A 72,089-nucleotide genomic window follows, 5' to 3' on the forward strand; every position below is an offset into this window, starting at 1 on the left:
GCACCTTAAGTGCACTTGAAGGGTATTTAAGTTTGAACGGGTGTAGTTTCACTTGGCTGATCACAATTGCCTAGAAAACGCCGAAACTTCAAAGAGTCGAAGTGTGGTTTCAAGTGAGGCTCAAACCTTCAGTTAGCGGAGCACTTATCGATTCAGAACATGGTATGCCAATTACTTGACTGTCAATCGTTCCTCACCCAAAATATCCTGATGGCGGGATTTGGCGGCAAGCGCTTTTGGGTTGGGAGATTTTATTTCACAATACGTAGCCTGAACATACTAGCGTTGTTTAGGACTGTAATTTCCCAGTAGGATGAGGACGACTCTGTCGTCTATAATTTGAAATAAGTATTTCTTAAATTTTCATAACTTGAAAACGTTGCGTGCGCTCCGCTATGAAGACACCAATAACAAGATTTTCCTTTCGTTGAATAGATTAACATCAATGCAAGATTGTGAACAAATCCACTGACAGTTGAGAGTGCAACGCCATCTTTTCGTTTTGACGGTACTGCGGATACGTTGAGGATTCCTGAAAGAAATGCTCCATCGACAGCATGCTAACCTTTTTACTTGCGGCAAATGCAGTTTATTCCTTTTAAACTCTTCGCTCTGATGCTGTCGATTAGTCGCAGGTGCACTTGAAGTGCCAAGTGTGAACCCCTTGTTTTTTTGCAAACGCCTAAGTGCACTTTAAGTGCACCTTACTTACAAGTGCACTTGAGTCTTTAGTGTAACCTCACCTATTGACAGACTCTCCGGGTGATAAGGTCTCAAATGAGCCGGTGATTTCACTGAACCAGTCTTTGCGTCACAGTTGAAAACAAATTTCCTCAGGAGATTTAGCATCCAAGTTGGACTATTTGGGACAGGGTTCGTGCTAAAAAAGATTGAATCAAACGAGCGAGAACGGCCAAGCCGAAAGCAAACTCACCCAAGCAAATCAAGGATAAAGCGTATCAGCCAATCAGATCGCGCGCTTTACTGACGCTATGTTATGATGCCTTTTTCTCCAAGACGGCTAATACTCCACTTTTGCTTACATTGCTAGAGGAAGCCAAGCCTTGGCGCCTTCTAATTTAGCATCATTCTATGCAATTTTTTTTTGAAAACTATTATAGTTCTTATTGTAATTGATTTTGTTTTGTCCATTGCCTCTTGTAGTTGGTCATGAAGTAGGCCATTTTGAAACTGAAAATGAAAGATTTTTAAAAAGTCGTTACAATATAGTTAAGCCGTCATATATCTGAGACTTTTCGTTGGCAAAGGTACCTTGATAATCAATTTCCCGATCATTATTTAACTTATTAATTTATGTTTTTTTCCTAAGACTCTAGTGAAAACCATCAGAGAGTTGCACAATAGTCATCACCTGCTTGACATCTTAACAGAAGTCAACAAACGCGTTGTGGAAAGTGGCATAAATGGAGGAGCAGCAATTCAGGTTCCTGCCCCAACTCATACACTGCGAGGCAAAGTGTATCTGAAATAAGAAGTTAAAAAAGAAAAGAAGCCATCTATCAGTCAATTCAGTTCACCAACGCCATCCATATTCTGCGAAAGCCGACTGTTGTTTTGGCATGGACTGATAGATAGCATATCTGTAACTGTGGAAAAACTGTCAGAGATGTATCCTTCGCGTAGCTAGTGATCGCTTTTATAAAGAACGGGTTTTGAAAAAGCAGGATAGTTATTGTGTTAAGAATTCACGTCTGGTAGTAAGGTGATGGAACAAAACATGGATTGATTGAACTTGTTATCTACTTCACTCGAAAGCCGTTTACAGAAGGGTCCTCCTATCAAGTTACAAATCAATAATAGTAATACATTAGATATACCAGAAAAACACTAAAAACAAAAAGCATGTTAAATATGTTACAAATCTACAACAATCCTAATTAGCAGTCCTAATTAGCAGTAACTTGCCCTCTAAATGCTGAATTAAGCAAACTAGTATAATAAAAAGAATAAGTCAGATTCTTAGTTTGCAGATGGCCTTTGTAAATTTGTCATGTGACTTAAGCTTCCTCAATGACTTATCTAAACTGTATTCCACTCGTAACTGTTTTTTAACGCTCATTGCTGTGATCACGATCACTGTAAATTCATGAAACTTTTCGATTTAAAACAATGAAAAGCTTTTGGTAGGAAGTTCACAAAGTCTTCACGTCACAAAATGTCTTCTGTAAAGCCTATCTCTGTGTTTTATAGATAATAAAAAACATAGACCTAGATTTGGAAGGTCTGTAAATCTAGAAGGATAAACGCCACTGTTGTGGCTTTGTTTGTCTGCCAATTTAGCATGGCATCTCACGAAGATTGTATTTACATGAAGTGTATACAATAAAATAAAATGTGACGTTTCCCTTCTCTTTAGATGGTTTATTGGAGTATTAACCGCGAGGGGTATTCCAATATGACTTGCGTAGGCACTTTTGTTAGGAATAAAAGGCCAGTAAATCAAATCACCATTGTTATATATACTCAAGATAACAAATAAAAATATTGATCATCAGTTAGCCAGCTCGCAGTACCTTAACTCTCTAGAATTAGTCGAGCGAACTAGCTGTCACGCAGATGAGGGAGAGATCCAAATTAGAGCGAATTATTGCAGTTTCTTCTGGTTTTTTGCCCTTGTTGTTTCAACCAAAATCCTCTTCTTTCGCGGTCTCGTCTTCTTTTTTGCTCACTTTATTCACGTCCCTCTTTCAGCTTAACCGCTCGACTCTATTGACTACCAGGAGTATAATCATCAGTTGTTGGCATGTGTATGCTTAAACCATTATCGTGTTTAAATAAAGGGTTTTATGTATATATTTGTCGTCTCTGTTTTCTGGCCACCTTAACCGAGACGATTAAATGCGGGGAAACTTGTTAAATCAGAGCACAATTGAAAAGTAATCAAAATAAGATTTTAAATAAGAATAAGGAAACTTTGCAAAAGGGTATTTTGTGGAAGTCCGCCCGATTCTCAGCGAGCAGTCCAATCCCACTTATATTTGATTACCTTTGATGAAAAATTTAATTTTGGTAGCCAAATGTGGCAGTCCGATCGAAGCCTTCATACGTAAAGCCGCCGTTACACGTTGAAACTGTTAGCTATAAAACTTGTGGGCAACGGCGAACGAGACCAGTTTCACGAAGTGGTGTTACACGCCAAGATCCTTTTTTTTTTTTTTTTTTTTTTTTTTTTCACCACTGCGACCGTTGTGAGCCTTTGCAAAAGTAGAAAGCGGTTCTACTTTTCGTGAAACTTCAGTGTCTCGCAACGGAAGTTCGAAAAAGCTTCACGGAACCGACCATGTTACACGGTGCAACGCCTGCTGAAACTTGTTTCGCAGCGCCGTTGCACACAAGTTTCAGCTAAAAGTTTCAACGTGTAACGGCGGCTTAAACAGTAGACTTAGTCCTTTGTAGTTTCGGAGGTCGGTGCAGATATATTTGACGCTAGATTATTCTGAGAATGTGCCACGCGCTTTGTCAATTTAACTTTTAACAGGTCGCCATGATCAGATAAGGGAATCGACATTTCCTCTATATTGTTTAAACGGGAGCTACAATGTACGGTTTCATTTTGTTGTTTCACCAAGCTTCACGAAAATAGAATAAGTTTGCCTACACAGCCATATTAAAGAGTGATAATAGTATGGATGTAAAGTTATTATTTTCCTCGATTCAACATCGTAAGAACACTAATTGCGTACTATAAAAATCCTTAAAATATTTTAAGCTTGACTAAAAACTAGACAATAGCAGGAGAAGAATACATCAGAATTGTTTATTCACTATGAGGTAGTAGTATCACATGCTTTCTTGTCCACCCAAGACTTACAATCTCTTATCGCGATCCTGGGGGATCTTCTCATTGCGCTGAGACGACGTTATTTTGCGATATTGTCGTCTTAACCCTTCGCATACTAACAACGCATATATGCGTCGAAAATACCGTTCTGGCTTCTATGAATTGCTTCTTGTTTAACTTAAGCTACAACGTCATGATAATGTGTGAATGACACCAGCTGATGTATATTTCCATCATCAAACCCAGCAAATCGACTACGCCTCCCGATTTTCGCTGCATATCACCGTTCGTTTGGCAACAAAGTCCTAAATGCCAATTGTTCGGCCAAATAATAACATCAAAAATTACACTTATTTATCGTCAATTTTTAATCCAAATAATTTGTTCAAAATTGAAAAGTCTATATTTACAGCAAACCTCAAGGTCAGACCTTGGTATCTGACTGGAAGTTTTCCTCTCAACGCTTTCCGAGGGCTATACTTCAGCCATTTTATCAGACCCAGTCTTGCGTATCTCACGTTGCCTCGTTTACGCCCGAAGAGAATTCTGGGTAATTCAGCCATAGCGCGAGCGTAGAACTCCTGCTCTTTCCATTTCATAGTTTTTTTATAAGTGTCGAGCCACCCAGTACCACCAGCAAAATTTCGAATCCATTGAATATTTTACTACTCCAAACTCGCCCAAATAGCCTTGGCAGGTCCTGGAATCCATCCACAAAACGGCCAGAGAGGCAACTTCACTCGTGGGCCTCCATGTCTGCTACACAGCATGTTTGGCGACTCAGTCAGCATGAAATCACCTCTCACCTCTGTTTTCTTTCAGAGGATTGCCTCTACCCACATTCCAGCTTAATGATGCCAGAATGGGGGTTTCTGCAGAGGAAAATGGCTCGAAAAACACTTATAAAGCGATGATTTTACCAGATTCGTGCTCGTGCACTCGCTCGAAACAAACAACAACCGTCACTTGCATCACGTGACAATTTAGCCTGAGCCCACAGTTTCTTAAGACCGCAGATATTTTTATTTCATCTCCATTTATGGAGAAATTAAGTGGCTCAGACTATTTATTGTCAAAAAGTCATTGAAAAAAATACCACACACCTGGTATTTAAAGGGTTAAAATGACGGTTTCTGATTGGCTCAAAAGCTGTCATGTAACATGACTGCACGGCACTTAAATGGGTTCGGCGCGCATAGATCAAAATGTTACTTCTGTGAATGAACATGCGACGTTGAATGGTGTTGTTTATTTCTTTTCATTTGAGTTTACAAAGTTTCTGACACTGTTTAAGAACCACTTATATATATATATATATTTTTTGAACATGTACCATGATACAGCGGATACAATTTTCTCATGAAGGTAAGCGAAAGTTCGCCGAAGAGAAATTTACTTAAAAAAAAACTTTCTTGAGTGTGAAAGCGGCCACGGTAAATAACAATAAGCTTAAATTCCAATAAATCATGGCATTTTCAAAGCAACAGGATCTGTTTCTTTTCTGATGTCTCTCATCTCTAGAAAAAAATGCTTCAAGAGCTCTGCTGCGTTCTCTTTCATGGCTCAGGTCTGTCAATTTGATCTTCTCGTCGTAGCGCCGAACGACAGCCTAGGAAATTTTTACAGTATTCTTCACCGCTTGGTCTCTTTCAAATTTCTAAATCTCCACGGCATCTAAGCTAGGATAACAATGCTCTGTTTTCGACTAATATGGTTAATTTTTTATTCTTGCTTCTGGTTATGAGGTTTATTCATCACTGTTTTCATGTTGTTTATATCTCGGCGTTAACAAATTTTCAATAAAATTTGCTGGTAAAATGTTCAAACCTACTAGCTCGTCTATTTCATCAATGGTAGGTGCTTTATAGACTGTAAATGTTTTGCATTTTCTTCGTTTTGACGTAAAAATTAAAGCCAAAAATTTAAATAACCCGCCCCGAGGAAAAATTTCGCGCACGGATATTCCCATGGCTACAGTTTTAACTGAATTAAGGATTTCTCTTTCAATCAGTATCACAATAAAAAACTAAATTCGATTTTGAGACGGGAATACGACTTTATATTGACGGCGTTGGGCGAAATTTTTTCCGTATTGGGCGGAGTCGGGAATACGGAATATATTTTCTCCCAACTACCCGTCAATATAAAGTCGTATTGCCGTCTCAAAATCGAATTTAGTTTATATTTCTGCAAAAGTTAACCAAAAAAATAAAAATAAAAAAATAAATAAATAAATAAAATAATAATATTAATTGGTAAACATTCTTGAAGTAAGTCGGCCAGGAGTAATGTAGCATGGGTCAGAATATGAAAGTAACGATGTTACTCTTGCATCATGCTGCCATTAAAATGGCGGAAAGGCCAGTTGTAAAATTATATAGCTTTAATATCGAAAAGGGATATAACATAATCATTTAGTATATAACACACAAATGAATAGTACTTCTTGCGCGCGCTGATTGGCTAGCTCGAAGGTGATTAGCCAAGTACTATTCACCTCCGAGCAGCCAAATAGAAACAAGATCGCTTCCCGTTTCCCTACGGTTACTCAGTTAAATTTCGATAAACGAGGTGGCTGCTAAAAGAAAAATACGTAAATGGCAACAAAGTTTGCTTTAACGGCAATAAATGGTTATTTAAGTAAAAGTAAAGTTATTTAATATTTTCAACCTCACATTCGAAAAAGGCGGAAAATGAAAATACAATCCCTTGTTTACGAAAACTGCTGAGCACTAAAATTACAATGAAAACTTTGAAACATCTAATATTTTTCAGCATTGCTTCAACAACAAGACGAATTTCGTAGAAAAATTGACAAAATTGAAAAATTGAAAAATGACACTATAGGAACTAAACAGGAGTCTCCAAAAGTTTTTTTTTGTCTGCAAGAAAGCGAGACCGAACTTTCTACAACAAAAAGTCGCTTACCGCGTGGCGCCCGAGATTTTAAAATTTCATACCATTTGTCGGTATATTGTCAGAAATAAAAATACTTTTTGGTCCACTAGTTATTCAGCTTGTGTGGTATATACTAAAATAATTATTCACCTCAGTGTCGGTGAAAGTGATGGATTCCACTTCGGTGAATAATTGTTAAATAACCGTATACTGTTTTTGAACGATATTTGCGCGAGTCCTCTTCTTAAGCAAAGTGAAACCCCTTGATTGGAAAGCTAATGGGCAAGATATTGTAAAATTTCCCAGCTCACCCCAAATATAAACCTGTATAGCTATCAACTTAACGGTCCTTTTGAACGAAACCTAGATTCAGAGCTTTTGTGGTTTAGGAACTGTGCCAAATCACCTTTTGTCCGAAATCTTCTGTAGTAATTCGCACTTACTTGCTTAAATAAAACATAAAAAAGAAAAGAGAGTGGTCTAAATAAATTTTCAGCAGTTATTTAGAGCTAAAACGAGAACTGCATTGGTTCCTTTCAGTTTTAAAAACATGGCATTAAGGGTTCTTACTGACACTGTTGCTCTAGCTTATAGTGTACGCTACCAAAACATTGTTGATCGAATTGAAAAAAGCATGTTGATCAAAGAAATCAAATGAAGCGATAGAAAAGGTGACCAAGTAATCGAAATCCCAACTTGTCTAACCGACTCAAACCAAACCTGTTGAGCAGTACTTTCCTGTGGTACCGTTTATTATACTTGGCAAGGCGGTTTTAACTTTCGACCCTTTGGATGAAATCCTAAAGTGTGACCATTCAAATGAAAGCTGCTGAGCATAATTTTCGTGCGGTGCTGTTTATTATGCTTAGCATGGTGGTTCTATCTTTTGCGTCTGAGGATAAAATCCTAATTTAAATGTCACCATTTAAACGAAAGCTTCTCGTTAGCGGTACTTTCTTGTGGTACTGTTTACTGTGTTTTGCAAGGTTGTTCTAACTTTTCAGTCTGTGGATGGAATCCTGAAGTGTGACCAGTCAAATAAAGCTACTGCGCAGTACTTTCCTGTGGTGCTGTTGTTTTATAATATTGCGTTGTACGGATTGGTTCTAACTTTAGATCCGTTGGACTGAATCCATGAGTATTATCTTTTTCGCACCGCAAACCGCACTTTTTAAAATTATTCTACGTCTGGTTTGGTCAGTACTATTTACTGTACTCTGTCATTAAAATCAATAAATAAATAAATAAATAAATAAATAAATAAATAAATAAATAAATAAACAAACAAACGAACGAACGAACGAACGAATGAATGAGTGAATGAATGGATGGATGGATGGATGAATGAATAAAAAAAACATAGAAAACAACAACAGCAGCACAGGCCTGTCGCATCCTATTTCTTGAGATCTGTTTGGTCCATTTGCGTTTTATCTCGTATTACATATATTTGCAACGTTATTATTGGACTCGTATCACACTCCGTCCGATCTCTACATTTCAATTTTCCTATATAATTTTCATTTCAAATCAGGATTTGGTAGAAGTAATTAAAGAACATCATTGTCGTCATCATTTGCTTGTCATTTTGACAGAAGTCACTAAACGGGTGGTTGATCATCAGAACAGGTACCGTGTGCAAGTGCCAGCTCCTGTGCACACACTGACCAAGCATCTGTACTTGAAAGAGAATTGAGTAACAGTATTCTACATCTATTGAATATAGTTTGTAACTCAGAAAGAGACTTTTACCATAACGAATTGAACTTGCAAAATTAACGGGTGTAAACCGAGTGGCTCGTTGAGTGTTTACTGATCGTCAAGGAGAGCGTACCGTTGCTTCTTTTCTTTTCTTTCTTCCTTTTTTTTTTTTTTTTTTTTTTTTTTTTTTTTTTTTTTGAAGCGTTTTGCATATTTCCAGAAAGTTGTAAATAATGGTGCTGGCTTCTCTCGAACAGGCTTTAAATTTTTGGCCCGCTTAAGACCAGACCACGCGCTCTCTATATGGGGGATTTAGTCATATTGTTCATGTCATAGCTGGGTATGCTGGGCGTACGTGATTTTCTGAGCCATTGCATGCAAGTCAATAAACTTTTCGCGCATTCATAGTCAACCAGCGAAGGGACACACCAGGTGATTTTATATGCCAAAAATTACCTACCGTATGTACTCGGTACTGCGATGGCGTTCGCGCGATCGGCGTACAAATTTGCTAGTATGTGGCATGCGCATATCTATCAGATATCGACGATTAAGTTTGCCATCAGTCGCTTAGTGTGCCCGCTCCCGCGATTTCAAACGCTTTTCGCTGCGAATCTGTCATGACTTATCATTAATTCAATCAAGCAGATTGTGCGATTGTATGGTGACTTTCCAAAGTGGCAAACCGTAACAAAGAAAAATCTACACGATCGGAGATAATAGTAATACAAAATATAAATAATAATAATAATAATAATAATAATAATAATAATAATAATGATAATGATAATGATAATGATAATGATGAGGATGAGGATGAGAATGAGGATGAGGATGAGGATAATGATAATGATAATAATAATGATAATGATAATAATAACAATAATAATAATAATGATAATGATAATGATAATGATAATGATAATGATAATGATAATGATAATGATAATGATAATGATAATAATAATAATAATAATAATAATAATAATAATAATAATAATGATAATGATAATGATAATGATAATGATGAGGATGAGGATGAGGATGAGGATGAGGATGAGGATGAGGATAATGATAATAATAATGATAATGATAATGATAATAATAATAATGATAATGATAATGATGATGTTCCTCCGTCATTTCCTTACTGTCATTTCCTTACTTTTTGTCATTTCCTTACAAAAAAAGTGTCATTTCCTTACAGTAAGGAAATGACAATGTCATTTCCTTACAAAAAAATTGTCATTTCCTTACAGTAAGGAGATGACAATGTCATTTCCTTACAAAAAAGTGTCATTTCCTTACCTCAATTTTGTCATTTCCTTACAACTAAGGAAATGACAATGTAATATTCTTACCACAAATTGCATTTTCCTTACATTGTCATTTCCTTACAGGAACATTTTCTCTTCTTGATGGGGAATCATTAACAAAGACACTACTTGTGACGACTTACCTGTTTTCAGTAATTTCTGACTAAGATTATCTTCATTCAGTGCTTTTTGTTAAAATTATGGCCCGTTTTAAATCAACGATTGGTCAGCCTTCATCCAGTTAGATACTTTTATTTACAATAGGTTTTCTCGTTCAGTTTTTGGCAAAAGTAAGAGCTGATATCATTATAGGCCCTGGCAATAAATATAGACTGATAGTAAAATACATTGGATGTGATTATATTTTACACAATACAACTAAATAATAATTGCAAAGCTGTACTTAAAAGAAATCAATAAATTAAAGTTAAAACTACTCCGGTATACGAACATGATAGTTAAATGGCTTTTTCTGCGCATTTAATTAATTGTTATAAAAGGGAATCTGAGGTGGATACTTTTCCTTGTCCTCCAAAAGAATGAAATAATTTAGTAAAGCCAAGATACCCCAATGAAACGTAATACAAGCACGCTACTGGTAGCATTGCATATTGGCACTGTCGCAGTTGGAACCAAACACTCGGGCAGTTGAAAACCTTGCAAGATTGGATACGTAAGTTTCTATACCCCAATTCTCAGTGTAGGGTTTTGTTTTACTGAAACTGATAATAATAAATTTGATCAAAGGAGAAAGGCAGAGAGGTTGCAACTGATGTCACTGCGCTCACCAAGAAAAGAAAGAAAAATAGCGACAAAGACAGCAATGTTGGTACGGAAACAGAATCTACCGACTGTTCTGAGATTTAGGAATCTGAGTCAAAGAGTTCCGAAGACGACCCTGAATACGACCCTGCTCAGGAAAAGTTTTTCGAAAAGGATCAAATAGACGTAGACGACATGTCAACATTCGGCTCAGATGCTGAGGGCGTTGAAGAAGAAGCAGCAAGCCGAAAAAGCGATGCTAAATGGAAGGACTAGCTATTACCAACAAGCCGAAATGCACCACAGTCTTCGAGAGAAATCCCTTGGCCAATTCTATAGGTTCCAGCGTCATATTGCGGGTGGGGACACACCTGTCACACAAGCACTTAACAACACGTGGCACGTCCATATCATACTCCAAGAGTTGGACTCACATGGAACAGGTTTCGATTGTCTAGCGCGGGACAAGTCCTTTAACATTTGGGACAAGTGGGCCAGTCCAAGACTAAGAAAAAAAAACCTCAAAGGAACCACCATCAGGCTATACTTCTGTTCCTTGGAGAGCTTTCCCAAGTGGGTCAAGGAATATAAGAATCCAATCGAAGACGAAGACGAGCAAGAAGATAGCAAACTGACGGAGAATGGGCTACTTTTTTGTCGCTGGTCCCTTGGGAGGCCTAAAACATTCTCAGGGGACGTTTTCGGACACACTGATTCCATTGGAAGCTTTTAAAAGAATATTTTTCTTGCGTCCAAAAATCGACATTTTTTCAAAGGGTAGGTCCAGGGTTTTTGCTCAAAAATAACCAAATTTTAAGTCAGTATTTTTCACTTGTTTATGTTCCTAGGGATCTCGGTATATCATAAAACTCCCTTGGGAATCATTTTTAAGTGTAAATAACGCCCTGAAAAATACTTTTCTGTTTAACTCTCATCCTGACTTTATCGATTGAGTGCTATTTCTTTTTCCCTGGTCCCTTGGGAAGCCTAAAAAGTGTCTCAGGGGACGTTTTCGGGCACACTGATTCGATTGGAAGCCTTTAAAAGAATATTTGTATTGAGTCGAAAAATCGACTTTTTTCTAAGGGGTAAGTTCAGGGTTTTTGGTCAAAAATGAGCCAGTTTTGAAGTTTGAACTTTGTTAAAATAAAGAAGCATTTTTTTGCAAAGGTATTCTTACCCGTTGAATAGATGTCAGTTTCATTTAGATTTCATGTCTCCATCTTTAGGTCTAAGGGATTTTTTTTATGTTTGCACCTTTAAGTGTACACCATTGTTCTCGTTAAATGTCATTTTTGTTAAAACACATAGGGGAGAGCCCCAGTACTCAAACCTGGCATCCTACTGTGGTTTCTATTCTATGCACCTGTCAACCCTTTCTAGGCTGGGAGGTGGGATTCTGCCCGCTTTGACTTTGAACCTTTAAAACCATTTTAACTTTTTTAATATGCCAGCAAACACCACCAAACTTAGGAACTATTATGAAAACTTGCCTGGGAACAAATTAGTATGGTCGGTAAATGATCTTGACATTTGACGTTGCCATGGTAACCGAAATTTCACAATTTTTACAAAATTCTAGCTCCGCAATTGCTTGGAAGGATTATTTTTCAGAGAAGCATAGTAATTACGTTTACATCATTCCAGTAAATATCAAAAAACAGGACTTTTCAAAAAAAGTAAAATCTTCCTGACCATGATATTCTGAAAACTGTCATTTCCTTACCTAAATTGAGACCAATTTCTTTTGTAAAAAGATCAGGAATGAAAAAGAAGCCACGACATTGAGGCAAAGTTTGCGTCTCCTTCCGTGAATACTTATTATGGATGTCAACTCAAAGTTCTCTTTCACAGGGCAAAGATATCAACCAACACAGGAATTGTCATTTCCTTACAATTTTTACAGAAAACACAGTTACCTTTCCTTCGCCGTGAAGCCATTCCTTTGCGACAAATGCTAGATTTCTTTGCATGGCCTTTAGTTGTGTATGTCTGGCTTTCAGCACCTACTATGGTGAATTTATATGATTCAAATCCAGCACGGGGGAGGGATTTGTACTTGTGAGTTATTTTTGGTTGAAAATTGAACACCTGGAGTGCCTTGCAATGCGAGAGGATTGCACTAATGACAATTAAGTCTTATGTGTCAACGAATGTAGTATTAATAGGCAAGAACAAGTCTTACATTGATAGGTAGGTCCGAGTAGTTGAGTGCTCAATACAAAAAAGATACACGAATGTAAAGTTCCTTGAATTTAGAATAAAATTGTCATTTCCTTACCTTTAAAAACAAGAAAAAAATTGTCAAAAATTTGTTAAACGTCCAAAAGTGCTTATTTCTTGGCTGGCACTTTCATTTGTCCTAACCTTTCTTGAAAACAAACCGGACTTGTTTATCATCCAATCTGCGGTTCATTCTGAAGAAGGAAATGATATTCTAGAAACTGTCATTTCCTTACCTATTGATCATTTGGTCTTAAACCTTTCATTACTTCTATAACACTTGTGCCATTTACATGTTAACTTCACGAAATGTAGTATACATTGATAGCTATTATGTCACAAAAGACCAGGCATTATCATCTATTTTTAGCCCTTCTAGAGACATTTAACTTAAAAATGGCAATTCCGTCTCGAGGTTGACTTCGAAACCTGTACTAGACATTATACTTGCACTAGATTTTTTTTTCGTCAAATGGTCGCTTTTCTGAAACATGGATGATAACGTGGGGAATACAAATGAAGCTGTGGGGAATGACTTTATCATCTGTTAAGCAAATTTGCGAAGTTCTAGCAATTTTTCTTCCTAGATTCCCCAATTTTCGTCATTTCCTTACCTTTTGGAAACTTCAATGCCCCATTTCTCGGTGGCAGTTAAGGCAACATTGCTGTTCTTTTAGCACAGATAACAGTGGCACCAGACGTTTGCTTTGTCAAAAAATTAGGGGTTTCCCATGTAAAATGCACATTTTACAAGCGATTTTTTGATTATCATGAGAAAGGTAAGGACATGACTTTTCAGGAACATTATAATGATAATGATAATGATAATGATAATGATGAGGATGAGGATGAGGATGAGGATGAGGATGAGAAAGAGGATGAGGATGAGGATGAGGATGAGGATGATGATAATGATAATGATAATAATAATGATAATGATAATGATAATGATAATGATAATGATAATGATAATGATAATGATAATGATAATGATAATGATAATGATAATGATAATAATAATAATAATAATAATAATAATAATAATAATAATAATAATAATAATAATAATAATAATAATTTAAGGGTGCGTTTCTTTTGGAAAATCCAAGTCCGGATTTTTCATCCATGATCACAAGGAACCGAAGAATCTTCTCTAGGTAAGGATTCGCGGGTCCTTTGATTCACCGTGACCCGAGTGATCTTGGATCGAAAAACACGGATTTTTTTCCCAAAGAAACGCGCCCTAAGAATAATACGAGGTCTCGCATTTCGCTTTCTCGGGATTCAGTTGATCAGTTAGTTGAACTTATCACTACCGTCACCCTAGACTTTTTTATTTTATTAATTTGTTTTATTTGCAAACATTACTAAGTACTCTTACCTTACATTGCCTACTTGCTAACACTTCTAAACTTACAAAATATTTTTGCATCCCATAGATTGCTTACAATACAACACGTGCTGATAATACATCGCCCTAGACTTCCCTCAAGCCGTCTTTTTATAAGCCTGACTGGACTCACTTGAGAAAGTCCATTAGGTTTTCACGTGATTTCGTTAGACGCCATGTCGCATTTCACCGCAAATGATTCTTAAAACGTGACCGTAGGTTTGATGGTCATTACACGCACGAGATAATAATGCTTTCGCGGATACGGCCAGTGTTATCAGCTTGTTTACAAAGAGGTGCTATGCTGTGAATTATGTAATATGATTCTATTAATTAGGAAGTTGGTGGTGTTCACATGCTAAGCAATTCACTTCCATCATCATGTAAGAGCCACCCGTAACCAAAACGAGAAAGACTTTCAGTGCACTTATCGAGACTTTACCGTTTCTCCGAAATCTCAGTTTCCCAAGTCCTTCCATTGTCCATTGTTTCAATATGCCATAATGACTGATTTTGCGGTATGTGACGTTAAAAAGTGTTGCTAAGAATAGCTGTCAAAGACCAAAATGACCGCTAACAGTGAGGCTTGTGACACTGCTGGCGCACTCAGAACAAACCTGTTGAAGAACGAAGGCTTCATCTCAGATGAACAACACAAAAGCTGTCAATCGGTAGCACGTAAGTAGAAAACTGAGTTCCGTATCCAGATTACAAATTATCAGGTAAACCACTTTTCAGTGTAACATTGTCCCAAGCGCTCCTATTGCTTTTTTCGGTTTGATCCAGTACCACAGAATCTAAAGTAACCTTGTTGATTACAAGTTTGGGCCTTCCGCATTAAAGTCGATGGAAGGCGCAAAATTGCAAACAACAAGTACGTACGCACAGCTTTACTCTCCGATCTGTAACTACAAGAATTCAGTCATTCGTACTCTTTGACCGTGATGGCATGGCGTAGCGTAGAAGTGTAAAGAGCTTATTATGAAAACTTTGGGTCTTGTGTATATTGTGTTGTTATGAGTTTATAATAACAGCGGAGGTTATTCGAGGTAATAAATTGGGAAACAAATTCAAAAGTGTTGCTAGGCGTGCGCCAGCAAGTGTGGTAAATTAAGGCACATCAGAAGGAATGAAACAAAATGAAAACATTTTCCAAGCCTAATTAGTTTATAGTGCTATTAGGATTATTATTAGCTGCACGCCCGTATGAAAGTACTAAGACTTTTTTTTTTTTTTTTTTTTCTTTTTCGCATAGTAACAAGGTAGCAAGGCTAATAGGACGTGAATGTACAATCCATCGAAGGACAGGTTAACGGTAAGGATGTCATGTACTTAGAGGACATAGAGGAGTCAAGTAATCGTAACCGAAAAGTTATTTCAGTTAATTTGTTACTTCAGGACTGATTTGGCTTGAACCTGAAAACCATCGCTACTTGTGGAAAGAGGGAAACATAGAAACCCTTTTCACATGAAAGGGTTTTTAGCAAAAATGGAGTCGAACTGATATTGCTAATTCCGGACGAATGTCAGTTACAGATTTAGGCCTATTCGTCACAAGATCTGATCTTTGGTTATCATAACTAAAGAGTGATTTAAAAATCAGTCAAATTAGATCGTACGCACGCTGACTCGACAAGGTGTAAACACGTGTGTTTATCTTACTTCAATCAAAGCCATCTAAACTTACTTATTGAAGAAAAGGATATAATATCCAGCGACTTTAACTAAATTAGTTTTTGCTTATGCAAATTTAATGCCGCAAGTAAGTAGGGTTTTTTCCCTTGCATGACCTTTGCGTTCAGTCATGCGTCAGTTTGTCAGATACATTTTTAAATACAACAGCAGAAAGTCACGGACAGTTGGATTAAGGATCTGTACGCCCTTAAAATAAAGAAACTACTGCAAAGCAGATTCTCATTAGGAAAAAAAACATCCGCATTGGATTCGAAAATGCCCTTCTCACAGAGAAGATGGAGGCTAATTTTCGGGAGAGGGGGTGTATTCGAAATGTTGTCTTTCTGCTCCTTTTCCTCAAGGCACACATGTAAGCAAAGAAAATGTTTTCTTTGTGCCTCGAAGAGTGCAGGTAGGGAGCCATAATTGCTGTGTGACGTAATGACTCTTGCACCTCTTCTCAAGTTGGTCGCTTCCCTTTGAGAAGGTGATGCTGTCACTTCCTGCAGCCTTACGTGTAGATGTTTTTTCTGATTACGCGACTGCTGTGCATTTACGCGACCTCGATCTGTCACTCTTCCTTTATTAGCGCCATTGTATTGCCATTAATCTATGAATAAAGTCGAACCTCCCTTTGCGACCACCTCTCGTAAGCGACCACCTCTCATTAGCGACCACGTTTCCAAAATACCAATAGTTTTCAAGTCAAATCACTATAGATGGAACCTCTCGTAGGCGACCACCTCTCGTAAGCGACCACCTCCCGTAAGCGACCACTTTTAGAGATGATTGTTTAAAATTTTCAATTGTTTTTAACCTCCCGTAGGCGACCACTTGACACACAATCTGCTGTATCTCTTACGGGGGAAAATTTTTAAAATGTGTCGGTGTAACATATTGGCTCAAATCATTACAGCGGACGCCGTATTAAAATCTCACAGCCGAAGCTACGTCAACTGAATTATGTAACGAACCAACAAACAAACGCTAAAGTTGTAGATGTTTTACGCTTGAAATGTAACATTGCAAAAATGCCGTTTACTGTTTGCCCCTTAATCAGGCAGTCTAAAGAAAACTTATTTCTTTGGGTTTCGATAAGCACTGGCAAAAGGGTTTGGTCTCTGCAATTACCATATGTAAATTACCCGAAATTTAGACCTCCTGTGGTCTGACCTCTGGTAAGCGACCACCTCCCGTAAGCGACCACATATCCTTGACATTATGGGTGGTCGATTACGGGAGGTTCGACTGTATTAAAAACTCGGTTTCACAGCTAAATGTGTTGATTAAACAACATTAATCCATCGTCGATTCTCCGCTTTTGTCCACTGTTAAATCCATGAATTAGGGCATACTGTATAAGTATTATTAGTGTTACTGTTATATTATCATTACTTTACTATTAGAATCATTCAATAATCGTTTAAAAAACCCATCTGCCAACCTCGTTCCCAGGGTCTCTCCTCTTCCCGCTCCTTGGGACGGGAAGAGGAGAGACCCTGGGAACGAGCTTACCCAGCGGCATGCACAATTTTACAGACACATCTTTTTAAAATTTAATAAACAAGAAATCCTCATCGGATTTTTAAAGCTTTCGTCGTAACCCAACTCCCACAAAATGGTAAAGGGTAGGGGGGTTAATATTTGGAGAGGCTCATATATGAAATTTTGATTATCCCCCCTCACCCCTCCTCACACACATACACTCAGCAAAACAAAATGTTTTCTTGTGTGACAAAGTGTGCGGGTAGGGGAATGGAAAACAATAATCAAATCAAGCTTTATTTGCGCTCAATGCGCTAAGGGTAATTTCAGCCCCAAACTCACGTCACAAGAGCGAAAGGTAGTATGGATAGCTAAAAGTACTTGACGGTAACATAGGATGGGAGAAAGTACCATACACATTTAATCTTGTAATTCATTTCCTTTAGTGGCGGGTCATAGCTGCGTTTGGTAAAGTAATTCAATTCAGAATAAACTGGCTATGTCGCCTCGGCTTTCGCAATGGCTTTATAGACCTAAGTCAACTTAGCCCTTGATCAAATGGGGGCAAAAATGAAAACTCCAAATAATCCCTAGGGCTTCCAACAAAACCCCAAAACATTCTAAAAACATTAGAAATTGAAAAACAAGTGTGTTCGCAGAATGTTACCCGTAGAGCTACGCGGTTGGGATACGCGGGCACTACCACGAATTTTCAGATTGGTTTGAAAATCCACCCCCCCCCCCCCCCTTCTCCCGAAAAATATATCCCTTCTTTATTCTTTATAAATCAAGACACATTAAAAAAAAAATTACCTAATTTTCTTACCCAAAAATATTCCGGAATCGAAAATTTCAAGCCCTAAAAATCCTTCAATCATCCCGTCACTTGAAATCCGGAGCCGGTCAGAATAAACTCATATTTTAGAAAAGCAAACATCGACGGCCTATTTGAGAACGTAAGCAGCATCGGGTTTCTAAGTATAGCAGTATTGCCACAGACTCCATTTTGTCACATTTTGTGATGTATGAAGACAGTTTGACAAAGCATAAAGAAAATGTTTTGTCCTTGGTACCGGTTTCCATCACTTTGCAGCAGTTACACTTGGACAGATTAATAGAACAATTCTATATCACTTTTTATTATATGGCTGGCTCTGCGAGCGGGCAAGATGACTCAAATCCTGCGCTGTGATTGGTTACCCGAGCGGGCAAGATGGAGCTATCTTGCCCGCTCGGGATTACCCGTTGCCCGTTCGCTTGGCATGGAAAGTTTAATCCCAACAACAATGCAGTCTTTCCTTCGATTTTCTCGTTGTTTTGGGGGAAAACGCCCACTAAAAAGTTCGGTAAACTCTCAACATTTACCTAAAGGAAAGGAAAGAGAATGGAATCGTCCTGATGTAGTGAAAATTTTGTTTCAGCTACAATCTGAATGTGAGTTGAACCGGTGAGTTGCTCTGCGTGTAGTATTTTAGATAGAGTTGATTTTGTAAAACTTGTTGTCTCAAGCCGAGTGCCAAATTGATAAATTCTCTAGGTTTGCAATGACTATATTTAAATCATAGCGTAGCGGAAGTTGCGTTAAGGTTACTTCCATGTTTCGCGAGTGCCTTCAGGAAAATCTAGCGTACGCGCGCTGCTTTCGATAAAACCACGGAAAACTATATATCACTGTAAAGCTGATAAATTGAAGATTGCGAAAATATCAATGTTTTTTTATTTTGTTGGATACATAAGCGCTCAGAGGCCTGCAAACTCAATACTAGCGACGTGTACTTAACTGAATTACCCACTCTCACGTAAAGGCGCACAACCAAACAGACTGCACAATATCAATCAGGAGATAATAGGCTAACAAAGTGTGTCAGGCTTTTTCTTTATTCCTATTGGTTTGTGAGAAAACCCGTCCTAAAGATGGACAATGGAAAATTTTTGTAGTCGCGTCAGATGTTAACACGTCACGGGAAAAATATTTTGAATTTCGTAAAAGCCTGACACACTTTGATACATTAATATCTGATGACCATTTTGGCCAAATTTCGTTGAAATCTGGCAAATCTACATACCCTATTAATTCATTTGAAGACGGGGAATTTGCGTAAAAACAAAAGCCGTGTTTTCGGCCGTGAAACATTTTCAGAGTTTTCGCACTTCATTAAAATACTTGTCAACGCGCTGATGCCGCCGGCCAATCAAACACAAAGAGGCATTCCCTGGGGAGTTCTGTAGATGAAAAGAAACAATCGAAATTCCCCGCGGAAGCATTTAGTGTTACTGTAATATTGTAAAGAGATTTCTTTATGGGAAAAGTTAAGTCTGGCGCGAGAAAGCCACCGGCAAAACCAAAACAAAGAAGAAAACGGCAGATAGACGCAGAACATGAAACTGGCAGCCCCAGCGGAGTTGACAAGAGACACGCACTTCTCACCGCTATCAGTAGATCAGTACACGAGGCTGCGCGCTTATGTTAGCTGCTTATTTTCAGCCGGTCAACAACGGCGAAAGTGGCTGAATTGTTGCCGGCATCTTCGATTTCGGACTCCGAACTAATGTTTGACTCTCCATTATCGGATTTCTTGTCCTCGAATTTCTTTGCTGCCGAGGCAGTTATTTTTATCCGGCTTACCCCGATGTCTTTCGACGAGGATGGGTTTGAAAGAAAATCTGACTGGTTGTACAAAGAACCCTTGTCGCTCTCCGCCAGCTGAAGTTTTTAGGCTTCGTCAAATGATTTTTTGACCTTCTTTGGCCCCATTTTTTTCTTAACTTTCACCCAAGGCGACTTTTCTAGTTTCGCTTTCTTCATAACAATCTTTTACGCAATGCTTGAATCCAAAATGGAACGCTGTTTCACAGTAAAATTTTACATACAACGCCGTGACATGCGATGAACACGATGGCAAAAACATGCAAATTTGCCGGTTATTCGAGATTATGTCAACACAATCCCGCATAAATTGGATTATGACACCTTCACTCGCTCACCACTTTTCCTACAAAACTTTGTTTTTCAGATAGCTCGCGTTCTTTTTGAGATTTCTGACGGCTGTTTTCATGAAACTTTGCAGCCCTTTCTTGTTTCAACAGTTATCTAAAAAAAATTATTTGAGAAAAATTCGACCTTCCTTCCCTATAAGTAACCGTAAGTGTTTAGAGGAGTTCAGAAAAGTATTTTTCTCAAGTTCGCGGAAGAAGCTCATGTTTTTAATTTAGCCGCGTCTTGCTTGTTGTAAACAACAAAATCTTATCAACGTTTCGCCAAGTTTTCTGATTTACCCGCTCTTTTTTTCGGCTAATGTTTGCATATAAACTCAAAATCTGTTGTTTCATTCAAGAATTAATGATTGGAAGCCGAAAACTGTGTAAAATGTTTATTATTTACGCCACCGCGCGATCGGCTGAAAATGGCGAGTTTGCCGGATTCTATTCAAATCTTCCCGCTCGTGCGAAAATCTAAATTTTTCGTTTTCCCTTTAAGCCATTATAAAGTTAGAGCACTAAGATAATTTAGGATTCCTTGTTTTCCACGATAACACGCTAATCCAAAAATGGACTGAAAATAAATTTTGCACCGGCCGGCTATGAAGAATTTCTTTCAGAGTAGAGCAGTTTCATGTCCTGTTTTGTTTTGTTGTTGTAGTTTTAACTTGAAGGTAAAGCCATATAATAAATCCTTCATTGACCAAGCTTGTTCGGTCAAGATGGCTGGATATTGGCCTCGTTCTCTTTTTGCGTTTTTATGGACCTCGACTTCGTCTCGGTCCATAAAAACGCAAAAAAAGAACTTGGCCAATATCCAGCCATCTTGACCTCACGCTTGGTCAATAACGCATATATACAACAATAATGGTCTCAAAAATATGCCCTAACGCCTTAACATTTGTGAACAAGTTATGGTCATTCGATAGAACAGGTTACCATAGCAACGGCATGACCAATTAAAAACAGCCCTAAATTTACCTTTAAGTCATGGTTATAACTCAAACACGAGCCCAGTGATCCTCATTTTTGTTATTATGGATCTGTAATCAGCATGTTAAGATACAGTTTTTTGCAAAGTTTAAAATAAATAATGGTGGCTTATCTAAACATGCTGATTACAGTTACCATTATTGTTGCATCAACTGATAAAGAGTGGTAGTACTGATCCGTCAAAGTGTGAATGCTGGAAAGTAATGGACACCATTGCCAGCTACCTTAAATTAAGAAACCGTGCAAGCTCGATTGATGATTTAGACGAATTTTAAGGCTTAACGCTCATGCAGGAACACAGTATATATCTTAGTGCTAATGTTTCAAAATTAGTGAGGGATTTATATCATTCTTCATGCACAAGATTTCTTCCGTGCTTTTGACCTTCTGTTTTTTTTTTTTGTTTTTTTTTTTATTTCAAACCGAAATATTGGGCACCAGAGTGTCTTTTTATTTCTATTGTTTTCTTTCCCCTGTGTACCTTACCTCTGCCATTAGTATAACTTTAATGTGCAATTTTACATTTCTGCCTCAACTCCCCGCCTTAATTCGTCCTCTTCGAGGACGTTAGCCTGTTCAAATGCTAGGCAATATATTTCCATCATCATGATTAGCCATCCGTAACCACCCGTCCGTACAGTAGGTATGTTAAAAGAATACCATTTTCTATGGAAGGTCTATGAAAGGGTTACCTTTTCTGTCAATGAGCTCGAGATTTCTATCGCGTAATCACCCATAGAAATCGAGAGCGAATAATCTAATTGTCTCCGCACACTGTTAGGCTACTCGCTGTACTCACTATCTACAACAGAATAGATTGTGAGTAGCGTAGCCAATAAGAGACCAGCATTCGTGGTAGAACAATTTATACTAAAAAGGGCTTTTAAGGGTTTGGTCCCCCAGGGTGGAGTCGTCTTGTTGAGTTCCCCCTCCCCTACCCCCTTTAGCAGCACTGACGTAGCCTCTTCAATGGGGCAAAGTGCTGGTTATAAGCTTTTCTATTTTAACTATTCTATTCTGTTCTAATACTGCACATGTGGTGGATTATTATGCTTCTGTTTATTACAGGCTTTATACTGAAAAGTGGCACGGTTATCAATGGTGAGGCCATTAAACTCAGTCTTCCAAGTAGATCGAGGGAAAAAAAAAGCAAATGAATTTCCTCCAGGGAAGCTGTCCTTACTGCATTATTACTAGCAGTAATCATAGATTATAGAGTGCGATCGACACCTTAAATTGAACAAATTTGGCAAAATCGTGCAACCTTTCATGTTCGTTTCAATTTGAGTATTTGTTGTTGTTATTTATGTTATGTGATTTTTTTCTGTATATTACCTAAAACTAGAATTTTTAAGCAGAATATTTGAAGTTTTCTTTTTAAATTAAGAACTGTGTGATCGGAAAAACGTTTCGTCCGATTTCTTTGGAATTGTTGAACAAATGGAAAGAAATGTAACGAAACATTTTTGTATTTTGATTCTTAAAATACTAACGTAAAAGTCTATTATTGAAACCTCGTAAAGAGCGTAAACTCATACCAAGACAAAGCTGTTACCGTATTGTGCTTTGTTACTTATCCCCGGCTTGCGTCGATGTTCAGATGGTCTGAAAGAATTGATAAATCCTTTGAACTTGAGTTGTATGATACGAAGTCTGCTAATGCATGTGCGATCGCTATTCGGATATCAGTGCTTGGTTTGTCTGATTTAGCACGACAGCATGGCTCTTCTTTATCGAAGGTTGATAGTTTGAAAAACATAACCTCGCAGCAACAGCTAGCCCCGAAATCCGAATATCTCACTCCGGGGAACTGAAATTCACAAAAACAGCTTGTCAAACACGAAGAGACAAACGTGACTCTTTGAAACTCACGGGTGAAAAACGTGACTTTTTCCACGAGCGAAAGCGAAGAGATCGGGCCGAGAACCGAGCGATACCCCAGCTATCGCGACAAGTTTTCGGCTTTCATAATCTCCCCTTCTTGACATATTCATCCACCCATGCATGAGGTAGCTCACAGCAGCCTTTGATTTTCTTAATAATCTAAAGTTACTGTAATTAATTAACCATCCTAACATCACCCCCAGCTAACACCAAGATTTGATCAAGCAAATAATAAAATCATGTCAAATACACTTTACCTTCTTAACTCCTCTCAGCTCACACCCACTCGAACGGGGCAGGTCTGCGATTGTTTAAGCTACTTGAAACGCTTTTCACCCACAACAGTCCAGTCAGAACTACACTCATCCGGATGATCATCCTTTACCTACTGTGAAGAAAACAAAACAAAACAAAACAAAACAAAAAAAGACACTTTGAAAGCTTTTGGAGCTAGTCCATTAAACTAGGTTTATGTGATAAACATCCTGCATACTGCTAAGATTTGAATGTCGATGAGTGGTATATGTTTCACGGCGCACACTGGATGCGACTAGTTCAAGTAGAAAATTTTAGATTTATGGGAATGAACTCTTAGGAAACGCTGGCAAGCACCATATTTCTATTTGGCACATAGAACTTACAGGATAGTTGTAATGATAGTTATTGCAATTAAAGGTCAGATTAAAAGCGACCGTTTTGTCTAAGAAGTTACCTTCTAGATAGGTAAATGTTTCTGTAATAAGTTCATTTGAAGTTACCATCGATTATTCAAATTTACTTTTATAAAGCTTTTATAAAGTGCCGGCAATGAAACTGGAACACATTATGCCTTAATTTTAAGAAGGTTTCTTTTGTCAAAAAACGTATTCGAAAAATATAATTCTGTGTTTAATTCCCCACACTGGGGAACACTGAGTTCTCATTAATATATAGCTCCGCAAGTTATACCAAAAGCAGGATAAACATTTAGAACATATCGCAATGTCTTTTTTCTCCTCAATGAATATTTTATTATTGAATTTAATTGCCGTAATAAAAAAATATGTTATAAGAATATAATATTCTTTGGACAGACCGGCAATTCACCAGGGCCCAGTTGTCCAAAGCCCGATTAAGCTAATCCTTGGTTAACTCGAGCTTAATTACTAATCAATGAAGACAGTTCAAAAAGATTTTTGTTCCTCAGTTTTGACTTAGACCTTTCTATACCGCTAACTTTAAACTAACTTTTAAAAACATTTTTAAGTAAGCGAGATCAAAACCTCGGTTAATTTTTAATCGGGGATTGGCGTTTATCGGCTTTCGAACAACTTATTGTTTTAGCGCATAAGCGCATAAGCGTTCTCTTCAATAAATTTAACGTAACGTTTTGATTTTCAACCGAGTTGGTTTTTGAATTACAACGGTTCTATCATTTGGATTTTTGTCCCGCGTTCCAGTACCAATCCTTGTTGGAGTTTACAATTTAGCTGAGTAATTTTGAAGGCAGTTTTTAAACTGGTTTTCACTAAAAATTAAGTCCCGAAACGCTTACGGTAATTCTATTAATATTGCAAGTTTTAATGGCCTAAGAGCTGAGTTTCGATTTCCAAGGTCGCGTATCAATGGAAACCACGGTAAAATGGGTATATTATGATCGATTTTGTGGTCAAACATCTGAAGACCAGGGAAATAGAAGAATACAAAGAAGTACCGTGTTACTATAATTAAACTTGGTCTGACATCTTACGTTGTTTTATACTGATTTATTTTACAGAGCGGCACAGAGTATTTTATTGCCTGGAATAAATACTGATAACCACAATGGCCTCTTCCAAAACTGACGGTATGTAAAAAAGTGAATTGTTTATTATAAATATTTTGAACCCGTTCACACATTACTGTCTTTGGACTCTATGAGTTCACATCATGATGAAAACAAATTTTAATTTCGGATGTAATAAGCCTTGTCGGCTCTGCCAGATACAGGCTCGCAGGAAAAGTCCTGCAACTGAACGTCTTAGCAGGCTAAGAAAATTACTTTTTCCCCAAGATGTACAAAAATCTAGAACATACTTCATAATCACGTAGTTGGCTTTACATCACTTGCTGTCTTTAAGTTGCATCCACCCTGCTGGCAGTCAAACAGCTGGTAGCCCCAACTTATCTTAGACTGTAAACTGAACACTATCCCGGCATCCTAGATTTGTTGGGGAATCACGTTTTTCCTTTCAATAGTTGGAACGGTACGCAATAAGGGGTTTTCACGGCGACCATGATCGAGGCACATGCTGTTTCGTGTTGGGCAAACTCCAATGTGACAAAAAATAAAATTTTATGACTAGGATATTAGCGTTTTACTCCTTGGAAGGATAAAGTAAGGACAATTTTATAATCACAATTTCTTACTTAATTTTCGGTTGGTCTACCGTGAGGGACTGTTTGGTGTACGTTAGACATTGCCTTTTCATGGGAACAGCACTGATTTCACCCTTGCAGGCCACATTACATGGGCCCAGGTTGCTCACGTTCTGCAGGATCCTTTTATTCCTGGAATATCATTAAAAAAAACATCGCAAAATATCTTCAATATCGATTACTATCGAGATTGTAATTCGTTCAACATTAACGATAATAATTTAACAGGCTACAAAGTTACAAGATAAAAAATGTACGAGATAAAAATAAAAACAATAAAATCAAGTAAAAACTACATTCTTGAGAGATTGTTTTAAAAGCAAGAGTGACTTAATGTCCTGTAGAGATTTAGGGAGGTTGTTCCAATCGGACTATGATATAATATGCGGTACATGCCATAATTTCGTTTTACTCGCGGTTAATAAAAAATTGAATTACTGCGAGTATTGTAGGGATGAAGGTGACTTATTCTCTTTGTATTAAATCAGTCTGTCAGCCCATTTGCGTACTTAAACATATTTTCGTATCGTACTGTACGTACATTCCTTTAACCTTCTCTGTTAAATTCGTCTCGGTGAGATTGGACGTCTAAAATAGTGGAAATTAAACCACCATAATGAAAGAAATTCACCCAAACGAAGAATAAGGGTAAAAGGTAACCTTCATTTTTGAGGCCCTAACAAGGGGTCTTTAGAAAATTAGTTCATAAAATATAAGAGAACAGAATTGAAGTTAACAAATACCGTGAAATTCCGAAAATAAGCCCCGGGACTATATTTTTCAAGGCTCTTATTTTTCGGAAAGGCTTATATACGGAGGGAAATTTGCGTTACAAAATCGGCTGGACTTATACTTGGAGGGAATTTTACGTCTCAAAATCGATTAGGCTAGTTCCCTGCTAGCAGAGACCTCTTTTCCGTTGAATTCGCTGAACTGACGGGCGCAAGGAAGAGACCTCTGCCCTAGGACGAAACGGACTTTGATTCAACCGCCGTCCGTAGTCGTGGACGACACTTACAAAACGCATGCTCCCAGAATTGTCTGCTGACCGTGACTTGAGCCTACTGCCTCTCGCGCATTCGTTTACAGTTACTCCGCTCTCATTTAGTGAGCCCGCATAGTTACCTGGCATCACGTGACGGCTCAGCCGTTAGGTAACTGCGGCGCGTGCTCAACACAGTCCGTTTCGACCCAGGGTAGAGGTCTCTTTTCCTCGCTCCCGTGAGTTCAGGGAATACAACGGAAAAGAGGCCTCTGCTAGCAGGGAATTGGGCTAGCTTATAATTGGAAGGAAATTTTTGTCAATAATTTTGTACTGTTCACGGAGTTTTACGGAGTTTTTACTGAAACTCGTCAGAACGTAGATCTTTCTAAACACTCAGCCATACAGACTTAAAACACAACAGCAAATTACTTTAATTATTAAAAATGCAATACTTAGTTCAAAGCTAAGGTAAGGTAACATCAATAATAAACCCCCTGGCACAGATTTTAGGCCCCATGCTAAAAGATGAAACAGATCGTTCTATCGTCGCAAAGATAACAGGTGAAAAGCGAGGAGCACCAGAGAGAGTTTGGGTGCAGGGTGGTGGAAGAAAACTTCCCTGCAAGTACTTTGTCTTTTGACCGAAGAAATCTAAGGCAAGTGTGAAGAGCGAACTACGCAAACAGAAATAAACAATAACAAATTTTGACTGCAATCATTTTGCAAACGGAATAGTTTTTGACAAATAGAAAAACAAACTATGTGTTACAGTACCGTTGCTGCTTTGGTTGTTTTGTATTTGAGGGCAATTTGTAAGTATAAGCCCCCGGGACTTTATATTCGGAGGGAGTTAATTTAACGGAGGGTTTTTTTGCGTTTCGAGTTTGTAGAGGCTTATTTTGGTTTCTTTCGTTACAGCACTCCGCATTGAATATGACGCGTACATCATTCACAGCAACCTCGACATGGAGTGGGTGAGAGAAATTCTTCTTCCAACGCTCGAGCAGAAGCATGATTTGAACTGTTGTATACTCTACAGAAATGCTGTCCTTGGAAAATCAATGGCAGAAAACCTGTCCCAGAGTATCTACATGTCCCGCAAAAGTGTTGCTGTTTTGTCAAAAAACTTTTTCAAAAGTCGGTGGTGCCAGTATGAATTAGAGGTAGCCCTTGATCGACGTTTGAAATTAAGAGATGACAGTTTGATCATTATAAAACTTGACGACTTTGATACCAAGGTACTACGTAGACGCTACCCAACGGTACCCTATATAGACTGTTCAAACTCTGCTAAAGATAAAACGTGGGAAACGAAGCTTGTTAACTGTTTAAAGGTACCAGTACCAGGTAAGGTAAACACCAGTGTTGTTCTGATTTAGTGTACGACGACTGGATTTTCGAATGACATAAGTATAGGTGACTTTGTGGGCCTGATGACTATATTTTCAAATTCGCCTTTTAGCGATTTGTGCTAAGTATTGATACAAGCCTACCAACCGATAAAATAACAATTATGATTACTGTCCCACGGACGTGGTTGTGCTGTTCTAGGTTTGGGGTAGTGAAGTAACTCTCAGGTGAATAAGTGACGGCAGGAGCTAATTCCACTTTTGAGGATTATCGGTTGTTAGCCGTCGGACCTGTTTTGGTGCAACCAGCCTGGTAAACACCGATACCTTTTCTCATGATTTAGCAGGTTACTACTACTACTACTACTACTACTACTACTACGACGACGACGACGACGACGACGACGACGACGACGACGACTACCACTACCACTACCACTACCACTACCACTACCACTACCACTACTACCACTACCACTACCACTACCACTACTACTACCACTACTTCTACCACTACCACTACCACTACCAGTACCACTACCACTACCACTGCCACTTTTTACTCCAATTTTATGGGCATGTTAGAAAAATACTATTCATCTGATCTAAATCCTGAAAATTTTAGCAATGAGACAATAAGGCAAATTGAAACTAATATGAAAAACAAGTATCTACGTTTCTGGCAACACAACCTTGAACACTCAAAAAAGTTAGAGTTCTATAAGGTTTTCAAGAATGAATACTCTTCGTCTAATTATTTAACTCATTTAAGAAATTTTCCTGATAGACGAAACCTAGTTAAGTTTAAATTAAGTAACCACAAACTCAGAATTGAAGCTGGTAGATATCAGAAAGATCATCTTCCTAGAGAGTTAAGATTATGTCAGTTGTGTCAATCAAATCAAGTGGAAAATGAAACTCATTTCTTGTTTCAATGTAGTTGCTACTCTTTACAGAGGCAGACATTCTATGAAGACATAAGTAAAATGATACCTGATATTCAAACGAAATCGACATCAGACATTGTGAAACTACTGATGAACTCTAAAGACTACAATGTAAACAAACTGGTTATGAAGTTTATTTCTTCATGTATGATTATACGTGACAGGCTATTATTGGATATTGATGATGTAACTTAGAATTAATTATAGATTGTTATGATACTTTACACTGTTTTGTTAGTAATTAGATTATATAAGCTTTTGCAATACTGTAAATCTTGTGGTCATGCAAATAAAGCAATTACTACTACTACTACCACTACCACTACCACTACCACTACCACTACCACTACTACCACTACCACTACCACTACCACTACCACTACCACTACCACTACCAATACCACTACCACTACTACTACCACTACCAATACCACTACCACTACCACTACCACTGCCACTGCCACTGCTACTGCTACTGCTGCTGCTGCTGCTGCTGCTACTGCTACTGCTACTGCTACTACTATTACTACTACTACTACTACTACTACTACTACTACTACTACTACTACTACTACTACTACTACTACTACTACTACTACTACTACTACTATTACTACTACTACTACTACTACTACTGCTACTGCTACTGCTACTACAATTTTATACAATTTTATTTCACCTCAAATCGTTTATTGCCCATACGCAATGAACGAGTTGCCGCAATAGGGGAAAATGTCACTCGCTCGGTCAATGGCTCGATGACCTGTACACTTTACATTAATATAATCGGAATTTAATCAACATAATAGATCACTCATTAGTCTTCATATTATGAACTCAACATCAGCCGCCATTTAAAAAGCAAGGACGAAAAATCAACGCAACGAGTGAATTGTTCTAGAAAGAAAACAGAGGTGTTCTCAGCCAAATCCTTCCACTTACCGCATAACTTACCTTTTCGGGACAGATATTTTCCAAACGTTCGACTTCGAGAAGCGGAACTGCTCGTTTCATGAAAGGCAAACACGGAGGAACTAACCCTAAAAATCTGAGGAAATGCCGTGAGTGAAAGAGTAAAGGTAAAATAGGAAATTCCACAGTGCGATAAATCTCGTTCGGTGTCAAAGGTAATCGATCAGATCAGCCATTAGAAATAAATACACCAGAATCACGTCCGGTATAAATCGACGCTCAGATGACGAGGTTGGCATATCAAGGCACTCCTTGGTAAAATTGAAACCGGGAGGTTTCTATCCACTGCAGCGAAGAATGCTGGCCTCCAGCATAAAGGAAAAAGAGTAACGAATCATTAGTTAGGGAAAAGCTGGATTTCAAGGCTCCTTGATGCAGATATTCCTGAGAACTTTGTGGCCCAGCCGAGTGGCCACAAGACTGATATTAAATGTCAGCTGGTTCGAAACGTCAAAAGAAGTCCTTGACCCTCAGCAGAGTTGACCGTTCTGAATCCGGAGTTGAAACTATCTTATGTGTGCATAATCAAGAGTTTCAAGTAGCCACTTGCTCAAATATAATGCAGCAATCGCCACTAGCATGACCGAAAATTCATTGATTAACCAGTCTAGCGACTCTTTACTGTCTTCTTCTCATCCAATTTTTGCTGTTACAAACATAGGATCCATCAGCGGATGTACCGTCCAAATATTTAATGGCGATGTTAACGATTTAACGCTTAATGTTGCTTCTTAAAGTTTGAATTGTCGGGGTACGGTCTGTATTAAAGATTGTAACAATTAGAACATCTCTTTTCACTTTTTTAAATTACGTGTTGTTCTTAACAAGATCACTTTTATCATGAACCGGGCTGTGAGGATCGACACTGTTTTGATCGACACATGTTTTGATTGCAATGATCTTTGTTACAGCGGTACCTTGGACGAAAAAATGTTAAATGCAGATGTCTTCGGACAATTTTTAACATTTTCGAAGTCCGCGTCTGTTATTTCCAAAACTGTCAAACACCGAAAGACGTGGGTTCATAACTTGAGTCTCATCTACGTTAGGCACTTACTCGCCAATTTTTCGCCAAACTACAATTACAGCTACTGCTGATGGCCAACACCCTTGACCTTCTTCGACTGCCAGCCTCGCGAAAGGAACGTTATGCAGTAGTGCGTTTTTCATTAGTAGTCGGAACTCTTCGTAAAGCAGGCTTAACCTGATTGGTGCCACATAGTTACGGAAATGTTCAACGGTAAAAACCGAGGTTTTGGTCTCATCATGACGCCGTTGTCGAGGAAATTAAGGTTCTGCCAGTTTGAAATAGCGTCCGCTAAATTTGATATTAAGCAATGCGAAAATAAAATTTCACAAAATACTTAAGCTTTAATCGGGTGTAATTACAAATTAACTCTGGATGTCAATTGTCTTATGACAGCATCTCATGCACCAAACAATCAAACTGACTGTGCATTTCTTAGGAACGTAAAATCGCCTCAGTTTGTGTTTTCTCGGGGATCTTTACGTGTATGTTGTGGTAGTGTTTGTCCATGGATGATTGTTGTTTCTGTGCTACTTCGTGTTCTTGTAAGTAGAGGCCCGTATATTATGAACCCACATAACCTGCACCAAAACCAAAGACAACACATTGTTGGTGTTCCACATACACCCACAGCAAGCTTTTAACGATAGTCCTTAAATTCTAAGGATGACTTATGTTAAAATAGTTTCGATTTTTATTAGAATCTCCTTATGCTGAATCATGCGATCGCTCTATCTTAGTTAGTGGATGTGAAAAAAAGAGTCCCGGTCTTGAAAAAACTCAAGATTTTATAGAATCGTTTACCCTGAGCACTTTTCCCCATCTTGTGTCATTCAAGTCTGTAATGGCACCTTCCTGTCAGAAGAATCGTCTATACGTAGGTGATATTGTCATAGCCATTGAAAAAATTTAAGAAGCTCCTGACCCCTGTTTTATTTTAGCAACAGGTTCCTCTGGGAAGCAGACACCATGGTCAAAGATAAAACAATTTTTCTAGAAATCTAGCGCCGGTAATTCACCATGTAAGTTATCATACATACTCATAAACCTACTGAGCTGGTACTCTCAAATTTTATTCATCCAGACCTAACGGGGTTTGTCCAATTCAAGGAAGGTACACTGAAGAATGATTAAATTGCAAAAAGGGAGGAAATATTGTGGTCATCTTCAGTTGCAGTTAAATGCATGTTCAGTAAACAATAAACCGTCGTCGCCAGGTCTGGATAAAGGTATTTCATGTGTACATGTCATACTTTTCATTTTACTGAACCGGGTAGTGTTATATGTCATCGTGTTGTATCCAACCCCAACACAATCTCTGATCAGCAGGTGGGCGCCAGGAGAGACTCTGGAGATTTCGAAAAAAAAATATCATTTTTGGATTGGCTGCCCCGTAACGGTTTGCATTGTTTTACTACAGAGATCCTGCGGTAATAAAATTCCAGTTCCCCAGAGTCTCCCCTGGCGACCAACTCCTGGCCAAAGAGCCTGAGGACTCTGGGTACGGGATTGCACCAATATCTGGCCTCTTTGATTCGCCTGGGCACTGAAGACCTTCTTGAGTTTCTTCTTGACACAACATACAGAGTTTCCAGTAATTGAAAATTAAGAATGATACCCGTTTGGGATGAGAAAATAAAGAAGAAGCACATACCGAATTTCCAGAGAATCAAAATGGCGGACGGTAAGTACTAAGCCCACAATGCACATTAAGACTATGTACCAATATCTTTACATTAGCGTATAGCAAACAAACCACTCCTGTAATATCAATTTATGTAGAAAACTGTATGATAACATTTTATTTAGAGTTTTTTTTAAAGAACACTTTTATAGACTGATACACTTAAAGAACTGGATTTTATTTAAAACTTTGCAACACTTCCGGTTAAGGCTCTATATGTCCACTTTTGTATCAGCAAATGGTTTTGAAATAAGTGTTACAATATTAATTTTGATCAAACAGTACGGAAATAACAAAAAAAAAAAACAGTCTTTTTAATGACTTAGTGACTGTCTTTGATCATTTCAAGTGAACACTCTGATCACTTCCGGTCAAGATGGCGGCTTTTAAAAAACAAACAACAACAACAACAAAACACCCACAATTTCAGTTAGACTTTATTTTGGTGCTGTTTGCATATCTGTAAACGTCTACACATATCTCTGATCATTTCCCGGAAGTCTGGTACTTTTATTTCAAACTTCACAGTTCCCACCAAAATCTGCACATATCCGCATGACCAACAGGGCCAGTTAGAAGACGAACCGTTCATTTTTAAGACGTTAAGTTTTCATTTGTTTAAAACCACAAAGCGTTAAAACAATCCTCCTTGTTACTCTTATTCTTTCCTCGTTGAAAGGTTTTCGTAGAATCGACGCTTTTTTTGTGAAAAGATGTGAGCTGAATGGTAATGGACATATTGGCTTTTTTTGGCAGTGTTGACAGATCCAACTTGATCCACAACATATCCACGCTTGATAGATTTTTTACTAAAAGTTCATGTGATTGGTTCAATGAAAAGTAAGTTAAACCGTAATGGCTTATCCGAATTTTTAGATTGAAAAATCCTTTCCCCCGCTGCGTTTCCCGCATTTTTTAAAGAAATATATGTATATAAAACAGCTTCAAAGTTCTCTTCAGTCGTGTAATAAATCTCTTTTAAAAAAAGCTTGCTCGGGACCTTACTGGTAGAATATTGGCCCTTGCTCTTTTTTCTTTAGCTCTGTCGGTACTGTTAAGACCTGGGGACGATATTCTCCCAGTAATGCCCTCGTGCTTGGTTAACAAGATATATTTATTCCACCGCACACTGACGAAATTCCTGTGCCGTTTATTCGTGATTTGAAGACAATGGCTTATGACGTAATAAAATATTATAGGCTGATTTAGCAACAGAACGGGAACGTCATTTGAGGACGCGAGAGCGTGCGGAATAGTCTGAACGCGATTCTATTTCGACTATCTTATGGGAATTCTCGATGCACGCGCCGTTGTTAACTGACGTTCCCGTTCCGAAACGCTAAGACACTACGCGAACTAGATTCCACTCCATTTTAGAGACAAAAAGACAATTACCTATGATTATATGTTTATATAGTGCACTGCACTTTATGGAGATTACTTCGCAGCAATGGCTCAACCAATGCCTTTTACACCTTTTGCCCTTCATTATCTGGAAATAATTTTTTATTAGTGTTAAAAATTAAATCATTTAAGTCAATGTGCAATCATTGTATAAAAATAGACAAACGTTTTAATTTTCGGCGACATCAATAAGGCATTTTACATAGAGAAGAATGTTCATTAATGCGAATATCAGTCCTCTTCGGAAAGATTTTCAGAGAAATGTTCAACATTCCATTCACATGTCGGACATTACAAAGAGAAATTCAAATGTTTATTTCATTCTCGGAAATACTGGTCACGCGTGGATTACATGATTTGATTTTTTTCCGGCTCAGATACGTCCGTCTCTCTTCCTACCGGCAAATCTCAACTGACGATTCCGTTAATGAAAGAGTTATCCAAGCGGTCAGATGAACTTTCGTTTTATGTTCCGGCCATCGCAACCGATGTTATCTCATTGCCCTGAAAAATTATCTAAAAGCGCACGCCTATTGGGAATATTAGGCCTGGGTTCGAAACTGTATCCTGGCAACATGCAGCGCATGCTCAATAAAGATCGTACTCGATTCATGCAGAGTTTTTCTCGCGAACGCCAAAATCGAGTAAGCAAAAGAAAGGCTCTGCTAGCAGGGTGAAACATTAGACGCTTCTTAATGTTCTTCAACGAGCATCGCTTTCAAATTTAAGCTTCCATATAAATCCATTGGGAAATTAGTCGGAAACCACGTAACTAAAAACTCTTGTAATTGAAATTTTCTTTTCGTAATGGCACGTTAAACCCAGTTTAATGAATCTTCATTCGCACTAAAGATTGTTATTTTCGATAAAACGCTATTTTAATTGGCCTAATGAATCTTTTTTTTTTTTGGATGCAAAACCCGTTAATGACTCTGCCACAAATTGAAATGTTTCATTTCCTAGATAAACTGAATATACATTAATTTTATTGAGCAATATTTTCGCGTTAATGAAAATTTATTTCCTGATAATGAAGGGCAAAAGATGTATACATATCTGTCATGTTTCGGACCTTTTCTTTCCTCCGCCAACCCTGCATGAAGTGTTCTCCAGGCTTTCACTTATGGTACTTTTTTTCTTGTTACTTAGTCCCGGTTCTGGTAAATGATGCAAGTGATAGTGTTACTGATCAAGACGACAACGACGTATCGTCAGGTAACTTGATGGCTTTTTCTTCCTTTTTAACTCGTGAATGCGCGCATGCGCAATGAACGAGTTATAGCGAGGGTGGACTTTTTGACTTGGTTGGTTGGTTGGTTCTGTCGTTAACTTTCGGGCATGCGCAGTGAATGAGTTTTAAATTCAATTAGTGGGAAAACACGCGAAAATTTTCTGTTCACGGCGCATCAGGATATTCTTACTCAATCTGTAGAGAATAATTTGACAATCATTTTAGTGTAAGAATGGAGATTTTTCGTTGAATCTGAGCAAAGTTGTAGGTTTTTTCGTTTTTTTTCCACAAAGTGCGACGTCTTTTAAGAATTTAAAATAATTTAATTTAACAATAATTGAATTTAAAAATACTTAAATTTAAAAATTCAATTAGTGAAGTGTCGGCAAGATCTTTGAATAAACAAGACGAGCATTTACGTGACTTGCGTTGATGTATGTTTAGCACTAGTGGCCTTATTTGTTGTAGGCCTCACCGATTTTTTAACCTATCCTCCCTTCGCGATTGAACTAACTGAATAGTTTTACTCAAAAATATTGCGTGATATTGCGTTGCGCAACTTGAAATTTTGCCGCCAAAAAAATTCCCCGCCAGAAAATGTCTTCAGCTGAAAGAAGCACTCTTAACTGATAAGTTCACTGCTAATCATAACTATTTACATTCATGAAAACTCGGCATCTTTCATCATATTTTTGCTTCTCATACAAAAGTATTATATCAAGTAGATTAACCGAAAAACATTAGTTTGGCTGTCAGTTCTCACGCGAAAGCGGAAAGTGCCATGTCACGAATCAGTGTCGTCGTAAACAAAATTATGCAAATTTCTGGTGAAATGAACAATTTTAGATTTCTTCAGCTTTCATAGAGGTTTCAGAGGGAAAAAAATGTTTCATTTTCGCAGTTTACATCTGGTAATTTATGGGAAAGCAAAAGGACGCGGTCCATGAATTTTCATCAATTGTTTAATACATACCGTGCAGAATTTAGTATAATGCATGTGTACAGGATCAAAACCTTTTTGGTACGCTCATTGAATAATGAAGGAAAATACAGACAACTAGCTTTCATTGAAATAATTCTTATTTAGCAAGAGTTAGTCATATTTCAAATTATTTTTACTTGAAGATTGCGTGGACTGAACTCCTAAGAAAAAATTTCACGCATTTATGCCGGGTAAGAAATGTAATGCGACACTTTGTTCAACAGATTTCCCTTCGTGAGATCAGCTCGAGCAAAGTAGCCTGCGTAGCTGGCGGTTTTTATGGGTGGGCTCACCGGAAAGCCGGGCACGAGGGCCAAAACGATTTTTTTTAGTACAAGAATGGTTATTTCTCATTACATAATCGGGCAAAGATATAATTTCTTTTAGCTTTTAAGGAAGTGTCCGTAGCCGTCTTAATTTCAATTACTGATGTGTCATCTGCATTCACGATTTGGCTCACAGGAGCCTTTGATTAGTATTACAAATGCAAATGAACTACAACACGAAAGGTATGGGTGGATTAAATTGCCGCCATGTTGGTGGTTAAAACAAAAGAAAATTTGCTCCCATAGTTTGCATAAAAATGGAAGTTCACTCCTAGAGGAAAAAGATCTAATTGTTCCATACCACCAACATGGCTGCCTTGACGTAACGTGCAATCAATCTTTACCTGTATCACATTACAGTAACTATAGCTCCCAAAGGCTATGCCGAGAAATGAACCACGAAAATACAAAACGATATGGCAAAATTATTGTAAAGGAAAAGCTAACAGATAACGGTTTTGCCATCCAACATCGGACACATTTTTCTATCTTTTCTGTCATTTTCATTGTTGCAAAAATTTGTCACCGTAAATCCATGGCATGACTTTTAAACTAAAAACCAGAATTTGAGTCGGTTGCGGGATCATGACATGGACAAGCCAAAGAGTATTTGGTTATTGGCTGTAAAATGGGTTAAACTCAACAATCTTGACTGTCTGAGACATTTTTATGTCCGTCAAACTAAAGCACATCACCAAGCGTGAAAACGCATAAATCCTCAATCTTTGACAAAAATGTAAAAAACACTTTTCGTCAACTTACAAATTCTACCGCTATACCGTTCATACGCCACCTAGTCAGCCCCCCCCCCCTTCCCCTCCCCCACCGCTAACAGTGTTTTTCAACCGTTTAAAACAAGGCATTGAGTGAGGGAGAGGGGGAGTGAAGGTTATTAATCTCCCTCAGGCCCGTAGCTGGGGGAGGGGCGGGGGGGGGGGGGGGGCTGACTAGGTGGCGTATGAACGGTATAGCGGTAGAATTTGTAGGTTGACGAAAAGTGTTTTTTACATTTTTGTCAAAGATTGAGGATTTATGCGTTTTCACGCTTGGTGATGTTTGGTGATGCTTGGTGTTTTGGAAGTTAAAACACAATGTGCCAAAAAAGATAATTAAAACAGATTAGAGTGCACAGATCAATCAGTCTTGTTTTTTAAGACATCCGCTCATTAATAGCAATATAAATGCCCTTAGTTTATAACAATTTAGTACAAATATGTCCTCTTAAGAGCAAAATTTTCCTGCAGTCGGATTCTCACTGCCCGATTCCAAATTCTTCAAACGTGAAATTAGGAAATTTCACGTGGTAGTCCGCGTAAAAAAAAACGACAAAAAATGTGACGCAGGTGCAAAGTTATTGATTTGCTTACTAAATCTACTGGTTTTTTCTAATGTTCTCGTTGCATCTTAATTCCCTAATCTGTCTGGATTTTTGGGGGTGACGGGCCAGGAAGGGAGCGGGGTGGGGAGGGGGTGGGGGAGGTAGTTTTGTTTAACCATTTTGCTCGCCCCCCCTAGTAATTTTAGCCTTGCTACGGGCTTGTGACCTGTTGGTGTTTCTTTAAAGGAGATTGAAATGTACCCGTACAGGTTTTGTCTAAGATTTTAAATGGAGTATTGCACCAAAAGTAGGGTTTGTTCATTAATTATTGTAGGGGGAATGGATGAGAAAATGGGGGGACTTGAAATGTTTGCCAGCGCAGATACTTTATCTGAGTTATGGAGGTGGGCCTTGGGGTTATAAGAATGGCAATTTCTCAAACAAAGAAGCAAAATATACTGATATACTGAACGGTGTACTCAACCGCAGTACTCTGGTTCGTCAATGTACAAAGCATGTTTTTTTGGTATAGCCATAGAGGACTATTTAAAATGCTATTCAGATCCTAAAAAAGACGTATTATAGCAATGCGTAAGAAACTGAACAACGTTTAAATCCTGTTTCTACAAATGGAGTAGTAAATCAACCGCAACGGAATCTTTAACTTAATTGCCTGTGACTTGAACATTTCCGCAACGTTGATGAAACGAATCTGACACTGTCCAAAATTTGATTCACATGTTGTTATTGCATAAACCTCAACTTACAAGGACTACAAGGGAAGTTGTAAAGCTATCACACATAAAACAAGCCAAGCCAAACTTAGCAAAAATTACCTAAGTGACTCCCCACACTCTCCAGAAAAAAAATCCCGCCGCCAAACAGACATTCCAAGAGGACAAATTTTCAACGATGGATGATCAAGTGTCTCAGTTATGTGATGTTGTGAGGGAATTGACTTTCGTTTAAAATTAGCTGTTTTCAGTTTTGAGAGGCGACTAAAGCGAGGATTTTTGTGGCTTTGTTGATAACTATAAGCATGCTGCTAGATTGAATAGGTGGAACGAAGAAAATTAAGCTTTTTTAACACTTTATTAGGGTCATACTATTGCGTGGTTTCCTACGAAACTACTCGAACCAAATGGAACGTCTCATTAACCAAACTTAATAAAACGATTGGATTCGATTGAGTTCGACAATGGAACTCTCACAAAAAATAGGAGCAATCGAACCCTATCGGACTTTCAATTAGGGTTGATGATCGACGTAAGTAAATATGGAAGTTATATAGAAAAATTGTGCGTGTGTTCTGCGAAATGTTCCCTTTTTCTAGGGTGTCTTACGAGGTATTCCGGGATTCATTGTAGCGGCTTGGAGTGTATTTATTGTGCGAGAATATGTACAAGTACAAGTGTCCGTTTCTATCGTCATATTACAACTGCTTTTATTGCATTTCTAGCGAGCGTGGTGGCTTCTCAGTTTATCTCACATTACCTCCTACCGTTACCTAACAAAGCCAAGAACAGATTGTTCTCATCAAATTGGCAGCTTTAATTTGTAATGTAAAAAACTCTGTGGAATAATGAACAACAACAACAAAATTTGTTTCAGTTCATTGCTTTGCACATCTGTTACATGACTTTGTTCTTAATTGACTGATATTAACAGTAGTGGATCATAAAATGATGTTTCACTGAGCTAGTAAAGCTACAGCAATCTATTGCTCTTTTCAACTGGTTTCAAAACATTTTTTCAAAATGGTTCAGAACGTTTGATTCGAACAAACGTTCGTCACCAGATCAGCCCTCTGCAATGTCTCATTCTTCTAGTATCGTTGGAAATTGAGCTCCGTGAAAACAGGCTACTTCTAGTATTTTTGTTACTATTTTAACGATTAATGCCGCTATTGTTTTTAAAATGGTAGAATTAATATATTCGGGGTCTTAAGACGAGTGGTGATTACGGTTAATTTTGCGAGAGGGATTTTCGAGCGTGTCACTTGTCATTACGACAAGAGTTCTCAAGGTTGTCAGTCTCGTCTGCCAATGTGATATGTCGAGTGAATTTTATGATGAGCGCTCAAAAGAAGAGAATTTTCCTGTTAAGGAAACAAAACCTGACGCGCCGCTTCAGGAAATTTATATTTGGAGCGGCCATCACACAGCAGCGTGACCGTCACTGGTTTTGTGACTTTGAACAGTGGACATCTTAATATCTGAACGTTGACATCACGGCTTCAATAACTAACAAACGATTTATAACGTCTCGACGTCGTTGACCAATCAGGTCAACAACCAGAGAGATATTCACTCCATCTTGTGATGTTTCAAAATTTACTTACCTCTGAAGATGACTTCCGTTAGGGCTGTTGAATCGTCAGTCAGTCACCCCCAACAGTCCTTCTCAGGACTACACTCACCCAGATGATACATAACTACTAGGTTCAAACCATTTACAGACTTCACGTTTGTATCCGTCAGGTCGGTCTGTTGATCAAAGTCTAGCTTAGCCTGCACACGTCTTAAATAAATTTTAGGATGTCACATGGGCTATTTTGAATGAATATACTTAATACTTTCATCATGGTTCCCACGGTAGGCATGTTTGGATCTAGCCGACTTTGGCTTCGGCCACCTTGAGAGCCCTACTCCTAACTAAGCTTATTTTTCAGTTGTTTTCTTTCTGAGTTCTTCATTCACTGCTCGCTGTAGGTACTGTCTGGAATTCTCAAAGGTTTCATGAATCGGGAACATAAAGATGTCTACACGTCAGATACATAACTGTGTACCCTCAAGCTAAACTTAGCTGGAGCTATGTTTAGTTGTAGAAAAGTGGTCAGTTAAAGCCTGTGAGGAAGCTTCAAGAAATCAAAGAAGAATCCCAGTACTGTTTCCTTAGCAAGTCACTTACTGGGTATTCAACACAATGCAGAAAACATTCAATATCAATATTCAACATCAATATTTTATTTTGTTTACCCAGTTCCTTTAGATGTTCTCTCGCGTGGTCCCTTGGCTGTTGAAACGTACAACAGTGCTCTTAAGGATGGAAAAACGCACGTCAAAAGAATACCCGTGATGATAATTGGGCAAGATCGGACAGGAAAGACCAGTCTAAAGAAGTCTTTAACAGGGGAAACTTTTAGTGCAACGGAAAGAAGCACAGAAGGAATAGAGACGGATCCTTCACATTTTAAAGTCTCAACAGAGATATGGAAGACAGGCGAGAGAGTAAAAGAAACTGATTACAATTCAAAGTTTTTCTATGATCACCACGCGGCAAAACTAATGATTCAAGACTTGAGAAAAAAGAGAAGAGATCCCAGTTATTCAGAAGAAATAACATTTGCCAAGGAAACAGACCCACCTTATGATGAAGAATCAACAGTCAGCACCGACGAAAGAGATGACACAAGAACAAGCACAAGTAACACTGAGTTCTCAGTTGAAGACTCTAGACCAACAGAGGAGGAAGCCAAGGAAAATATTTTGGTATCAGAGCTGCCAGAAGACTTGGCGACATTGGTTGCAAATTTGCTTGAAAACGATCAAACGGTAGATGAAGAGGAAGAAATATATTCAATTCTGTGGGATTTTGGCGGACAGTCAGTCTACTACACCACCCATCCAATCTTCCTGACAGAAAAAGCTATCTATCTTTTGGCTTATGACTTAAGTCTTAATCCACACGAGAAAGCCAACCTTCCTGTCAGAAAGGGATTGTACAAGATGAACGAAGAAATCAGTGACAGTAAGAGCAATCTTGACTATCTTGATTTTTGGATGTCTTCAGTTTATTCTTTGGTTCGTCCAGATGCTCCGTGTCAGGGCGCTGCTGTGTCTGACATAACACCTACAAGATTGCCACTAGTATTTTTAGTGTGCACTCATGCAGACCAGCCTTATTGCAGCACGGATCCCAGGCAGTTGGCGCTCGAACTCTATGGATTCTTACGAGGGAAGATTTATGGTAATCATCTATTTAAGGACGTCTTTGTTGTCGACAACACAAAATCAGGAGGCAAGCAAGAGTGTCCAGAAGTTGTTCGCCTGAGGGCGGAAATACTTGCTGCTGCTAAGAAGCTGCCCCAGGTGAAAGAGTCTATTCCATTGAAGTGGCTGAGGTATGAAAATGAGCTGCAACTCTTGCGCAAAGACGGCTTCAAGTGGATTCCTTTCGAGAAAGCCAGAGAAGTTGCCTCAGTTAAGTGCGCAATAAATGACCATGACCAGTTAAGGACAGTGTTGAACTTTCTACATGATCACAGAGTTTTGATTCATTTCAGTGAAACGCCAGAGTTGGAGGCCATCGTGATTTTGGACCCCCAGTGGCTCATTGACGTCCTCAAGAGAGTAATTACTGTTAAAAGTTACGAGCGCTCAGACGAAAACGTTGAAGAGCTGTGGATTAAGCTTGAGAAGACTGGAATACTGGATGAACGACTGCTATATCATGCGTGGAGACCCCTGTTTGACAGCCAAGTAACCTGCCAAAGCCTCATTGCAATAATGGAAAGGTTTAGCTTGCTCTGTTCCTGGCCTCCCCTAGACACGAACAAACAGCACCTTGTACCATCGATGTTGATGTCTCCTCCGACAGAGGACGTCCTTGAGCTTCTTGCTTCTGTGCAAATTCCTTCACTTTTTGTGAGGTTCGAATCTGGTCGGGTGCCTCCAGGCCTGTTTTCCCGACTAATTCTGCACGTTTACAAGTGGTGCAAGGAGGAGTGGAAGAGCATGCTGAATCCTGAACTGTTCCATAATTTTGCACTGTTTCACATCCTCCCTGACCGAGAAACGTTTGTTACTTTTCTCTGCCATTCCTCGTCTATCGAAGTCGTCCTTCACAATGGAAGTGATGCTGTTGAGGTGGAAGCGGCAGGGTTTAGCCATGTCCAATTTGATCCTACCATGAGCCGTGATATCCATGGCAAACTGAAATTGATTCTGGAGTGTATGCGGATGGAATTTGGCTGGCTAAAAAACATGCGATACGAAATGTGTGTGTGCTGTCCTGTTTGTTCTCAAAAGGGTTCTGTCAAATGCCGCGCTCATGAAGTACGTGGTTGCGAGTGCCTACATTTTTTGTCAGAAATAGAATTACAGAAGGTCCAACACTGCACCAGGGGTGGCCTTAGGGTTTGCAAGATTCACCCGAAGATGTTTGCAACTGGGTTCTCATTTTCAGGTGCACAAGAGGACAGGATTTCAGTTAAACAGGTTGGTTTAATCTCTTAATTACATCCATTTTGAAATCACTGGTGATCCTTGGAATCTGAATGGTCCAAAATGGTGCAATTTATTCCCAAATTGCACCATTTTTTGCTCTAAATCGCATCCTTTCTTTAGCCCATGAAAATGGAAATGAAGTAACACAAATAGAATATTAATATTGACAATGATACTCTGTGATTTCAAAATGGATGTAATTCAGTGGCAATTGAACTTCGTGTCGTGCAATTTTGGTCTGAAATCATACTTGTGATCTCAAATCAAACTCGGGCTGCGCGCTCGTTTGATTTTGAAATCACGCGTATGATTTCAGACCAAATTGCACTCCACTCAGTTCAATTACCAATATAAAGCAGTCTAAATAACTTATGGTTATTGTACCTTGCCGCCATAGTTACATAACACGTTTTGACTGATGTGGAAGTGGCTTTGCCGCTCGGTGAATAGTTACGTTACCCTTAATCGCCATCGCCACCAACACAAACAAAGGGAAATAATTAGTTTATCTGCGGTTAGCCAACCTTACTTAGCCGTTTATTTCTGAATGTATTCGAAGAAACTCGCACGAAATCCAGGACAATGCAAGGTGGTGAATAACAAATACTTTCCCGAGTTTTGGTAGCCAATCAGAAGGCTCAATAACACTCTCCACTGCTTTTGAATCTACTAAACCCTTTTATCTTTTATTTTTTTTTTTATTTTTAACCCTATAAGAACCTCAGCAGTTTGTTCATCACCCAGCTCACGTATCAGATGAAGTAGCCTTTGTGTGTACCAATGGTACTCGTGAAAACGATAGTTACACTTCATATTCTGGTATTCGCGGAATGAGACAACTTTATCTTAAAGGTCGTGGGAATAGTGCCGAGAAATCCGTAAATCGTGTAACGTAACAAAGGTAAAACAAAACGTAAAGGAAGATTTACATTGTATCGTTTTGCCCTTACAGAAGCAAGCTGCTACTGGACTTGGTATCGATGATGATGGTATCGTTCCTTTCAGGGACGGTAAGTTCTTTTTTATTTTATTTAACAAACATTCATTTTGGGGTTACAACGGCGATTTTTTTATACCGACCTTTTAACCCCAGTTTTCTGCCACTATTTCACCTGGCGACACTTTTCGTACGTACACGTACAATTCTTACACTGATGCTTACAAGTTCCGTTAAGAATGCTTGGGGAAAATACTCTGGTGTATAGAATGTACTGAACCTGGAAACACCAGAACATCACGTATTATTTCACAAAACCGTAACACCAACCTCCTGAGGACGAGATTAGTGCTTATTACCAGACCTCATCCAACTGGTGCGAACAGGCTCTAGTTTCGTTTTCCCGTGAGAAATGCGAAACAAAAAGCAGCAAGCGACCACACAACAGAAAATAAGAATAAATTGTCCCTGGTCGCAGGTTAGAATTAATCAAGTCGCCATATAACTATTTTTAGGCTGGTTCTCCGGTGTTCCAAGGTGCTCTTGGCTATTGAACTGTTTTTGGTTTTAGTGCATGCGAAAAAATGGTACCGTGCCATTACAGTGGGAATGCTTACCTGAATTTGTTGTTAGAAAGAAGAGTTCAATAAAACCAAGAAAAAAGAGAAACTAGAATATAATATTTTTGTCAAGAGAAATCTTTTGAGCGAATGGAAATAATACTTGGTTTCTTATTCCTTTTTCTTAAAGTGCCTATCACCCTTACACAGTTTTAATGAATTTCGAAAATTTATGCCTGTCTTAGACGCTTTGCGAAGAAATAAATCGTATTCCATGTTTCATTTTGTTTGTATCAGACGACAAAATCGCCCAAAATAGCCCGTTTGCCGCCATATTGAATACAAAAAGGAGCAGTTGAGAGACTGGGAACTAACAAGCTTGTGACGTCGACCCGGTATCTCAGCCACAGAGCATTTGCTCATTTGTCACTACATTCTCTATACTGAACTTGAAATGTGTTAGAAAGGTATGTGGTAGGTGAATGTGCTGCCTTCTCAGACATGTAGTCGAAGGGTATAGTTCCGCACGCTATACTGTTTGATAAAGATGAAGCAAGGAAATGCAGAAATAAATCGATCGATGTCATGGAACAAAAACGTGCTAACCCGGAAAATCGTCAATATGCTCCAAGCACTTTACGAACGACGACTTCATGCATCGATTCTGATTTATTGATGAAGTGAGAAACAAGCCAATCCTCTCAAGACTGAAACGAGATGATATCGGTATAAATGTGACGCCAACTGTCCATGCTAAAGCGGTGACTAACAAGTCCAGGTCTACTGATTTAAACTAGTGCCAAACATCGACGCGAACGAGCGATAAGAAATGTTCCCATTTTTTTAAGCTTATAGGTGCAGCCAAAACAAACCTTTGAAATATTAAACTTATTTTAATTTATAATTGGTCTAGACGTACAAGAATGCGAAGAAGCGAATGGAGTCTTACTTCTGAGACTGCTGTCTGTTGGCGATCGGATAAAAGGCCACAGTGATACGATAAAGCTAGTTCTCTTGTATAAATTTGGGCGTAGGCTTTACAAGAAGAACGGATCATTCTTTTTTAAAAAAGCTTTAGTCTTGAATTTGTCTGTGAAGAACGAGGTTAAGGGTCAATCGAACATGTCGGTCGATTGACATGTTCGAAATACTGCTCAAAAGGTCGACTTTTCTTTCCTGGAAATCGAGATATTTTGAAAAATAACACACAACGGCTCCCAAACGTTGTGCGGTTTTTCTTGCTCTTACTATCAGACCAATTTCAGGTAATAAACAATTTACAAATGATAAAAATATCAACTGAAGAAGCTTATATTTACGCTACGAAAAATGTCGATGTTTCCTCGGCGGTCCGCATGTTGGTGCGAAGTGAGATTTTTGATGTGGTGGTTTCGTTGACAAGGGGCAAGCCTCTAGTTCATAGGAAAAGTCTTGTTTATTTACACTTTCCTTAGCCTGCGTCGCAGACAGTCTATACAATCCCTGATATAGTCCGTCTGCGAAACGGCTTCCAAAAGCTTGTTCTGGTATCCGCAGGTTTGCAGAGATATCTGTAACCATTTCTGATTGGCTTAATTTCTAACGCTTTCTATGATTGGTCGTTCCTTCTTGAGCAATACTCTGCTCTCCAACCGCGATCCTAAAAACACGATTTGTACTTGTTGTACTTCCCCGGGTTTTGCCCTTAGATTCATCGATTGATCGTTCTGAAATATTTTATTTCTGAAGAAAGTTGGGAACGAGCGTTTAGTGCCGTGAAAACAGCAGTTCGAAATATCTAATCTTCTTAGTGCCGGAACAAAAAAATTCGCTTCGGAAATTTCTATTAGGTCGAAATATTTTTTTGTGAATTTACCGACTGGCTATGGCAAATCTGTAATATTCCAATGTCTTCCAATTGCGGCGGATGCTCTTTTCGAAAGGCCTCGTGGTTCCAGTGTGATTATAGTAATATCGCCGTTGCGAGCTCTTATGGAAGACCAGGTTCGTCACCTAAATGATATTGGAATTCCAGCGATTGCTATCACAGACGAAGAGGACGAGGAGTTCACCCAACAGGTCCTGAATGATAATTTCGTGCTCGTCTATGGCTCTCCTGAGTGTTTGCGCTATCTCCACTGAATCTTGGAGAAGATTTTTGATTGTGAAAACTTCAAAAAGATGTTAATCGAAGTCGCTTTCGACGAGGCTCATTGTATTACACAATGGTATGTGGCTATAATTTGCAACCTGTTGATCAAGCTGAAAATAAATGTGGCGTTTTACTCATAAAATTCTTAATTGTGAGCTTAAAATATAATCTAGTCTGCTTTTAGCGTAATTTTCATGCAAGGCTATTTTTTATCTAATCATTTTTTAGTGTGATGAATAAACAACTCGTTATTTATTTGTAGAGTATTGCGTGATTGCTCAATAGGAAAATGTCCAATCAGAGAGCGCGTTAGAAATTAAGCCAATCAGAAATGGTTACAGATATCCCTCCAAACTGGCAGGATACCAGAACAAGCTACAGTCGAACCTGTATATAAAGGCCACCCTCGGGACTTGTTTAACTGGCCGCTTAATACAGGTGGCCGCTTAATACAGGACCACCAAAAATACTCACTGGGCGTGGTCTAACGTCAATTTTAATGGCGTATCATACAAAAACACTTCATGCAAGGAAACAATAGGACAATCAACAATCTTTCAAGTGATCAATACTTTAAACAAAGTTCAGTGCCAACTTGTAACTTAACGGTATAATATACGTAACATTGTGTAAAAGTACTATGCAATAAATTGTCCTCTACTCTCCTGCGGTATACAGTGCTCTATTTTTATGACTTACAGTTCACAACAAAATATCTAATTCCGTCATTACATAGTTGTTACGCTCAATGTTCAATGTCACATGGCTGAAGAACAAGTTAATTAAAGAGGAATTTCTTGCTAAAGAGTGAAGCATATTCAAAACAAACTTAAAAAGCGTTAACTATATTAAACGGCCGATTATCACCTTACAGTAGCTTTGTACATGTTATTTCTTTATAGTGATGCTGGATCGCATTTTAAACACAATAAAATACCGCATAAAATAACATATGGCTTAGTTTCCATTCAAGGGTGGCCGCTTAAAACAGGTAAAAATAACAAAGAAAGACAAACATAGGACTGCTACAGGGTGGCCGCGGCCGCTTAATAGAGGTGGCCGCCTAATACAGGTAACAAGTACAGCGTTTGTATGAGAAAACAATCGGGACTTTAAAAACTGGCCGCTTAATAGAGGGTGGCCGCTTAATACAGGGCCGTTATATACAGGTTCGACAGTATTTGGAGCCGTTTCGCAGACGGACTAGATCGAGTTCTCTATAGGTCTTGAGTGACAAGTCCGGCTGCAACGCAGGCTACACTTTCCTTCGCCCCAGTAAAATATTCTTTAAAACCGAAATATTTCGAATATTTAGAAAGTAGCAAGCTCCCCCAACACAAACCTCAGAACGGAACGAAGTGAGGCTGTGAAAACACGAAGCTGTAACTAAACAGACTTTATAGGTTCTAAATTTCACGCATTCCATAGCTCTTGAAGAAATCTACAGTGCTAGAGAAAGGATCAAAAAACAAATAGCAATGATCAGAGACACAACATTTTGCCACAAAAACAAATGGCCGGGCCCCGCAATACAAAAACTGTACGATAAACTGATGTAATTACACAAAGATACCAACAATGGCGGTCGCTTTCGGTGGTTAAAGATTATCACACGGTTCAATCCTAACTAGAAGCTGTACTGTCACCGGACCGCGAACTGAAACGAGCCAAACTAGACCTAAATACTAGTAAAATGAAATGGCATAAGAACGACAGCCGCTAAACAAAAAAAAAACCGAGAGGTGAAATAAACAAGCGCTAAACGCAGAACTGTATAAAACCCAGAAATGTCCTTTGAGGTCAAAATACAAAGCATGCTACAGTTAAGCACATGGTCTTGTTCTATGATTATCATACAAATTATTCAAATCGTCATGCCAACCCGCTGTAAACATATAAGAAGCTAAATTGATCAAAAGACTGAGATAGAAGCGCTAAACATGCGAGTAGGAGTTAAGGCCTTCCATTTTTTATTTTACGTGCTTGATCGTCGCGTCAATCACGTATCCGGGGTTGCAGTTTAATTTTGAATCATCTGAGTTGTAGCTTAGCTCCGATTCGGTGTCAGTGTTTGACTTTTGGGCTAAAAAATCGGCCAGAAACCCAAATAGCTCGCGTAGAACTCACTACGAGTCACTGCTGTTTTGTTGTGTTCTTGTTATCGAGATACCGGGTCGACGTCACAACTCACTAGTGCCAGTCCTCTAATGTCGCGGTTTTAACTTCGGATATTGTGATTTCGATCGCGTTTTAAAAATCGAGAATAACTTCAAATCTCATTATTTTGCTTGTTTTGGCTTACTTTCTACCTCTACTTTTGAGAATGAAAGGAATTGGGTAGGGGTGATAAGCACTTTAACTTTTTAACCTTGTAAAATAGTATTTATTTGATTTTTTTTTTGAAGGAACGAATAGAGCACCACTTGCCCTCCCCTCTGGCGTTCTTGATTCTATGCAGTCTCAGTCATGTGATCCTAAGGAAGTTGTTGTTCGGCTACAAGAATGTCTGCAGTTGAACCAAACTTCACTGGAAAATCCAGATCCTGAAGCGAAAGGCTGGATCCGATGTCTTGCTAATGCTGCGAAATCTGAAAGAAGGATGGACGTAGTAGAACACTTGAGGACGATTGCCCCTACCGGCACTACCGGTGAGTTAACAATGTATACCTAGCATATAGAGTTAGGTCCCTTAAAGGTAATTATTTTACCTTTCATGATAGATAAATCCAATATTGGATTTGAAGCTCACCGCCGTAATATGACAAGTGTACGTTTTGCGAACAATTTCTCTATTTTCTGAAAGATACACCATAAACGCCGTGCCTTCTTGGCAATGTTTTGTGGTAGAGGCCCGGGGTATATGATAATAATTGCAAGGGTAAAGCCCTTATATTTATTCACACTCTAAGAAATGTTTCAGTCAAGTGCAATATTCCTCAAATGTCTTGAACCATATTGTAATTGATATTGGTGATCGCCCTTTGATGACACAATTTTAGCATTCCGCTGTGCCAAGAGCACCAAGTCATATCCGCGTTTCTTAATCAGAGTGCTAACTTTTAAGTATAGCGAAATTCAAATTTCGCTATATTTGTTTTCTATTACTATGCTTCAAGTCAACTAAATTGTGGCAAAAATGCAAAGTTACTATAACTACCAAAGAAATAGAAAACAATCCATTTGTTGGCTGAATCGTTCGAAAACAGCGTATGCATCTTCCTAATACTTCCACCATTTATCTCAATCTGCAACCCAAAACCCGAGCCATGCGTGCAAGTTGTTTAGGCTCCTGTGCACTCTTTGTCTCGTGTATTGATATTGTTGTTTGTCTAAACCAGGCCCTTTGTTGCCGGAAGACCTTGATGTTGGATGCATCCCATTCAAGCAGAGAATGGAATTAACATTTTCTCTTGGTGGTAAGTGCGACAGTGTGCTACAGAATTCTGTATTCCTGACTGAATTCCAAGAAGTTTCTTGTTCAAGAAGGAAAGGTTAAATTATATTATTACCATGTAAGAGATTTCATCAAGAAGTTCCGTTTTATTTTAAGCTTAAGTAGAACGAACTGTAATTAGTAGTAAAGTTCTTTTGCCCCCGGATTTGCTATTGTCTGAAATAACTATCCGCGCTCCTTCCTTTTGGGTCTTGTCTTTTAGGGCTTTCAGTTTTAATGTATAAATTTAATATTTTTAATAATTTTCATCTGTGAAGTCTCAATAAAGTTATCTAAAACAATAGTAATAAAAAAACCTTGGAATATGATAAATCTTCTCGATTGGCATTGTCATGGAAATGTCTTGGCCTATTCCGAGTTAATTTTGCCGATCACTGCATGAGTTAAAACTGGCATTTTATAGTTTCATGAATAAATAAAAGCAAAGTGGTAACAAAATAGAAAGATAAATTCGACTTCGCCGTAATAACTTTCATGAAGTAATAGACCATGCAAAATATATTACCAGAAGTTAAATTTGAAATACCACATACTTTACATAACTCAAATTATCCGTGAATCGTTTTTCTTTCAGGTGGAGATGAATGGAAATGGCTTGCAGAGAAGCTTGGCATGTCTTACAACCAGATCCGCTTCCTTGACAAGAGAATAACCAACCCTTGTGATGTTGTCCTTAACCTTATGGCACAACACCGCTGTTTCCGTGTTGGAGAACTCTACGACAAGTTAGTGGAAAGTGAGCTTCCAGGAGCAGCTGACTTACTGTAAATAGTACGCTGTACGCTTCACACTTTTATTTTAATATTTCAATATTGGAAAAAAAACTCTTTGAGAAGACAACACACAAAGTTTCTGTTAAATTTTAATAAGTACGAGAGCTATTATTTGTCCAAGATTGTTTAAGACACCTTTTTAAGGTTTTTCGTAAAGCTAAGCAGCAGATCTTGGTTGTACATATGTTGAAATAGTTACCAAAGGTGTTAATCTAACATAGTTTTTAAGAGGTGGTTCTCACTGGTCTTGGTGGATTTACAATACAAGAAATGTGACTACAGCTGCCGTCATGTAAGCAATAGACAGACCGCTTCGGTTTCTGTAGTTCTTGTTATTAACCCTATCTTAGGAGACCTATCATGATTTACCCAAAAACAATTGTAGGGCTGCAAAAAGAGCCAACAACCAGTATTGTCAACTAACGAGTACCTAGTGTACAATTCGGCCATCCGATCTTTAATCGGCCGCTGGGAGAGAGGGAAAATGGCTGCGTAAGTGAACTTCTTTTTATCGTGTGCCATGAAGTGAAACAAAAAAGAAATAGAAAAACAAGACCATTTGTTTAGAATTGGCTTTTTGTAGTACAGGTAGTTTGATCATGTTTGTTTATCATGTACCATAAAGTGAAAAAAAAAATTGTTTAGGATTATCTACTGGTATTATTATTACGCAATGTGAGAGGCAGTTTGTTAATCGTCTGTTTTCACTGCGCTCCTGAAGGTTTTCGAAGCTACTCGTGTAAATTTTTAGTAACATTGTGTATGGAAACACGAAATTGACATACATGATTATATAAGAGCCGGGCTTGTCAGGTCTGTACAGGCCTGCAAATGATCCCCAGACCAGACATGATCCCCAATTTGAGCCGCAAACGATCCCCGATCGCCCCACCATAAATGTTTTTTTCTTAATAACACCAGTCGTTATATTAAACTATCTGCATGCAAATTTCACAACTTTAAATGATGTAGCAACTTTAAATGATGTAGCAGCTCAGTGCAACAGAACAATTTGCTTATATACTGGAACATGAGTTTTCGTTAGATAGTGGCGTATCATTGAGTAGTAAAGCTATAATTTTTACTAAACGAGTTCTCCAATTAACTTCAATTATCTTAAGAAATTAACTGAGCCTTGCGGTGCACTCTACCTGCTCAGTTCTTAATTCACTTTTTGCTTGTTGTAGTATATAGTCCTTGTGTAACCGTTAGTAACTATATATTAGTGAAAGTGTAAAGGCCTGGCTAAAACATTCCAACATAGATGTAAAACATATATTGGTCTATCAAAGTTGGAACGTTAAGCATCCCATGTCAGCTTATCTTAAAACCAAGTTTTTCTCTAAGATGAATGTTGCCGTGGCAAGTCTGACATTGTCATCCAATGTTGGACTACGTATTATCTGATCCAACAATGTTAACTAGTTAAGAACTACGTTTAACCCTGTCTTAAGGTAGCGTAGTTAGCTGTTCAACGTTCAAATCTAAAACAAATGTAAACAGACAACAATAATTGTTCTGTAAGAGGTTACAGAAAACTCGCTACCGGTAAATATTATTTGCTACAGTTTTAGTGGAAACTTGGGTAGTTTCAAGTCAAGTTCCAAATTTATTTTTGCTACTATAACTGAAATTACAAGTTTAATAGTGATATAGGTGGCGAGGAAGCCTATGATAAGCCACGAGGCTTTAAAATAATGGGCTCCCTCTTTCATATATTAGTATAAATCTACTAATGTTCTATCACGAATGCCGTTCTCTGATTGGCTACGCTACTCGCTATCTATTCTGTGATAGATAGTGAGTAGCGGTTTTCAACAAAATGGCGGCCGCTTCCTCGCGTTTTCGAAGTGTCTGCGATGAGGATATCAATAATTTACTTGTTTAGATTTGCGACTAGTAGATTTATACTAAAACAATTAGATTATTCGCTCTCGATTTCTATGCGTGATAGCTGATTCAGGCTACGCCCCCATCAGCTATCACGCGATAGAAATCTCAAGCTCATAATCTAATTGTTAATTATTCACAATTTAACAGTAGAATAATGAAAGTATCAATGGCAGATTAGAAATAGAACAGAGCCAAGACATTAATTTCACTTACCTTTATATGTTTAAAGTATAATGGGGCTAAAAAGAAGTGAAAATCGAAAAAGTGAAAAAAAAATATAAGTTTACGTTAAGGGGAATGCTTTCAGTTTATATATGGTAGTATGGCAGTATATATGAAATAGCGATCGGTTAGGTAGCTATATAATTACAGTCTTTTGATATATATAGGACCCTTTTTTGAGATCGTTGAAGTCAGATAGCTCACGTAGTTTTCCCCTGTTTCTCCTGTCGGAGCCTAACCTCAAAAAGGGTCAAATTTTTTACGATAAAATAAGGAAGAGTGATAAAAGGAGTGAACACTGTAAAACTTGTTCGAGTGATTTTATTTGCTCATATCATTTGTTGAAAATGTGGAGAATATATGGACATAGAACTAGGAACTCTCGTTAATCATTCTTCATATTCAGAATGGCCTTGCCTTTTTGCAAAGGCGGCATGTTTCAAGAAATGTTGATCGAAATGCACTTGTTGCAGACGTTCTGTTTGAGCAAAGAAAAAATTCATTTGCAAGGAAAACTGAAAAAACTTCGTTTGCAATTTGAGCTCCTCGGAAGCTTCTTCAGATGGGCCCACAAGTGTCGGAAAAGTCACCTTTGCAAAATAATTTTATATTTAATCGACTATCGTAGTTAACTGTTAATCGGCGGCGAAACGAGGAGCTTTTGTTCACACAAGCAGCCTGATTTTGGAACTAATTTTCACCACCAGTGCGCGCGATAAAAATCAGTCTTGGAAACGGACTACGCTTCAAGTTGGCTTGGATAAATTTTGCTCGCGAAATTGGCCGACTTATTTTGCCTTTCAGAAGTGCTGGTAAAAAAATGCATATATAAATGTTTTTAATTCTGTTCAAGCAGTTTCGTATCATACTTAGCAATATTAACTTAAGATTAGCCAGATTCTGTGATTCTGTTTTAACCCCATTTTGATCTAAATGAGTAACCTGCCAGCGCTTTGAAACAGTGGACTGCTCCATTTGGTGTGAACTGGTAAACTTCTCTATATTTTACTTTAAAAAAATGTTGGTTATTTTTTTTTTTGTTTTACTGTTTCCTTTGTTCTGTGTAGGCCGGTACACCTCGTCAATCTCGCTGCAGGCGGCCAAAAAGAGCTTTGTATGTTAGAAATTATGCTTGTATGATTTATCCAAGCTAACTCCCAAGCCAGCTGAGTTGTCCATAGGATTTGCCAAATAATTCTTGTTAAAATACAAGATCTGCCGCCTTTAACGTGTTTAGTGATGTTGTTAGGAAGATAGCATAGCCGCATTTAGTGCATGTTAAATTTTAGTTTCTCTTTCACGCTCAATTATATCAGGTCGTGCAATACTGTAGGTTTGAAGAGATTAAAACTTTTTGTATTAATGTTTGCCTCTTTATATCATAGCGCTGTACTTCTAGGGAGCGAGGGAAGGGGGAGAGGGGTGGGGAGTGAACGTTACATGTGTCATGATTGACACTTGTAAAAGTTTCCATTTGTCTGTCACTTTATAACAGGGAAGATATTGTGGGAGCAGGGATGGCGCAGTGGTGAGAGCACTCGCCTCCCACCAATGTGACCCGGGTTCGATTTACGGACTCGGCGTCATATGTGGGTTGAGTTTGTTGTTGGTTCTCGTCCCTGCTCCGAGGGTTTTTCTCCGGGTACTCCGGTTTTCCTCTTCCACAAAAAAACAACATTTTTAAATTCCAATTCGACCTGGAAACAGTGGAGAGAAGAGCCATTCCGTGGATTCCACTGAAATTCCCATTTTATTATTTCAGTTTTTGGAAGTTTGACATGTTAAAGAAAACCAGATTCTTTGGGTCGATCTGACCTATCTTTTAAAGCCGTTGCAAGGGAAAAATCTGTTTCCTACAACTCAGAACATGTTATTTCATATCAAACCAAATTTGGTCAATATTCATTTATATGTACGTAAATTCTTATCACCGATCTCGGTTACTGTTATCCTGAGGAGGACTGTCTGTGGTGACCTTGACTGACGTTTCGAGAACGACATCCTGAGCGGAAGTCATCATCAGAGTCAAGTAAATGTGGGACGTCACTAGATGACACTACCGCTCTGGTTACGGTAGAAGGACGATACCTTTACAGTAAAACACAAAGACAAAATCGACGATTTTCACAAACACCTTAACAGACCGAACGCTGACTTACAGTTTACTAAGGAGATCGAGGAAAATGGTAAAATACCTCTTCTACAGTTTACAGAAAACCAAAACAGTCTGACAGACTTCTAGACTAATCATCCTACAACATTACTTCTTATAAAGTAACGAGTAAACAGACGTTGACAAGGCGAGCGCGGCTGGTTTGTGACGCAACCCTTACAACAACAACGAACTTAACGCCACAAACAACAACGCGACACCTGTCACTATACTGCGACTATGCCTTACTTCTGAAACTATCGCATGGATCCTACAACCCTACAACATCCATGTAGCTCAAAACCTATTACTACTGACGAATGTAAACGTAGACGAACCGGGCCACAGACAGGGAGCAGTTTAAGAGATCATGATTCGCACTTAGTGTAAGACTTGCTCATTAGTTTTTGGCGCGAAAGCAAACGCACGAAAGTTCTCAAACCTATGTTATGCAAATAAGGCTCAACTACTTAAACACTAGCGCGCCGCTTAGTCAAGCGCGTCTGCCTAAAGCCATGATGTGTCAAGAGTGTGGTTAAGCCTACAGAATTGTAAGTCATACATTTCCAGCGATCGTTTGCTAGTTCTTTATGACAAGTTTAGTTTTTCAAACAATATTGTTCTTTTCCTTTCAGTTTGACTATTGCTGTTAAATAGATGCAACTAGTGCAAGAATAAAACGCTCCACATTTCAATGACGCCCAGTAGCCTTCACATCAAGTAACGCTTCGCAACGAAAGCGCGAAACAGATCAAATGCTGGTACTGCTAGGCCAATTATATTGGTAAGGCAGACTGAAATTGTCGAAACGTCAGTCACTGTCACCTTAAACAGTCCTCCTTAAGTAGGACTACATTCACCCGGATGATCATAAAAAAAAGAAACATTTTGGTTAGAGCAGGGTCACTGAAGTCAGAGGTACCCAACGAGGATATCTCACGGCAAAATATACCAGAGGATGAGTGCTGTGTTCCTTGACCTTCCTAAAGACATTTTGTAACATTCAGACCTGATCAGATCATGGGCTATAGGAAACATGGGTTTCGACTAAAGAAAGGTTATATCTATCTCAAATAATGTTGAATTACTCACACTGAAGCAGTCTCTTCTATTTTCTGGTCGTGTATCCCTATTAATTTCTTGTAGAATAGCCCTAACTATGCGCCGTTGGATTCAGAACTACTTCGCAAGCGTTCGTCAAGTCTTGGTAATCGAGCTTCCTACTCAAATCCCAGCCGCGGACGCTAAGCGCGCGAGCATTAACTCATAATCCCCCCTGGGTAGGAACCAAACTCGATCAATCGTGCGAACCTCGTAAGAAGAAACTATGCCCATCTCCATATAAGGAAGAAAAGGGTGCCCGCTCCTGGGGTCTAAAAGGGCACTAGGAATCTGGCAACGAAGAGGTGTCGGACAAAGTTCGGGAGCGAGAAAACTGGAAACAAGAGTGCTTCGAGAAATATATGTTTTAATAGTTACTGAAGCTATTTTTACCGGATTATTTCGTTGTTTGTTTTGAATCCTGTGCCATGGAGCGACTAACTAACTCCCTTCCAGGTTTGGAAAAAGGATTATTACTGTAAATACGTATCCTCCAATTCAGCGCTTGGAAGACGGTTTTTGGAAGTGTTCGATTTAAATTGTTTTGTTGCGATTGTTGCAATGTAACTTGCTTTATCTCTCTAAGCTTATTAGAAGTGTCAGTAATTGAAATGCCGTAATAGAACAGCAAATTCATCCGATGTTAAAGCCATTCGCTCGAGCTCACTCGAGCTAGCAAGAGCCTGAAATGCATCAAGTAATGTTTGAAATAAAATATTATGAAAGCAACCTTTTACTTCGTTTCCTGTTGGTTTGCGTTCTGACTTTTAACACCTGTCATTGATTTCAATATACATTTTATAATGGTAATTGAACTGAGTGGAGTGCAATTTGGTCTGAGGTCATACGCGTGATTTCAAAATCGAACGAGCGCGCAGTGCGAGTTTGGTTTGAAATCACAAGTATGATTTCAGACCAAAATTACACGACACAAAGTTCAATTACCACTTTATTACACCTATTTTGAAATCACAGAGTATCATTGTCAATGTTAATATTCTATTTTTGTTACTTAATTTCCATTTTGATGGGCTAAAGAAAGGATGCGATTTAGAGCAAAAAATGGTGAAATTTGGGAATAAATCGCACTGTTGAGAGCCAATCAGATTGCAAGGTACACCAGTGATTTCAAAACGGGTTTAATAAAGGCCTAAATTAAACTAATAAACTAAGCATGTTTCAAAGCCAAGGCACAGGTATGTTTAATATTTTAAAATTGTTTTTGACTCCTTTGTTGTGGGGAGAGGCATCTTTTTGTCACATTTTGCAACCAGCAGGGGGTGGAAGGAGTTCACTTTTGCTCTAACCAGCTGCCGACGAATTTGAAAAACAATGTCTTTTGTATTTTCAGCTCAGTGATTGGCTGGTAGCTGAAATCTCCTAGCAACGGTTATATCGTTTCCCACATAGTTACTTTTCGGGGTTAACGCTCCCGCGCTTAGCGGCCGCGCCTGGGATTTAATTAGGACGCTTGGTTACCAAGACTTAACGAACGCTTGTGATGTAATTCTGAATCCAACGAAGCGTTGTTAGGGATATTCTACGATAAATAAATAGGTAGAAGGACCAGAAAATATAAGAGGCGACTTCAGTGTGAGTAAGTCAACTTTATTTGAGCAAAATAAAACCTTTTATCAGTTGAAACCCATGTTTCCTATAGCCCATGTTCAGATTCTTTAGCACAAAACTCAAATCCCATCTGGAGCTCGGATTTTTTTCCGAGTTTCCAATTGATGCTAAAACCTATATGTTGTTAAAGAATATTTTAGGGTATAAAATCTTATTTCTCGAATTTACGAGCTGCTGTTGACTTTCCGAAAATCCTAGATGACCATAGCTTCGAATTTGCGCCTTCCAAAACAAAAGGAATTTTTTCTCTGTAGTTTTAAAAGTTAGAGGGAAAATCTCACCAACAATTTAGTGGCGGCCAAGGTCTTGCGGACAGATTTTTCATCGATCGATATTTCAACCTAGCTAGTGCTGATAGGTCCACCCTGCCTAAATAAAGATGACTTGACTTGACGAACCGTTGCGTGTCCCTGTGCCCTGTGAGGTTACTTCCTTTTGTCTTAGATTTTAAACAGAGAGCTGGACGATTACTCCTTACTGATCTCAGTTTGCGTTAACAAGCTTTTGAACAACTGATGGAACAGAAATCTATTTTAGCATTCTCTATTTCTACAGCACTTTCACTCAAATCTCTTTGCAGTGCCAAATTACCTCATCAATTGTGTTGATCAAACCAAATATTATGTTCCTCTCCGCAACGAACGCAGAACCACAGTTTCTCTAGAAACTAATCCCCTTATCACCTCTTAGCCTAGCAACCCACCTGCTGCATTTGGCTTAAAGCTCCGTTATATATACCTGGGAGACTTTTGGGACAGACTCCAAGCCTCAAATAGTCAAGTATATCATTCCAATACCTTTTAAAAGGTATCTTAAACTTGCCTACTTACTTACTTGCTTGCTTGCTTGCTCACACTACTTACTTTTATTCTTTCTTGCTTTCTTTTTTTCGTGACAGACTGAAAACTGCTTTATTTTGCAGTGAAAAGTTAAAAGAAGAATCGCTGCTGTGATGAACGCGCTTTTGTAGTATAGTTTTGCTGCTTTATTTCCTATTTTTTAATTGTTGCTTATTTTTCGCCAAGTTGTTAATCATTCGGGTAACACAACTTTCTAACCAACTGGACAATATTTCGAGCAAAAAAAATTTCATGTCTTGAAAGCGTTTGCATGAAAAACTAGGAAGATAACTTTCAACTTCGGAACTGAAGTGACTACGTGCGCGGCGCGGCAGTCACAAATCAGCTCCCAACAAACTGCAATCAAAATACTAATGTTGCAGCAGAAGTTTTCAAAGTTTGCGCGCAAAGGAACATCAGGTACTGTAAGTGTTTGTGCAGCTACTGCATTTACAGATTGATCAAATGTTTAGTGATTCAGTTGTTCGTTGCTTGGACCAAATGACTTCGGCGTTTAGTAGGAAAATTACTGTTTCAGTAAAGCCTTTTTACATTTTATTGCAATGAAAACACCACTACGCATGATGAGACAGGCTTTTTTCATCGAGAAAATAGCTATATGGCTATACGTAACTGGTAAGGGTTTTAACTGCCTATACCTGTTATTGTAAAACTTACTCTTTGAGAATCTATAAAGTAGGCATTCGAAATTTGCTTTGAGTCGTCCTAACCGGCTTGTACAAACCTTCCCTCTTCCCGCCCGCGGCCAAGTTAGAATTTAGTGGCAATGTATAAATCCACTATGCAGGCTAAAATTCATTCATCTATTAAGTTTCATAACGTTGCTTCTAAATTTTAGTTTCCGACAAATTTCTGAGAAATCTGATCAGTTTTCTTAGAAATTTGACTTCCGGTTTCAATCTTATTGTTGAATAGGATCATAGTTTCCAGTCTTCCCACTTTCCCGTCAGTGTCTCCAGGCAACAAGCGGCTGACCAAAGGGTCTGAGGGCTCGGTACGACTTGCTTGAACTGAACTGGCTCGTCTCATTGTTAGCGATTCGTCGTGCTGTCGAACTCTTTGGCTTTGATTAAATATCTACAAAAGGTAAGTAACTAACCACGATATGAATTAAAATTCCAAATATCGGGTAAAAGATGTTTACGATAAATTTAAATTGATTTTCAAAGTAAATTCCGTCGGGATATCGCCCGTACAGTGTTTGTTTTGACTTTTAATATTTTCTACACAGTCCCGCGTTTCACCGCAAATGACTCTTAAACATTGATCGTACGTTTGACGGTCATTACGAGCACAAAATAATAGCGGTTGCGATTATTGTTATCGGCTTGTTTTCAAAGGGGTGGTATACTGCGAATAATGCAATTAGGAAGTTGATGTGTTCACGTGCAAAACAATAAATTTCCATCAGTGGTCGTAATAGCCATCCGTCGTAAGCAAAGACCCAAAGGCAAGGAAGACTTTCAGTGTACTTTTCGACACTTTAAAGACAACTGGCTTATTAAATTTGTCGACGACGTTCCCAAATTTCAGGTTCCCAAGTCTTTCCATTGTCTATTGTTTCAAATTGCCATTTTGACTTGCCCAGTTAATTCGTTGGCTTTTGGGGTTTTGCTGTCAAACCCAGCCATCGCTCCGGACGAAGAGAAAAAATTTCCTTTATTTTAACACGCAAAACTCCTTCTCAGTAGGGATAAGAATTTCCCGAAAATGCAAGCCTCTGGAAATAATTAAAACGAATATATTATATGGTGAATTTTATGGTAATAATAGCTGTCAGCAACCAAAATGACCGCTATCCATGAGGCTTGCGACACTGCTGGCGCGCTCAGAACATATCGCCGTCCGAGCGATCGAAGGCCTTTATACCTCAGATGATTATCACAAAACCTGTCAACCTGCAGTAGGAAGATGGACAACCGGCATCTGTACCCAATTACAAATTCATGATCAGGTAAAGGACTTTTCTGTCTAACATGGTCCCAAGCGCTTCTGCTGGTTTTCGGTTTGTTGTAGTTACCGCGGAACTCTAAAATTATCTTGTTGTCCCAATATTGCGCCTTCCGGCATCAAAGTCGTTGGAGGCCGAAAAATTCAGCAAGCAACAAGTACCGTACAGCTTTACTCTGTAGCTATGAAAATTCATTCGTACTCTTTGATCGTGATGATGTAACTTGAAAGTGTATAACGCTTATTATGTAAACCTTCCTGCCTGGTGTATATAGTGTAGTGTAGTTCTGAGTACATAATATATAATAGCGGAAGTTTATTTGGGTAGTAAATTCGGAGACGAATGCATAAGTCCTGCCAGGACATCAGTGGAAATAAAATAGAACAAAAACATTTTTCAAGCCTAATATACCTCCAGCGCAATAAGGAATTATAATCTGCACGCGTGTGAAAGTATTAAGACTTTTCTGTTTGTTTTCACTCGCAGAGTAGCAAGATAACAAGGCTGATGAGACGTGAGTGTACAATCCATCGAAGGACAAGTTAACGGTACAAAAATTAAGTTTTGTAACTTGTTACTTCAGTAAGTCGTGATGCTGAGTTGGCGAGATGTTGTAATTGAAAAGATGTTTCGGTTATTTGAAACCCGCCTCGGATCATTTCCTGTTATTCCAAACCTGTTAATCTGGTCTGCTTTAATCTTGGACTGAATTAGTTTTTGATTATGCAAATTTTAATGCCTCAAGTAAGTAGGGTTTTTTCCCATGACCTTTGAGTTCAGTCATGCGTCAGTTTTTCAGATAAATTATTAAATGCAGTAGAAAAGTCATGCACATTAAACTGTGATTATTCTGCAAAGCAAAGCAGATTCTTAGTAAGAAAAGAAACTAGTAAGAAAACATTCGCACTGGAGTGCCCGTCGCACGAGGGAGATGGAAGCTATTTCAGCGAAGCGTGTATTCGTAGTATTGTGTCTGCTTCCTTTTCCGACTGAAGGCACACACCTGGGCTAACAAACTGTTTACTTTATGTGACAAACAGTGGACGGGGAGTGATGCATAATTTCTGTGGGACACAGTGACACAGAAGTGTCACTGATTTGTAAGAAACAATTTCTTATCCTGCTGAGCAGGTGATGCTGTTACTTCCTGCAGCAGTACATTCGGATGTTTCTGCTGATTAAAAGATTGGAACTAAAAAACCGTGACTTTCATGTGTCGTTAATGAGCGAAAACCAGATGCCTGTCTGGCATTCATTGTGCATTTCCGTGAGCTCTATTTATGATTTTGCTGCGAACCGACTTATCGACATGTCACTCGTCCTTTAATGGCTATTTCATTTTACATTAATCCTTAAGGGTACTTAAATTAATCTAGCGTTGATCATTCGTCGATCATCCGCTTTTCTCCGGCGAAATTTTGAATCCACTTAATTAGGGTACAGTGTGGTATGAAATTTTAGCGGATTTCTCATTGATCCGCGAAAATTATATCTCGTAAAAATATACTGCCATCAAAAAAATAAATAAATAAATAAATAAATAAATAATAATAAAAGTCCGAGACCTCTTTTATTTCATTGCTGAAATTTAATTAAAGTGGTTGCAATGAATACAACGACAGCCGCAATTGTGATGGAGAGTCTCAGCTGTCTCTAACTTAATTTGCTTTTAAGATCAACTCCCTTCTAGACAAGGAGAATACGGAACGGTATCTCCTGCCGAAGAATAAAACAAACAATAAATGACTACGGTACAAGGATGACAACTGTTTGGTTTATATAAATAGGTTGTCCGAATTCCGAAAGAAAAAAATTCGAGGTGGCCTTGGCCGCTTTGGCGTGATTGTAACGTAATCGACGACTCGGTACATAATGAAAATAAATAAAGAAGACAAGCATTGCTTTTATACAAGTAATATAGATTAAATCTGCGAAAATTGGCTGCTATAGCATCAAAGTCAAATCCAAATTCGCGAAAATTTGTTCCCACGAAACGGCAAAAATCGACGACACGCCAAATTAAACTCTAGCGAAAATTTCATGTCACACAGTATTGTTAGTATTACTGTTATATTAGTATTACTCTTGTATCAGAATCGTAATTGTTTTAACATTGCAACACGACCCCGTAAGCTAGTGCTTTACTGAACCCATCGTGTCTAAATAAAAGTTATGGCATGGTATGGTGGTCGAAATGAATAGCAGATGCTATTAGAAGGCAAGCCCAAGGAAATCCTTGGTTAGGGGAATGGAGGCTAATATTTGGAAATTTTGTCTATCCCTCCCCCCTCCCCCCCACCCTTTCGCACTCACATTCTCAATGGCTAAACAAAATGCTAACTTTATCTTGTGTGACGAGGAGCGCGGGTGGGGAATGCGAAACACAACAACAACAGAAAATCCAAACAAGCTTTATTTTTGCTCCCTGCGAAAGCTGTAAACATAAGTTTTCAATAAAAGAAATGAAATCATAAAGGTGCGACTTCACTTCACTTGTCCCCTAGCGCCAAGATGGTGCATAGGGCCTCATAAAGTGCAACGTTGCACTCTTATTTTCTTACTTAAATCTATCAATGAACCAAAGAAATTTAGGATTTGGACCAAACCCAATTTTATTTTGCAGTCCAGCCGTGTCACTTACTGAAGGGCCGACGGACTCAGGATACAAAGCGTGTAACGTTATGTGACGTAGATTCAGGAACCCAATTGCCGTGTTGTATACCAAAAAAAGCTTAATAGTGTTCTCATCTAGTTGTCGTGTTGTGTCTATTATGGCCCTCTGCACTGTTGGTTAGCAGTGGGAATGTGTCTTCTAAAATCTTATTTCTTGACAAGATGGTTGCAAAGTAAGTAAAATAATTTTACAACATACGGTCACCTGCATTTTACCTAGATGATGAAGTTTGCCTCTTTAGAGTTAATTTAGTGAAATGCAGTATAGTTAAAACGCCCCTGAATGCGTTTGATTTTGGCGATATCCATGAGGCATTTAGTTTTTCTCGTAATTATAACAGGTGGATGAACTAAACTAAATTCGGCGAAATCGAAAGTTCACGCAATCGAGATTAGTTTTTGAAGTACATTTCGCTAAAATACCTTTTTCTCTAGTTCTAAATAAGTCGCCTGGGGGCGTTCACGCGAGATATTTTGGTCGATGCAAGCATTAACTATGCATGGCTACCCACATAAAAATACGTACAAATAGAAAATCAAAGGCATTTCTCGGCTAGCTCGTGGATAGAAACAGGTTTCACTTGGCTCTTGGATGGTTCAATTGAATACTTAGATGAGAAAGCGTTGAAACCTTTTGGCCTGATTTGAAATCATGATATTTGCTGAAAACATTGAAGAAAACGCAAGGGAATATAAACTTAAGCTTAAGCTATTACTTTGTGTCTTAGTGCTGAATAACGAAAAACGAAAGCCTTCCTAAATGGAAAATTCATTCTGGTAAGAGTTTATTCACATGTAAAAAGCGAACGCGTACAACATTCGCTTACCAAGCGCTTTGAAATAATTGTGAGTCAAATTTGAAACAAATATATCATTGACCAGTGTGGAGCACGTTTTTGTATTTGTGTGATTTTTTTTTAATTCCCAGAAACACCATAGATGAACCCAAACGCCCCCAGAACCACCAACGAGACCCCAAATCACCAACACAGAATGGTCATACTTCAAAATTCTATTCATCTCAGAACGACTAGACCACATAATCATCAATGTCTTCCCTCAGAGAAGGCCTCCAAATAAGTGTCGCCCACAAATCCTACACACTAAGGCAAGGGCTCTTTAACCACACTGAGCATTCTGGGTACTTAATATATTACATCATCGATGTCAAAATAATTACACAAGATAACGATCCCGTCAACTTACAATTGTTTCGAAGCGTATTCGTTCGAAAATACAAACCTGAACTCAAGTCCTGAGAGGAATGTATCCAACTTAGACATCTTTTGTTTTAGTCATAACTGTCTACAGAACTCATATATCTTTTGTCCTCATCAGAACTCATCATTTACTGTCTACTACTATCGCCATTATTTGTACAACTTATTATCTATTGTCCATTAGCATTAACTACTTATTATTCGTGCCACCCACGGTTCGGGTGTCCGAGATAACGCAATTCCCTTTGGCACACAGTTTGTCTTGCATTTAAAGGCTTGCGCGATCATAAACAGAAACTGTTTTGAAAAAGTGTTAATTCACATTGTTCATTTAATAAGCTTTACTGTGATATATAATTTTCCAGGATTAACCTTAAAACAGAGCGTATAGAAAAGATTTTCCGGAGGATGTCCTCGAATATACACAGTACAGTGACCGTAAGAGCGCATTAGCGCTCGCTACAATACAATTAGTGTTTTGAATTTTCAGTGAAATAGTCTTGAATAACAACGTCGCTATCATTTGGACCGGAGAAACAGGTGGATACAAAAAAATGATTATAGATGTTGCATCGACATTTTACTATAATTAAAGTTAGTGCGACATGTTACGTGTTTTTCATAACTTTATTTTACAGAGCGTCATCGAGTGGATTATTATTTACTGTAGTAAAACGCTGATACTCACAATGGCCTCTCTCCAATCTGACGGTACGTAAAAATTGAATTGTTAATTGAAGATATTTTGAATCAGTTCCCACATAATTGCCATTGGATTTTATGTCGGATTATTCGCTTTCTCCGAACAGTTTTATTTTGTTTGTCCCGGTGTAGCTCACATAACGGCTTTCACTCCGATGATTTTTTTTGTTTGAAGTCACAAAATGAAATATTTGGAAATTGTGGGATTTACTAAGATGTTAAGGAAGAGCATGCTGAAAAGAATGCTTACTTGCCAAAAGTCAGCCTCTTATTGCAATTTGGGGTTAAAGGCCGATGTTCACGGTCAAGCGCATGCGCGAGCAGACTGGCTCAAAAATAAATTGTACGGGTCGACACTAAATTCGATGCGAGCTTGTGGTGGACAATCTGTTGAAATCGCGCCCGAATTTGGATCATCCGCTCTTCGTTCTTCACTTTTTATAATCTTTGTTTCCTGTTGTAAATATAAGTTCGATTTTTGTAAGGTTAAAAGTGTTTTAGCATCCGAAAACGACATTTTTGTTGATGGATCGTCAAAGGGGACGTCGCGGCCGACCGGCGACGGGACGTTCTGTGGACTCTCTAGAAGCACAAAATTTAAGCGGACAGAGTAGAGTGGATGTAGAAATCCTGTGTGGTTAACAAGATACGTCCACCAAACGTGGAAAATTGGTAAAGGGATAAGTCTGTTTAAAATAGACAACGATTTCGCGGCACATCTGCTTTCGCTGGAAATGGCAAAGGTCACCAACTGGCTTTGGATGAACTCGCGAGGATTTTCTAGATTTCAATCGTACTGTTTGTTCATATGGAAGTCACCTGTCAAAAACGGAGAATTCGACGGACAAACAGCATCAAACATCAGTGTTTTGCTTTGGATGGAAAAAATTGTACAACACTGAGACGCGAAGCGGATAAATATGTGATCAAATGTGCGAGTTAGTTGTAGTCGTCTATTAGCGGGCTCGAATAGCGGGCAGTAGAAAAAAAACCCCAAAAGATTTGCGCCAAACTACAAAATCTATTGTAAGGTATTCATTTATCTATAAAATTATGGTCATTGCGAATTGCAAACGCAGTTTTGATTTGCCACCATGGCAGAGTTTTCTCAAATGCATTCCAGCATCTCGGAAGGATGCTCAGTGTTGTTGTTACTAAACGGTCGCATCGCTTCTTGAAGCTTGCGGATTTCTCGTCCTTCGCCTCCTCGCTAGTCCAATAAAATCAGGCTATCGAGCGTACACACTATATAGTAAGTTTATCACTGAATGCTGATGAAATACTGGATTTAGGGAGCTTCTCGGCTTTTCGAACCCCGCGTAATAAAAAAAGGTCAATGCCGCGAGATATCGACATTGTACTAAAATAAAACCGTATACTTTCGCATAAGTTCATTAGTTCTGGCATTTCTTGAATGTGATGGGACATGCAGGAAGCAGTGCTGCAAAAATCCCCATGTGTTTTACATGGACAGCCTTTTTGTTTCTTTCTGAAACGTGACCGAAACACTGGCCGGTCAGTTTTATTTTTATGCCAGCAAGTTATAAGACTTGCCCGCCGTATCCCGCCGGTGTTGTGTACTCGCTTCTAATTGGTCCAAAAACAATTGGCTTGACAGCGCTTACGTTATCGCTGGCACATGCGCCGAACCGTGAAACTCTCCCTTTAAGATATTGGCACTGTTATGCACAGAAAGACTTCATACAAACCCTTCTTGTTTTGCGTCAGTTTTAACGAGAACTGACGCAAAATTGGTTAGATTTGTATGGAGTCATCGGAGGATAAGAGTGCCAATGTCTTACCCCCAAACTGCCATATGATGCTGATTTTTGGCAAGTAGACATTTTTCATCGCCCCCTTTTAGAATATCTCAGCAAATTTCATGGTATTTGTGACGTCATCACTTTAGTACTCTGTAAGCCTTGTGACTTCAACGTTCTAAATAATTAACTTAATTCCTGACGAAGGCTCCGCCACACACAGACTCGCAAGAAGACTACTACAACTGTATTGCAAGATGTATTGCGCGCCGAGGAACAGTTTTCATATATGAAAACCCCCCATTTTATTTGAGCGCGAGTCGAGTGAGAAAGCAATAAGCGATCACGAATATTCTTTTCTTCCAACACGAGTCGTAGAGGAAACCCGCATGAACCGCTTGAGTTCGTACAGCCAATAAGATCACGCGTTTGGACAATACAGCATTTCAAAACAAAAACAAACGACCGCAATGACTCTTGGGTGAAGGTGGGCCTTTAAAGCATCCATCCTGTTGGCAGTCAAACAGCTGAGAGCCCCAACTTATCATAGATTGTAAACTGCTGTCCCAGAATCTTAGATTTGTTTGCGATTCATGCATGTTTTCTGTTTCAGTAGTTATGGTACACAATAGAGGGTTTAGGAATTTTTTTTTTATTTATCAAATTAAAACAATATTTGACTTGTAAAAATTCTTAAAACCTGGACATAATTTCATCTACACAAAATAATACTGACCAGTTTTCCCAGTCTTCAAGCTGCCTGTCTGAAAAAATTAAAATTTAGGGTCTAGCCCCTTGGAAGGCTAAAGAAAGAACACTTTTATAATCAGATTTTATGTCTTAATTTTTACTAGGTCAACTGTGTACTACTGATTGGTGTTACACATTGCCTTGACTCACAAAAAAAAATCTTCATCATCGACTACTATATCGAGATTGTAAATTGTTTTGATTTGACTGCTCTGATTTGTTTTGATTTTTTGGCGATTATCACACCAGCAGGAATGTTCTGGTAAACTAATCAGAGCGTAAAACAATAACACCGAAGGACGAAAGTGGGCACTTAAACTTTTCAAGTGTTTTCCATTCTAGTTAGATCTACCTCTACATATTTTACCGATCATGTTTAACGTTAAATCAACTAAATTTTAAACTTATCGTGCAGATTCTCCCTGCCGTTACTTTTTGTACATGAAGGTACATTCCTTTGACCTTCTCCGTCAAACTCGTCCTTTGAGGATGCACTTTTAAAATACTGGAAATTAAACTACGATAATGAAAGAAATTTACCGAAACAAAGAATAAGGGCAAAAAATAACACAGGGGCTTCAGTAAGAAAATAAATTATATTCAGAAAATATGAGACAATAGAACTGAAGTTAAGAATTAACTTTGTTGGGTTTTTCTTTCGTTTCAGCACTCCACTTTTCGCATGACGCGTTTCTCATATTCAGCAGAGTCGACTCGCAGTGGATAACAGAAAGGCTTCTTCCAACTCTCGGAAAGCATGGTTTGAACTGTGTAGTCTACAGCAATTTTGCACCTGGCGTAGCACTTGAAGATAACATGAAAAACTGTGTCACCATGTCCCGAAAAAATGTTGCTGTTGTGTCGAAAAACTTTTTGACGAATTCTTCTTGCAAAGAGCAATTAGCGCTAGCCCGGAGTCGACTTTTAGAGAGGAGAGATGACAGTTTGATCATTATGAAACTTGATGATGTTGATATCAACGAACTTCCCCTACCGAACCAACTTTGGCGATGCCGTATAGACTGCTTCGAATCTGCTGAGGAGAAAACGTGGGAAACAAAGCTTATTAACAGTTTTAAGGAACCAGGTAAAGGAAACACCAGTGCTGTTCTGTTCGTGTGTACAGGGAGTCGACAGGGTTTTTTTTTTTAAACTTTGCGGTCCCAATAACTATATTTCCAAGTCCGTGCCAGAAAAACCCTCTTGGTTGTACAGTTCTAGGTTTGGGGTGGTGAAGTGATTCTCAGGTTAATAAGGGGCAGCAGGAGCTAATTCCACGTTTTGGTTATTACACTCTCAGGGTTGTCGGCCTTTTTTTGGTCTAGCCGACCAGCTTTATAGCACATTTGGGATGTTTAAAAACTTGACCCCATTCCTACCTCGCCCGCGTTATATTCCTTAGTACTCCGTCGCCTGTTGGGTGTTTCATGTCTGCGTCTAAAATAATTCTTACCGCCCTCTTCTGAAGCCTTCGGAAACTCACCGCACAGCAGCTGTCCCAAACCTTTCTCCCGTACATTAAAGTAGGTTTGATAACTCCGTTACAAGTAGTTTCTCTTTGTTTTCTTTGTGGGTTGTAGGCGTTAGGATTATTATTATTATTATTTTTTGTATCCATTGTCATTGTCATTACCATTATTATTATTATTATTATTATTATTATTATTATTATTATTATTATTTAGCAAATAAATTCCAATTTGTCGTGTGATTGTACTCTTATATCGCACAGATGACGCCAAAACGTGGTGAGAACAAAGAAATACGCTACTGGCCGCGGGTGAGTAGCGTGACTGATGTTCTTACACATTTTGACGTTTCAAGCTCTGTGCGTTTTCAGAGAACAGACCCACGGCAAAAGGAAATCTATTTGTTTTGTACGATAGCCAAGATATATCACTTTGAATGAGCCGAGTCAAAAACTCTTAAGCAAACGTCTAGACTACCGCACACACGCAATTTTAATGCTCTAAATTTGAGCATGTGCAGTTGGTTGTTGTTGTTGTTTTTTTTTTATTTATTATCCGAGATATCCACGCCTGCGATTGAATAAGACGTAATTAAACGCTTATGTATTCACCGTACGCGAATGAGATTCCACACCATTTTATTTGAGACAAGACAATTCACCCATGTAAAGAAATCCAAGAGAGTCTTGGATTCCGGATGCCGCACCGTGGATTCCGGATTACAATGACTGGATTCCCGGTTCCATATGCATATTTCAGCTCGAATAGGGATTCCAAAAGTTTTAACTCTGGTTTTTATTTTTACTTCGATAGCAGATCCTGCTATTTTAGTACGAATTTGTGGACCATAGTATACTTTTTAATATCTAAAACTTGAGATTAAATTAATTAGCTTGGCGTACCTGTTTTGATGATGTATCTCAGAAGTCCAGTTATGCACAGTGTCGACGCTATTTGACGAACCTTTTCTTATCATAAAATTAACAATAACAATTAATAATAACAGAAAGTACTAGGAATTGAAATCACTCCATGCTACGATTATTTTTGTCTCTCGTTATCTAGCCAACACAGTGAGATTATACTTTGACGAAGCCATTTGTTAAGGGCATATACGTAAAATGGCCCTTATTTTGAAATTCCGTACGAATATCTATAGAAAAAGCAATAACTTGAACGCAATAAACTAGAACATTCATTAACCCCATACAGTCTCAAGCCTTTCTGAAATGCTGCTATCTACTGTTCTCCCATATCTTCGCTGTATAATACCATGCAGAGATCTCAGTGTAGTTCGGATGCAAAACCATGTAAGTGCTCCGTATACGCAGGGCTCCACAGCCGAAAACATTTAAAGTCGACGTTAATTCAATTAAACGCGCCGTCTAAACCCGCATCGCATTTCAGGTATATTCTTCCATTTTTGTTTCAACCATTTCAAGAAGGCTTGGCAGTACACTATCGCTTTCACCGAGTCCAAATCGAAATTAAGAATTTTGGACTGTTCTTACATCTTAAAAACCATTTCAACCGACTGACAATAAAATCGAAGAATAGCCCTGCGTGAGACCAAAATAGGAGCGGAAAGCCGGAAATGGTAAGAAAAGCGGAATCACTTCAATCTCTCCAGTCCATTATTTGTCTCGGCTCCTCTTTGTTTTTTATTTATCTCCGCTCGAGCACGAAAGAGACCTCTGCGGAGGAGAGAAGATCCCCAACAAGAAAGCATCGAAAATGTCTTCTTTTTGAAAAAGGTTGACCGCCGCGTTGATAAGTATTATATTTATCCAGTTTTTAAACATAGCTTGTTGTTGTGCTGGGGAGAGGTGTCGAGGAATAAGGGGGTGCCTAGGGGTAGACAGGAAACGGAGTACTCAGCGAGTGGAGTGTGGTTTTGAAAAACTGTTATTATATTCTGGATTAACAGAGGAAGCTGTGTTTCAACTGGATTATGGATTCCAATGACTGGATTACGGATTCCATATCCCTGGATTCCGGATTTCAAAGTCAAAAATATGTCAGATTCCGGATTCCCTAACATAGGGCGAGATAGTTACCTATGTTTCTATATTGCACCGCACTGAAAAGGGATTCCTCCTCAAAAATGTACTGATTGTGGTTCAACCGATGGCTGTTATACATCTGTCATGCTTCGTACCTTTTTTCCTCCCTCGATTCCGCATGAAGTTTGACAGGCAGTTGAGTCTATAGCATATAGGCTCTCAGCTATTTATGGCATGGTGCATTTTTGTTGCTTACTTAGTCTCTCTCCTGTCAAGTGATGCAAGTGATAGTGATAGTGATCCGGACGAAAGCGACGTATCTTCAGGTAACTTGATATCACGAGGAAGAGTGTTTCATCCGATTTCAAAACACAGAGAAGAGGTTAAAAAAACCCACACAGTCACAGCCGAGATTTTTTTAACCTATTTCGAGGTGTTTGGATATTTGATGAAAAACTGTTTCTAGTGTTGAATATCGCTTCTCAAAGTATTAAGAGCAATTCTCCAGGAAAGTGAAGCAAAGTTGGAAATGAAAATTTTTAACCCCCCTTCATTTTTTGTGTGGAGGTAGGTTACCTGGAGGGATGAACAAAAACAGCCATATTTGGATCGGCAGGTGCGTCGTTGCCATGGAAACCGCACTTGATCACGTCGGCCTGAGGTCTATGTTTTGACCGAAAAATTCACTCTCAAATAGTAAAAATAAACGAGTCTGGTTCTCGAGTACATGTGAACCAATTCAAATGAAATTCATACAGATGGTAGAACCACTCTCCCAGTTTATAAAATTTGCTGTTAGAGTATTTTGGGTTCTATAATCAGGAAGACCTTGGTCGTATTACTATGTTGCCTGTCAGCCATTTTGACAAGAAGGAAAAACAAGCACAACCAT

The 72,089-nt window shown here is 38.6% G+C and overlaps 3 protein-coding genes and 1 long non-coding RNA gene across 6 annotated transcripts in view; all 4 read left to right on the forward strand.

Moving 5' to 3' along the window:
* Positions 1–2,814, forward strand: part of LOC146474035 (caspase-7-like) — an 11,300-nt gene extending 8,486 nt beyond the window's left edge. For all 3 annotated transcript variants that reach the window (XM_085117327.1, XM_085117328.1, XM_085117329.1), the window contains one exon: positions 1,331–2,814. In XM_085117327.1, coding sequence (XP_084973453.1) covers positions 1,331–1,492 — 162 coding nt within the window. In that variant the 3' untranslated portion in view covers positions 1,493–2,814. The remainder of the gene's footprint in view (positions 1–1,330) is intronic.
* An 11,734-nt stretch (positions 2,815–14,548) lies between these two features.
* Positions 14,549–22,392, forward strand: LOC146474036 (uncharacterized). Its single transcript, XR_014866218.1, has 3 exons — positions 14,549–14,770; positions 15,348–15,407; positions 22,292–22,392. It is a non-coding gene; the product is annotated as an uncharacterized LOC146474036 (long non-coding RNA).
* Positions 22,393–24,895: 2,503 nt separating this feature from the next.
* LOC146474037 (uncharacterized) lies at positions 24,896–50,872 on the forward strand. The gene is made up of 8 exons (XM_085117312.1): positions 24,896–24,932; positions 27,408–27,836; positions 35,022–35,087; positions 40,712–42,948; positions 43,910–43,967; positions 48,991–49,233; positions 49,924–50,001; positions 50,614–50,872. Exons 1-8 carry the CDS (start codon positions 24,911–24,913, stop codon positions 50,805–50,807), a joined length of 3,327 nt encoding a protein of 1,108 aa, XP_084973438.1. The 5' UTR covers positions 24,896–24,910; the 3' UTR covers positions 50,808–50,872.
* Positions 50,873–65,189: 14,317 nt separating this feature from the next.
* Positions 65,190–72,089, forward strand: part of LOC146474038 (uncharacterized) — an 18,784-nt gene continuing 11,884 nt past the window's right edge. Inside the window, exons 1-3 of the mRNA XM_085117311.1 lie at positions 65,190–65,224; positions 68,393–68,812; positions 71,458–71,523. Of these exons, the coding sequence (XP_084973437.1) occupies positions 65,203–65,224; positions 68,393–68,812; positions 71,458–71,523 (508 nt within the window). The 5' untranslated portion in view covers positions 65,190–65,202. The remainder of the gene's footprint in view (positions 65,225–68,392; positions 68,813–71,457; positions 71,524–72,089) is intronic.

This window comes from Pavona decussata, unplaced genomic scaffold (genome assembly GCF_977016875.1).
Source record: "Pavona decussata unplaced genomic scaffold, jaPavDecu1.1 SCAFFOLD_91, whole genome shotgun sequence".
Taxonomy (NCBI): domain Eukaryota; kingdom Metazoa; phylum Cnidaria; class Anthozoa; order Scleractinia; family Agariciidae; genus Pavona; species Pavona decussata.

Excerpts from the sequence above, each read along its gene's own strand:
- LOC146474037 (XM_085117312.1), top strand. The coding sequence starts at position 24,911 with ATGGCCTCTTCCAAAACTGACG. Across the intron at positions 43,968-48,990 it reads TATCGTTCCTTTCAGGGACG|GAACGAATAGAGCACCACTT; the intron begins GTAAGTTCTTTT and ends TTTTTTTTGAAG. Across the intron at positions 49,234-49,923 it reads TGCCCCTACCGGCACTACCG|GCCCTTTGTTGCCGGAAGAC; the intron begins GTGAGTTAACAA and ends TGTCTAAACCAG.